The sequence below is a fragment of the Trifolium pratense genome, linkage group LG4, assembly GCF_020283565.1.
Source record: "Trifolium pratense cultivar HEN17-A07 linkage group LG4, ARS_RC_1.1, whole genome shotgun sequence".
Taxonomy (NCBI): domain Eukaryota; kingdom Viridiplantae; phylum Streptophyta; class Magnoliopsida; order Fabales; family Fabaceae; genus Trifolium; species Trifolium pratense.
Genome location: NC_060062.1, coordinates 8,342,823 through 8,403,095, shown reverse-complemented (window position 1 = coordinate 8,403,095; position 60,273 = coordinate 8,342,823). Strand labels below are relative to the sequence as shown.

Here is a 60,273-nt window from a genome sequence, read left to right as displayed (position 1 = left end):
GTGTGTCATTTAAACCTCTGTGTGTATAAAAAGTTTATTGAAAATATAAAAAAACAACAAAAATTATAATTGAGTTTTTTAGAAGTTAATGAAATTTTGTGGGAAATAAAAAAGTTTATCGAAAACTGTTAATGTGAAAAATTAAAGAGCGAAACCAATATAAAGAATAGAAAATGGTGTGTACATTTCTAACCAAAAAAAAAATGACAAAGAAAATTTGTTGTATGGTTAAAGTTATATGGTAGATATATCTCAAAGGCAACCTCTAGGTCTATAGAAAATCTATTAAAGAATTGAATAGACTAATGTCTAATAACACATAATGTAGAGCTAAATAAGGCACTTCAAAATTTAAAGCTTGGGATAGCATAAATTATGTTGATAAAATTGATTTATAAATTGCAGATTATCTCAACCATATGGACCATTAGGGTCATATTTGTTGTGGATATATAAACTAATTTTGGAAGAGTAGAAGTTTATAAATTAAAGATGCATTCGAAAATCATGCATGAATTAAGTATATGTTACATTGGAAATATGTAAAAGTCTAGTGATGCATTGGAAAATCATGCAAGAATTTAGTATATGTTACATTGGGAATATGTAAAAGTCTAGTGATGCATTGAAAAATCATGTGTGAATTAAGTAGTGTGTCGTTAAAGGTTGTGAGAAAATAAAATGACAATTAATGAAAGTAAAGTTATTGCAATTGCAAAATAGCATTGGAAAATGATGCGTGAAGCAATGTGTCATTTAAGTCTTTGCATTTATCAAAAGTTTATTGAAAATATTAAAGAAACAAAAAAGAGTATAATTGAGTTTTTTGAAAATTGTTGCGATTTTATAGGGAATGCGATTATAATATTGCGTGAAACAGGGCGCCATTTAAGTATCTGTGTTTATCAAAAGTTTATAGAAAGCATCAAAGAAACAACAAAGATTATAATTTAGCTTTTTGGAAGTTGTTGCCATTTTACGATAAATAAGATTATAATGGTGTTTGGAGAAGTGTGTCATTTAAGCCTCTGTGTTTATCAAAAGTTTATTTAAAATATAAAAAAGCAACAAAAATTATAATTGACTTTTATAGAAGTTAATGACATTTTGTGGAAAATAAAAAAGTTGATTATTAAAAACTGTTAACGTGAAAAATTATAAAGAGAAACCAATAAAAAGAATAGAAAATGGTGTACATTTGAAAAAAAAATAAAAATAAAAATTGTTGCATGGTTAGAGTTATCTGGTAGATATTTCTCATTGGCAACCTCTAGGTCTATAAAAAATCTATTAAAAAACTGATTAGAGTAATGTCTAATAACACATAAAGTAGAGATTAATAAGGCACTTCAAAATTTAAAGCTTGAATAATATGTTTATGTTGATGTATTTGCTCTTCTGTAACAACAATTTCAGTATAATTTCGGAAGAGTATGAATTGATTTATAAATTGCAGATTACCCCAACAATATGGACCATTTGGATGATATTTGTTGTGGATATGTAAACTAATTTTGGAAGAGTAGATGTTTATAGATTAAAGATGCATTATTAGCGTGTTATTAAAGTTTGTGCGTTTATTAAAGGTTGATTCAAAAATTTATATTACATTGGGTATTTGTAAAAGTCTAGTGATGCATTGGAAAATCATGCATGAATTAAGTATATGTTACATTGGGAATATGTAAAAGTCAAATGATTCATTGAAAAACCATGTGTGAATTAAGTAGTGTGTCGTTAATGGTTGTGAGAAAATAAAATGAATGTAAAGTTATTGAAATTGCAAAATAGATGCATTGGAAAATGGTGTGTGAAGCAGTGTGTCATTTAAGTCTTTGCATTTATCAAAAGTTTATTGAAAACATTAAAGAAACAACAAAGATTATAATTGAGTTTTTTGGAAGTTGCTGCGATTTTATGGGGAATACGATTATAATGGTGCGTGAAACAAAACGTCTTTTAAGCATTTGTGTTTATCAAAGGTTTATTGAAAACATCAAAGAAACAACAAATATTATAATTGAGTTTTTTGTAAGCTGTTGTAGTTTTACGGAGAATGTGATTATAATGATGTGTGAACCAGCGTGTCATTTAAGTATTTGCGTTTATCAAAAGTTTATTGAAAACATCAAAGATTATAATTGAGTTTTTGGGAAGTTGTTGCGATTTTATGGAAAATACGATTATAATGGTGCGTGAAACAGGGCGCCATTTACGTATCTGTGTTTATCAAAAATTTATTAAAAACATCAAAGAAACAACAAAGATTATAATTGAGCTTTTTGGAAGTTTTTGCTATTTTACAGGAAATATGATTATAATGCTGCCTGGAGGAGTGTGTCATTTAAACCTCTGTGTTTATAAAAAGTTTATTGAAAATATAAAAAAACAACAAAATTATAATTGAGTTTTTTAGAAGTTAATGACATTTTGTGGGAAATAAAAAAGTTGATCGAAAATTGTTAATGTGAAAAATTAAAGAGGAAAACCAATATAAAGAATAGAAAATGGTGGATACATTTCTAACAAAAAAAAAGGACAAAGAAAATTTGTTGTATGCTTGAAGTTATATGGTAGATATTTCTCAAAGGCAACCTCTAGGTCTATAGAAAATCTATTAAAAAATTGAATAGACTAATGTCTAATAACACAAAATGTAGAGCTAAATAAGGCACTTCAAAATTTAAAGCTTGGAATAGCATAAATTATGTTGATAAAATTGATTTATAAATTGCAGATTATCTCAACCTTATGGACCATTAGGATCATATTTGATGTGGATATATAAACTAATTTTGGAAGAGTAGAAGTTTATAGATTAAAGATGCATTGGAAAATCATGCATGAATTAAGTATATGTTACATTGGAAATATGTAAAAGTCTAGTGATGCATTGGAAAATCATGCAAGAATTAAGTATATGTTACATTGGGAATATGTAAAAGTCTAGTGATACATTGAAAAACCATGCGTGAATCAAGTAGTGTGTCGTTAAAGGTTGTGAGAAAATAAAATGACTATTAATGAATGTAAAGTTATTGCAATTGCAAAATAGATGCATTGGAAAATGTTGCGTGAAACAGTGCGTCATTTAAGTCTTTGCATTTATCAAAAATTTATTTTAAACATTAAAGAAACAACAAAGATTATTATTGAGTTTTTTGGAAGTTGCTGCGATTTTATGGGGAATACAATTATAATGGTGCATGAAACAGAGCGTCATTTAAGTTTTTGTTTATCAAAAGATTATTGAAAACATCAAAGAAACAACAAAGATTATAATTGAGTTTTTTGTAAGCTGTTGCAGTTTTATGGAGAATATGATTATAATGGTGCGTGAACCAGTGTGTCATTTATGTCTTTGCGTTTATCAAAAGTTTATTGAAAACATCAAAGAAACAACAAAGATTATAATTGAGTTTTTTGGAAGTTGTTGCGATTTTACGAGAAATACGATTATAATAGTGCATGAAACAGGGCACCATTTAAGTATCTGTGTTTATCAAAAGTTTATGGAAAGCATCAAAGAAATAACAAAGATTATAATCGAGCTTTCTGGAAGTTGTTGCCATTTTATGGGAAATAAGATTATAATGGTGCCTGGAGCAGTGTGTCATTTAAGCCTCTGTGATTATCATAAGCTTATTGAAAATATAAAAAAAAAAAAACAACAACAAAAATTATAATTGAGTTTTTTAGAAGTTAATGACATGTTGAGGGAAATAAAAAAGTTGATTGAAAACTGTTAATGTGAAAAATTATAGAGAGAAACCGATACAAAGAATAGAAAATGGTGTACATTTCTAACAAAAAAAAAAATAGAACAAAGAAATGGTTCTCCTTCTTGGTCTTTTGAGAACACTAGTTAAAAAATTTGTTTGCCAAATCATCATAATCAGGAAAATCTTCTACAATTGCATCCAAATTTTCTTCCATTATGTTGCCCACAGCTACTATGCTTTTATCATTATCAGCATAGTTGTTTAACATGTCTTCCAATCTGTCATCATCAGAAGGAATGACAATTTGTATTTTCGTCTCTTCCTTATTTTCTCTCTTTCTTCTCTTCCTTTTCCCCCTCGATTCAAGATTCTTGTTTTCATCTTGAACTTCATTTTCCTAAAAATTATTAGAAGGATTTTAAGTAAAAGAAAATACGAAAATTATAGTAAAATTATCTAAAAATATCATTCATCATCGAACTAAACTTCCACAAGAGCACTACTGGTAAAAAAAATCGACTAGAAACTCCATTATATAAAATGACACAAAACGATTTTTTATATAAAATTTTCAGTGAAAATTATATTTGATAAAATCATAAATAACAAAATGTGAAATATATTTTAATGCATAACCTTTTTTTTTCCCTTCTCACAATGTAATTTTGGGTATTCTTCAGGAAGTAAGTGATTCACCACTTCATTGACAGATCGCAATTTCGTTGTTCCAAGGGTTTCATGTGAATAGTACTTCAAGAAATAAAAAATAAACAAGTTAAAGAGTGTTATTTATTACTTATCAAATAATATAATAAAATAGATTAAATATCTCTTTACCGTATCACATATATCAACCAAATCTCGTTTTACACCTGTAATTTCCCATCCGCCAAGCTTCGATAATACGCTTTCAATGTCAGGGAAGCGTCTTAACGCCTCCTGGTCACCAAGAAAATCAAAAGAAATAATTTCTTTTGCTATTTCAATTGATTTATGTTGCTGCTTTCCTTTTGGTTTCGATTCATGCTTTCCCTTTGGTGATTTCTAAAACATCATACCAAACAAAATAAAAACAATATAATTGATTAACATATTGTTGAATTAATTAATAAATTCACAATTTATTCAATAAATATTAAAAAAGAGATGAGTATATGTACCGGTACTGGTGTAAATTCAAGTTTTCCTCTTACAATTTCTCTACACCTTTTTCTAAAGGGTTTCACTTTTTCCTGTGTAAGATAACAAGAAAAATGAATCAAATTAGTTACAGATCTACTTAAATAAATTTCAAATAAAATTATTAATAAAGATTAAAAGAAAAAACACAACTTACATCAATGTGCTTTCTAAGGATTTGCCCTAGTTCTGAGGTATAAACACCTTCTTGGACTTGAGGGTTCTCCATGGTATCAACTACTAGTTGTTTGTTTCTTAGTTTTGGTTGGTTAGGTGCTTTGCTTCTTGATTTTGATTGCATCTTTGCTTTGCTACTCATTGTGCAAAAAGAAATATGAGGAGAAGGATATTGGTAATCTATGCAATTTTTCTCTTACAACAATTTGTATACTATACATATAAATCTGATTATGCAAATATTTATACAGAGAAATGAGAGAAAAAAAACGGTAAAAATATATGTTTGCAAGAAAAACCTTCAATTTTTTTATTTTTTTTTATAGATGAAGTGGTAATGTCCTTCAATTTTTTATTTTTTTTAAAATCAAAGGTATCCTCCGCGTACAATTACAGAAACTAATCACCTCGAGGTAACTGATATCTATTTAAGGGGTTGACCTCTCACAACAAATGTTTCTCCATACGCACCGGCCGTGGATCGAACCCAGGACCAAATGATTAAGAGACTCAAGTATCTACCACTTGTGCCACACTATATATGTTGGTAAAACCTTCAAATTTTAGTCTAAGCAAAAAAAAGGAATCTATTAATTAGTGAGAGAATTTTCTTTTTTATATATCTAGCTTAATAATTAAGGAAAAATGTAAAACAAAAAAAAAGAAGATAAAATTTCATTGCATAAATCAATAAAAGTGGTAAAAACATTTTTGTCCAAATTTGCTTAAATCATCTTACCATTTATTGGCAGGGAGTATCACATGTATTGACACCCTATATATAATTTGTATAAGGACAATATTTGATAAGCATGAACTGTATAACATATTACCCTTTTTTTAGAAAATATAACATATTACCATAAAATGCTACTTTTAATAATTTAATTTATATTTTATAAAAAAAAATAATAATAATTTAGTTTATAAGCACTTTGAAAGAAAAAACAGAATTTTATACATGTATGAGATATCTAATAAAAAATGTGAGAAAAATATTTGAGGGTGAGATTAAGGACACATGAGAAATATGAAAGAAAATAAATTGAAAGAATCTATTCACAGTATATAATATAATAGTTTAATTGTTGTGTACTGTCAGTGTAAAGTTATTTTACACATACATTTAATATTTTTTAAAACACATTACATGATGTGTAAATATATTATTGGATGTATGTGTAAAATAACTTTACATCAACAATGTATATAAATTAAATTTTATCATAAACTTTTATTTTCTTGGTGTAAAAAGATGGCAACTAGTTCACTTGTGGAATTTGTACGAAAAAAATATCTTAGTCCTAAATATAAGAAACAAAATACTTTTTAGGTTCATTGAAGAAAAGATGTATCTAGTCTATTTTATAGACCAAATACATCGATTTTTCAATGAATATAAAATGTGTTTTTTCTTATATTTAGGACGGAAGAGTAATAAAATAATAAATTCACTCGTGAAATTTATATCAATTAATTAATGAGAATAATTTTTTTGACTAAAAATAATGATAATATTTATGTAAGTAATCATATTAAATATTTTTTTGACTATAAACAAGGTCAGGTCTAGTATTGCATAGATGCCTCAATGATCCTATAAGTCCTTCTCTATTGTGTAGGATGAACACTGTCTTCATCTTCACACTTTGATAATTGAAACCTTGGCTCAGATGGTGACACTGCATGATTGCAATTTGCCATTTCAAACCTTTTCAATATTTCTTTTGATGCATCATCAACCCTCTCTACTGCAACTTAGAAATTCTATACCAAGAAAATATGATAGTTGACCAATATCTATCATTTCAAATTCTCTCATCATTTGTTTCTGGAATTCACTTATGCAAGTTTCATTGCTTTCGGTCATCAGTAAGTCATCAACATATAGACACGAGATGATTATGCCTTTACTGTTGTCCTTCTTCACATAAACATACCATGTTCAAATCTCTCTTCTTATTTTTACTCCAATCCTAGTCACTCTTCTGTGTTTCCATTCCTTTACTTATCTTCACCATTTTGATTAAGTTCCTTTCTAATTTTTTATTTTTATTTTTTTAAATTTATGCAACTACGATTCTTTGTTTTAAATATGAGCACATATGCTTCTTTGTTTATATTGCGATTAACTTTTAATTTTTCTATAAAATTTTATTGCTTGTTTAATCTTCTGCAAGTGCATGCACAAATTCCACCAATTCCACCAAGCAAATAATAATAAGAAAATGGTAAAGAGGTACAAAACATACAAAGATTTATTACTAATGACTTATGTTTAGGAGAGTAAGTAGCCCTCCGATTCATTGTTCCAACAATGTTTGTAGAGTTTTTTTTTTAACAGTTAAATTTTATTAGTAATGCAACTGAGCGCAAGACGAGTACAGTGCGTAAAACAAACACATATATGATCACATCACAAGACATAAAATAAACTAAAACAACAATATTTGTAGAGATTAAATGATGCACAGGTATTCCATTTGAGGGAGAGTACCAGTACCGGGTATGTACCCGTGTCAGTACCGGGTACATACTCGTACCTTAATTTATGTCCATACGCTTACATTAATTTTTCTAAAAATGTTGTACCCCGTATTGGTACTCGTATCAGGTACCGGTACCATATCCGCACCTATGCAACGTAAATGTTACCATAAAAAATTAGATACAAATATTTAACAAGAACTATCCTAATTTCTACTCATTTCTCAATCTCTTCGCTTTAATAAAAATATTTAACAAAAGATACTAAGAAAAAGCTCACAATTCCTTTACAAGAGCATTAATACCCATTTTCTAAAATTTTTCCTCTCCTTTAAAAAATAAATATGAAGAGTGCAAGATTAAATTGGAACAATGGTAAAACGAGAAGTACCCAACAGCAATTTAGGTCACAAAAAAAATGCAAATCGAATTTTTAGCGCATCCAACAAACAAATTAATGATAATTAAGTGCACCATTCCAAACTTTTTTTCTTTAAAGAACCAATAATAAAAGAAAAAATATATAAAGCAAATATGATGGAAAATTCTGAATATCATATTAATAATAGAAATACGAAATTAAAAAGGAGATTATAGTTCCAATAATGTCAACAACATTAATTCAAAAACAATTAAAAATGAGAAAAATATAACAAAACCTAAAAGATCATACTAACTTAAAAATGTAAAAAACCAGATATAACATATCATCTAGCATTCTAGCTAACAATCCAATCATCACACTCACACTCATCAATTTCTTCATCACACTCTTGAACTTCTTCTGCAATCTCCTCATGTGTGTTATTCTCCTCTTGTAGTAACCCTTGATTATTAAAATGATCATTAAATGTATCTTCATATCCTTCTTCATTGAGAGGAAATGCAGGCTGCAATAAATATATTGATAAAAATATTTAGTCTTAGATTTTGTCATGAATTATGATCATTCAATATATATATATATATATATATATATATATATATATATATATATATATATATATATATATATATATATATATATATATATATATAAGTTTGCTTCATTACCTCGTTATCTTTGCAAATATCATCCATTACTCCATAATCGAGAGGAACAAAATCCAGCATTTCCAAAATGCTTGATGAAGATTCCAATGTTTCCATTGAAACATCTTCTTCTTCTTCTGAAATGTTCTCGATCTCCTGAGGAGAAGATGAAGAACCAGGACAAGTTTGTATTTCATTTGACTCTTCTTCAACCTAAAAATTATAAACAATTATAAAATATTTAGTGAAGATTTAATTAGTTATTTTTTGTTGTTGTAACTTTATAATTGATTATTATTTAATATAAGTTTGATGGATTACCTGGTTTTCTATTAAATTATCTTTCATCCCCTCATCATCGGGAGGAACAATATGTTGCACTTCAGAAATTCTTGGTGGAGAATCTGTTTGAAGTACAGGTATAGTCAGTAATGTTTCTGTTGAAACATTGTCTGTTGAAACATTCTTCTTGGTGGAAATTGATGAAGAACCAGGAAATGTTTGTATTTCATTTGACTCTTCTTCAACCTGAAAATTATAAACAATTATAAAATATTTAGTGAAGATTTAATTAGTTATTTTTTGTTATTGTAACTTTATAATTAATTATTATTTAGTATATAAGTTTGATGGATTACCTGGTTTTCTATTAAAGTATCTTCTATCCACTCATCATCAGGAGGAACAATATGTTGCACTTCAGAAATTCTTGGTGGAGTAGAATCTTTCTGAAGTGCGTGTACAATCGACAATGTTTCTGTTGAAACATTGCCGGTTGAAACATTCTTCTTGGTGGAAATTGATGAAGAACCAGGACAAGTTTGTATTTCATTTGACTCTTCTTCAACCTGAAAATTATAAACAATTATAAAATATTTAGTGAAGAAATAATTAGTTATTTTTTGTTATTGTAACTTTATAATTAATTATTATTTAGTATATAAGTTTGATGGATTACCTGGTTTTCTATTAAAGTATCTTCCATCCCCTCATCATCGGGAGGAACAATATGTTGTACTTCAGAAATTCTTGGTGGAGAATTTGTCTGAAGTGCATGTACAATAGGCAATGTTTCTGTTGAAACATTGTCTGTTGAAACATTCTTCTTGGTGGAAATTGATGAAGAACCAGGACACGTCTTTATTTTATTTGACTCTTCTTCAACCTGAAAATTGTAAATAATAATAAAATATTTAGCGAAGATTTAATTAGTTATTTTTTGCTGTTGTAATTTTATAATTAATTATCATTTAATATATAAGTTTGATGAATTACCTGATTTTTTATTAAAATATCTTCCATCCCCCCGTCATCGGGAGGAACAACATGTTGCTCTTCAGGTGGAGATTCTTTCAGAAGTGCAGGTATAATAGGCAATGTTTCTGTTGAAACATTGTCTGTTTTCTCCTTATCCACACCAAATCGATCAAGAGAAAAAGAACTGGAACATATTTTTGTTTTTCTTTTTTTTGAATCTCCTTTTTCAACCTAGAAATAATAATAGTACTTCATTAGTCAAGATTTAATAAAAAAAAAAAAACTATATATTATAATAAAAACATTATCATTAAATACAAGTTTAATGTATTACCTTAGTGGTATTTTTTCTTTTCTTCTTGCCAACAGGAAGTATATCAGCATCCCTCTCTTCAGGATTCTTATCTTTAGCCTTGGGCTCAATGTCCTAAGAGAGTAAAAGAAAAGGAGATTAAATGAACTTGTAGCAAGAAATTATTAAAAGCATAATTTATCATTGTTATATATAAGACAAAAACATAAACATTTATAAATAAAGTTTTTATGCATCACCTTTTTTTTTCTACTCCTCCTTGGTAACTTGGTGTACCCTTTTGGGAGTAAATAGTTTACAACTTCCGTAATTGATTTGAATTTCTTAGGTTTTGTACTGGTACTGGTAGCTGGAGAATAATACTTCAAGAAAAAAAAATAAAAAAGATAAATGTTAAATACAAACCAGAGAAATAAGAAAATATAAACCTTAATTTATTCCTAAAGTCATTAAGTGTGTGAAAATCATATATTGTTATAAAAAAAATGAGATTCATATACATATAAAAGAAATCATATTTCTACCAACAAAAAAAAAAAGAAATCATATTGCTTACCGGATCGCAAATTGGTTTCGTTGTCCGTTTTCGATATTCTATCCTCCAATTTTCAAGACTAGACAATAAATTGTCTATATCTTTGAATTTGGAAGTATCAAAATCTGAAGGAAAGCCAAAAGAAACGGTTTCTTCACCGATCACCATTGTTGAATCACGCTTCCCTCGTTTTGCTGGTTTCTGTAAAACATGATGCAATTTGCATTGATTAAAAAGATGAACTTGGAGATAGTAAAAATAAATCATTTTTTTAGTCTCGAACTTCATCTTTATGCTTCAATTTTTTTCTTGCAGTGCAAAAATTTCTTATACCTTTTTCCGGACAGGATGCTGAATTTTTGGATTAATTTTATACTTTTGCTTGAAATCACGTACAATTTCCTGTGTCATGTAATAAGAATGTAGATCTATAGAATTAGCTATTGAAACTCTTGTATAATTAAATCTCATAGAATAATTAATTAAAATTGAATGAAAAATGATACATATAGTTTAGATACTTACAGTGATGTTCTTCTGCAGTGCCAAAGCCAGTTCTTTGCCATAAAGAATGTTTTCTTCAATATTGGAATATTTTGTATGCATTCTGAAATCAAAGTTCACTCCTCAATATATCTGTAGAGTGTAGATCACTTGGTGACTAATGGTTTTAATACGAACTCTTATATAGAGAGGAGGATGAGACCCTAATTAACGTGTGGAAATGTTGGTCTAAACTTTATTAAAAAAGTCTCTTTTTTTTTTTGACTAATTTATTAAAAAAACGTTAGTCTTTCATAAAAAAAAAAAAAAATTGGTCTAAAAGAAAAATAAGGAATATTTTTATTAAATTTTCTATGGTGCTTTGAAGGTTACTATAAAATGTTTTTTTTACAAGATTATAAAAAGGTTTTATATGGTGCTTTGAAGGTTATTATAAAAAGGTTGAAAATATTATATTATTTATATTGGTTTGCAATTAAGGGAAAAATCTGAAAAATTTAATAATATACTTTTTTTGTTGAAATTAATAAAAATGGAAATACTATTTCCTTTTATCACTTTTTTCCTTGATTTTAAAAACAAAATCTGATTACATTTATTTTACTGACACGACATCCTGTAAAAATAATCTAAAATTCATTCAATTCGGTCAAATGAAAAAAGAAAATTTGATGAGTGATTTTTTTTAATAGCAAAATATTATTAATAATTTGGTCAAAATATTATTAATGAGTGATTTTTAATTATTAGATATGTGACTGTAAATTTTTTTTTTCCTCCAAGTTTTTCAATGGTTAATTAGAAATTCACCATTTGAAATGAATAAGTGTGAGATTTGGGGTTCGAACTTCGACCTCGACCCTGCATATAATATTCAATATCCCTATCATTTTGAGTTATGCTAACGAGGACTATGTCTTTATATGATTGAATGTTTAATTAAACTATTTTGTTTATTAAGTAATCTGGTAGATGAAATTTCACTCTTAAAAGTGAATAAACGAAATGTCTAAAATTCAAACCCCAAACTTGCATATAAATACTTACTCATAATTTTATATGCAAGTTTTGGGTTTTGGATTTTAGACATTTCGTTGTCATAGCCATACACATCACAAACTCTCTCCGTCCTAAAATATAAGGAAAAGTTGGTCAAAAAAATATATGTATTTGGTCAAATTTTTTAACCAAATAGTACATCAAATTTCTTTGACTCGTTTTTACTTATATTTTAGGATGGATGAAATAAAAATGACAGTTATAATGTTTGCTAAGTAAAAAAATTGAATCCATATGTGATTTTGAAAAGTAAAAGTTTAGTTATTAAAAAAAAATATGTAATCGAGTGTTATGAAAAACACGCTCCTCTCTGTGTGTGTGTGTGTGTTTGTCAGCTGGCCCTAATTTCTATTCTTTTTGAGTTTTCTTCTTCCTTCTTTACCGGTGAGGGGTGGTTTTAGGTCATTATGGACTAAAATCACCCATCTGCATTTTTTTCTTTCCTGCTTTTAATCTAAATAAGTGATTTTCACATAGATTGAGTTTTTTAGTTGCTTTCTTTTGTATTTGTTTTGTCGTCGTCAGAGTGCGGCGTTTTGTTGGTCGTCGTGTTGGTACGGCGTTGTTGATTTCTCGTCTTGTTGCGGTGTTTGTTCGTTCATATTGAAAGATCAACTTGAATCGATCAATTGCAGATTGCATCAATGATTTCAGCATCAACGTTGCAGATCCGGAAGCATGGAGATTCCGGTGACTTTAATTTTATCATATTATTTATAGGCATTTTGTTGTTGTATGCTATTAACTTGGATGTTGTGAGTTTGTTCGCATATTCTTCCTTTTTGTTTTTAGCTATGTTGAATTTGTATTTGCATCTGATGTACGCTGTCGATTATTGGAATGAATGAATATTGTTCTTTTTTGTCAAAAAAAAATGTTTGTTTTAAAAATGAAAGCATTAGGTTATAATATCTTGGATCAAAATCCGAGATGTGACGCATATGTTATTAATGAGCAATCAAAGAAACAACAAAACTTTTAATTGAATTTTTTGGAAGTTCCTGCGATTTTATGGAAAAGATGATTATAATAGTGCGTGAAACAGGGCACCATTTAAGCATTTGTGTTTATCAAAAGTTTATTTAAAAAATCAAAGAAACAACAAAAATTATAATTTAGTTTTTTGGATGTTATTCCGATTTTATGGAAAATCCGATTATAATAGTGCGTGAAATAGGGCGCCATTTAAGCATTTGGGTTTATCAAAAGTTTATTGAAAACAACAAAGAAACAACAAAGATTATAATTGAGTTTTTTTGGATGTTGTTGCCATTTTTTGGATGATGTTACACATATGTCTTTTTTTACTAAAAGTAAATAATCATCCATTCAAATTGAAACATATACATAGATTATTACAAATTCAAGATCGTCAAAAACTGAAAAAGGTGAATCTACAAACAATCTTGCAGCACCTAGATTAATAACATACAACAGAATCATGAAATTGCCTACAAATATGACAAAATAAATGTAACCGAAATATTCATACTCCCGAATCTGCAACGTTGATATCCAAGTCATCATCAGATCTGTAATGAGTTGAGCTGCATATGTCAATGTGAATCAACGAAACACGGTACCAAAACGAAAAACCAACAAACGCCACACAAGACGACTACAAACACAACACCGAACAAGACGGCGACAAATAAAAAATAACGAAAAAAAAAATTAAATAGATGTGAAAATCACTTATTTGAATCAAAAGAAAGAAAAAACAATTTAGAGGGGTGATTTTGGGTCAAAAAATGACCTTAAAACCACCCCTCTTTTGGTGGATGAAAAAGAAGAGAAACTATGGTTGGATGGAGATTCCGTTGACTTTAATTTTATCGTATTATTTTAGGCATTTTGTTGTTGTTGTATGCTATTAACTTGGATGTTGTGAGTTTGACCGCATATTCTTCTTTTTTGTTTTTAGCAATGTTGAATTTGTATTTGCATCTGATGTACGCTATCGATTATTTGAATGAATGAATATCATTTTTTTTTGCAAAAAAAAAAAATGTTTGTTTTAAAAATGAAAGCATTAGGTTATAATATCTTGGATCAAAATCCGGGATGTTACGCATATGTTATTAATGAACAATCAAAGAAACAACAAAAAATTGAGTTTTTTGGAAGTACCTGCGATTTTATGGAAAATACGATTATAAGTGCGTGAAACAGGGTGCCATTTAAGCATTTGTGTTTATCAAAAGTTTATTTAAAACATCAAAGAAACAACAAAGATTATAATTTAGTTTTTTGGAAGTTGTTCCGATTTTATGGAAAATCCTATAATAATGGTGCGTGAAACAGGACGTCATTTAAGCATTTGTGTTTATCAAAAGTTTATTGAAAACATCAAAGAAACAACAAAGATTATAATTGAGTTTTTTTGGATGTTGTTGCCATTTTTTGGATGATGTTACACATATGTCTTTTTTTACTAAAAGTAAATAATCATCCATTCAAATTGAAACATATACATAGATTATAACAAATTCAAAATCGCAAAAAACTGAAAAAGGTGAATCTACAAACAATCTTGCAGCACCTAGGTTAATAACATACAACAGCATCATGAAATTGCCTACAAATATGACAAAATAAATGTAACCGAAATATTCATACTCCCGAATCTGCAACGTTGATATACAAGTCTTCATCAGATCTGTAAGGAGTTGAGCTACATATGTCAATGTGAATCAACGAAACACGGTACCAAAACGAAAAACCAACAAACGCCACACAAGACGACTACAAACACAACACCGAACAAGACGACGACAAACAAAAAATCACGAAAAAAAAATTAAATAGATGTGAAAATCACTTATTTGAATCAGAAAAAAGAAAAAAACAATTTAGATGGATAATTTTGGGTCAAGATATTGGTAATCCGCATTTCATTGTTACAATCACCATCATTGATAATATATGTGAAAATTATTAAATCCAAAACACCATTGGTCATAGGCTCATTTGTTTGAGCTGTTTTTTTTTTTTATTCTTACACTTTTGATATTCAAGTGATTTTTTTATTTTATTTTAATCAACCATTGATAGCTTAGTGTAATGAACAACTCTTTAGTTGTTCATTAATTTACTTTATTTCGTGAGTAGAGAAACATCCTAAAAAAAGATAAAAACGTAATAAAGACTACTTAAAATCATTTGATTTTGCTTGACCATTACAAATTTTGCTTTTATTTATAGCATTGATACCTAATAGAACCTTCTAGAAAAACATTCACCAAAAAAAAAAGAACCTTCTAGAAAAACATAACTCAACCTAAAAACTGCACTTAATACAACTTGGACCTATTCTATTCTCTAGGCCTAGTTTAATTCATTACCCTTGGGTACTCCTCAAGGCACACATGTATCCTATATATGTAAATGAGTTCTTGTCAATGTAAACAGAAGTTTCTCATTATCCATCCTTCCATCACTTGTAATAGCATAGCGATCTTGTTCTTGAAAGTCTCAATGAAGCTAAATTTTATTCTTTATTATTTTTATTATTGTATTTGTTTAAGCAAGAAAATAATCCCCTAACAAAGAATCCCAGGAGTCAAACTTCTAGGATTGTTCTCCACGGGAGACCATGATCCTTAAAAGATTTAATGTGTAATCACATTTAAATTGTATCTTATAACCAATTAGCCACCGTTGTCATGTAGCAAAATAAGTGATTTTTATTTATATTCGTGGATAACAGGATGTTACCACGCTAAATAATTGTTGCTAATTAACAACAAAACAAGCATGGCTAAAAATTGGCGAAGCCTTGATAAGCCACATACTACCATGACTACCATATGTATATAATTTTTTACATTGAAAATAAACTTAATTTTTTAAAGGTATGCTTTAGATAAATTATTGAAAATAAACTTTAAATAGGATCATCATATGTACGTACAACAATATAATTAATGAAGAATAAATATATAAGATCCCAATTTTGGACATATATTTTTAAGCTTGTGCGACAGTCGCCTTCTTCGCCCCTACCTCATATATAGCCTATAGTACAAGATACATTCTCTTTGTTGATTTTTTTTAATATATATGAGCCGACAATCAAATTCCTAACCACATGTTTAAGAGACAAATAATACTCTTTATTTTTTTAGTAGCAACAAAAATCTTTTATTAACAAACTCACCATAACATAAGACACATCTTTTTTTTAGCAGCAAAAATCTTTTATTAACAAACCCACCCTAATATTAGACATATCTTTTTTTTTTACATAAGTTAGACATAATCAGCATATACAGCAGAGATGAACCTAGCTTGATGGATGTGTGGGCCATGACCCACACTTTATTTTGAGAAAGCAAATTTTTTTTACTACTAAATACACTAAAAAAAATAATTATATGACATAAAAGAGATATATGCCTCCACTATATTTTGATTTTATTTTTTAGATACATGAGATATTGTTATAATAGCCACTAAATGTATCCCTCATTAATTAGTTATTTTGATCTTTAAATATGTGTCTTTTATTAGTTATTTAATTTTTTCCGGTCAATTTTTTGAAAAATTCATAGTATATTGTTGTGATCAGAATATCTATTTTTAAATATGTAACAATAATTGAAAGATATACAGTTATTTGACATAATATAAATATGTAATTATATGTAGATAAATCTTTAATCCGTTGATCAATGTATGTAAATAACATTTAGATTCTCTGCATTATTCACTTATCTCTATCTTTAACCAACTCGCATTTTTTACAGGAATGTGATTTCGGGTTCGTCACTTAGTTTGGTTGGCAATGGCTTGGAATATATGGAAATACAGGAATAATACTTGTATTAGAGGATATTAAGTTTTTTTCTTGGCTATGGTTTTCTCGTCGTTATGGTTTAATGCTTGTATTCCATTTCCTAGTTGGTGTTTAGACCTGGTGTCTTGTATTCAAAGTTCTTGACTTTTTGATGTCAATTATAAGGGTTTGAGTATCTCATGTACTCTCTTATAATAATATTATTTGCTTATAAAAAAAAAATAATACTAATAGAGAAAGAGAAAACACATTCAATAGTTAAAAATTTATACTCCATATAAATCATCCATGAAAAAAATTAAAAATTATTTGATATGTTATTTAAATTTATCAAGATTATTGTTTCTGTTTGAATGTGATTTCGGTTTTACACATAGTTGCCTGTTTATTGTTTCGACTATTTAATTATTGGTTGTTGTTATTTACTACACTAGCTCTTTATTCTTCTTGGTTTGAAAAAATGTTCGAATTCACCACAAACGGCACCAACTATGATGAAAAAGGATATGTTTTTCAAGTAAACATCATGGATACTAAATTTGACGTAAGAAATTTTCCGGAGACAACAATGAAAGAATGACATCAAACATATCACTCTTGATCTGCTCATGTAGGATCAATTTCATTAATTTATTGTTTAAAAGAAACATATCAAACCCACTTACTAAGCTACTGTAACGCAAACACTCTAAGCTTTTTTTTTTGGGGGTAAGGAAACACTCTATTGGGACTAAATAATATCATTGAAAAAGAATTCTTTTTAAAATAAAAACACTCATTCATCGTTATTTGTTTTGTTATTATATTATAAGTATAATTTTTTTTAACAAGCAAAAATAGAATATATATTAAAACCACAGTGATCTCCTAAGTCATTGGGTTTGGTTAGTGGTGAGAGATTTGGATAGTATGATATAGGTTATGGGTTCGATCTTCGACTCATTGTAAACAAAAAAAAATAGAGTGGTCTCCTCGTTACAAGACGGACCAAAAGAGACTACAAGAGTTTACACAGAATGCATATAAAAAAAAATAACATGATGATTAACAGACTAATCGATGGCCAAATAGACAAGCAAACTCGAATACTATGTTTGTGGTTGATGTATTTGCTCTTCTGCAACAGCAATTTCAATATAATTTTGGAAGAGTATGAATTAAGTTGGTAAAATTGATTTATAAATTGCAGATTACACCAACCATATGGACCATTTGGTTCATATTTATTGTGGATATATAAACTAATTTTGGAAGAGTAGAAGTTTATAAATTAAAGATGCATTGGAAAATGATGCATTAGTTGGCGTGTTATTAAAGTTTGTGCGTTTATTAAAGGTTGATTCAAAAATTTATGTTACATTGGCTATCTGTAAAAGTCTAGTGATGCATTGGAAAATCATGCATGAATTAAGTATATGTTGCATTGGGAATATGTAAAAGTCTAGTGTGCATTGGAAAACCATGCGTGAATTAAACATTGTGTCGTTAAAGCTCCTGAGAAAATAAAATGACAATTAATAAATGTAAAGTTATTGCAATTGGAAAATAGATGCATTGGAAAATGATTCGTGAAGTAGTGTGTCATTTAAATCTTTGCATTTATCAAAAGTTTATTGAAAACATTAAAAAATCAACAAAGATTATAATTGAGTTTTTTGGAAGCTGATGCGATTTTATGGGGAATACGATTATAATGGTGCGTGAAACAGTGTATCATTTAAGCATATAGCCGTAAAAAATGGGTCGAACTGATGGGCCGACCTATTAGTCCACGGTCTTGGGTGGGCTGGGCCTCAAAAACATAGCCCAAAATTCAATCGGACTTTTTTGGGCCAAGCTCATATGGACATCAGAGTGGGCTTGCCCGTCGGGCTTTGGGTTGTCCCATTTGCCGATCATTTAATTTACATTTATGTGATTTTTGTAGAAATAATATCAATGAAAAATTATCATTTAATTGATAAATTATTATAAAAATCTATTTAAATGAGTAAGTTTAATAAAAGTGAGTATATTTATCTAAAATTAGAGTTTAATTGATATTTAGTGTTGATGTAAAAATTATTTACACTTGCATCAAATAATATCTCAATAAAATTGATAATTATGAAGAACTAATATAGCAAAATGACATAAAAAATATTGAATAAAAAGAAAAAACAAAAGTTAAATGAAATGGGCCGATCTGGCTCATTAGCACACCAAGATCGGACCGAACTTGATAGTTGCTAGCCCAATAATAATCGGATTAGATCAGTCCAATCATTTTATTTTGACTGGTCTACCGGACTCGACTGAGTCAACCCATTTGAGAGATTAAGCCTAAGGGATCACCCCTTTCCTTCCCTCAACTTGCAAAAGTCTTTACCCCTTAAAACAATCTATTGTTGGTGACACTAGATGCTCACTATCCAACAATATTGTTAAAATATTTCCTTTATCCAGAATAAATAATTTAAATGAAATAAATAATTGTTACAAACTCAAATAACTTTCAAATACAATTTTTATTAGATGATTTTGTAAAATTATTTTATATTGACCGTATATATATCCTTTAAATCCATTACTTATTTATTCAAACAAGTAATCATTTCTATAATATTTAACAAAACGATCACGAAAGAATCACACTACAATTGACTTGGAGGGAGCAACTAGCAAGCATGCAACAATTTGCACACCACAAGAATACGTGCGATGAAAACGATGTCTACGTGGAATTATTTCACTGGTAGGGTAGTGGACCCAGTAAACACAAGATTACAACACGTGGATGGTCAAGATTTCACTAATTATTCTCTTCCACCTTATAAATTGGGGTCACCAACATCATTGAAAGACATCAATTGTAGTGAAGAATCAACCAACCAATAATATTAATTGTTCTTTGCTTTGCAAATATTTGTTTGTGAGAAAATATGTCAGGCTGTAATTGTGGAAGCAGTTGCAATTGTGGCGATAGCTGCAAGTAAGAATCAACCACCTTAAATATTCTTAATTTGTTGCTTTCTAATTTTTTTTCTACAAAATTATGTGTGTTTATTTTGATCTTGTGATTTTTGGAATCCTTTTAAAAAAATATTTTGATTGATTTTTTTACTACCCCTTTTGGCTAGGTTCTTTTAAAATTTTATGTTTCTATAATTTATTGAGCATGTTTGGGGATATTTATATTTATTTTATTAGTGTTTGATAAAATTCGAAAAATTAGTTCAAGATATGTTCCTTCACTTAGCCGGCCATTAATTAAATTTTTTTTTTTTAATCTCAAATATTAATGACTAATTCAATTTTTTTGTAACACTTTGTTTTAAAGGTCTCATGAGTACCTTTTATTTTCAAATCAAATTAATTATCCATAATTTTTCACAATTCATGTGTATAATTAAATTTTATTGCTTCGCAGATGCAACAAGAGGTCAAGTGGATTGAGCTATGTGGAAGTGGAAACCACAGAAACCGTGATTCTCGGCGTTGGTCCGGCAAAGATCCAATTTGAGGGTGCTGAAATGGGTGTTGCAGCTGAGGAAAGTGGGTGCAAGTGTGGATCAAACTGCACATGTGACCCTTGCAACTGCAAGTGAGATGCAACATATGAAAGTTTGAAGCAGAGATAATAATGGTATCAATATGTATAATTGTGTGTATGAGTGTACACATTTAATGTATAAGAAGCATATACTAGTATGTATGTGTTTGCTATTATAGAATAATAATATAATGTGTTCATGGATCTCACTTTCAACAAATTGAAATATTCTTAGATTTTGTTGAAGGTGTTATGAGAGCTATGTGGTTGCTTTGTGTTTGGTTGGCTTGTGTAAACTATACCTAATTTGAATCATAAATCTCTGCATATTATAAATGGAAGTTTGGTTTTAATCAACACTAATGGATTTTATTTGTTGTATATTAATGATGATAAATTAATTATGTATTTGTTTTTAGTACAAGTTTTTTTTTTTTGTACTAAAAACATAATTAATTCTAAACGAAAGAATCAAATAAATATACTCAGAGCAAAAATTTAGAGTTCAACTGTAAGTTTCTTGCTGAGTTGGGAGAGGCATAATGAAATTTAAGTTGGATCAATGGAGAATGAAGTGTTGGGTTGAAACAAAGGATCAAGGATTTAACAAAGATATGAACGAGAGTATAATAATTTATGGTTCGACAGTGAGGTGTGTTGGGTCGAAACAAAGGATCTTGATAAGGTAAAACGGTAATTATACAGATATAGAGGTTCAGCGGGATGAAGTTTTCAGAGTAGAAGTGGCAAAGAAGTTTTCATTCCTCATTATCTATTTAATTTGCATAAGCAACATTAAATCAAATGCTTCCGATTTAATGATGAAGGAAATGACAAAATTGGCTAAATTATGTAAAGAAGAAGGTGAGGAAGCTAGCCTTATAATATTGGATAGTATCATATTCGAGTTTTTTTAAAAGAAACAATATTCCAACCGACCACATGCTATTTTAAAACTTTAAATCAACGACTTTTTGTCTTAAACCAAACCGTGATCATCCTAAACTATAGTATAGAGACTAGGTAATTAATTTAACCTAAAATATTAAAATAAATTATCCGTGTGACATTAGATATCCTTGACAAAGATATTTTGTTTTTTCTATCAAAGACTAACAAAATATCTGTTAAAAAACTCGTTGGTCATTCTTAAAATAATTGTTTATTCAAAAAATTCGGAGAAATAGAGGAAGGAAAGAACAAAATGAACACGACGGTAAGTATGTTTGGTTCTATTCAGGTCCGACACTTAGCTAAGGTAACGGGTATCATGGCCTAAGACCCGTAATTTTAAAGGGCGCAAATTTTTTTATTATGCTTTATTTTAATACCTACTAAATAAGAGAGTGATGCGATGCCCAATCAGTAGAAAAAATGATTAAACATAATTGGTAGGATTATCAAAATAAAACTCTGCAGAACAAAAACTAAACGACGGCAAGACTTTTGTTTTTGTTCCTATTGAGTTTGTTTTGTGGTTGTAGTTTTCTAATTCTCGCATTTTTCAATTTTTCTTTGAAGTCAATATTCTACTTCACGTGTGCTCCTGCTGCTGCTGTTTGCTACTTGACATTTTTTATGTTCCTATTTGAAGCTTAGAAAATGTTCCCTAAGAAACATTATCTAATGAAAAAAGAAAAAAAAAAATGAAGAGCTAATAAAATCACAACAAGTAACTCTTGATAAATTTGTTTTCAAAAAGGTAGATTCCCAAAAAATTCGGCTAATAGTATCAATGAAAATTTGAATCAGTCAAACAAAAATTTGAATCATGAAAAACATTATATTAAATGAAAGATTTTTTTTTATATTTGGCCTAAGGCCCATAAAATATCAGGAACGACACTGGTTCTATTATTTATAGAGGGACTAAAATTGGTTTTAGAATTATAGGGGAATAATTAATTTTAACATGTTTGATTTTTTGGAGTACATAAAATTGTGTGTATGAGTTTTTAACGACTATTGTCATTTCGTCTATCTATATAAAAATTGTATCTAGAATTTATTAGAGTTGGAGCTAGTTATAGTTTATGTTTCAGTAATTACACTTTCACTGTAGTTTGTCGTTTTACTGATTTTTACATCAATATATTCAAACTTAAATCATTTTAGGAGTATTAAAGACAATTTTTCTCATTCCACGACTAAACATAAATAGAGTCACCCCTACATTTGACAAATTAGAGTAAGCAAAGCAACAATTTTACCGGACGCTTATAAAAAAAAAACAATTTTACCGGACCTGAATTAGTAAATTCAAAGGTAGGTGCGGTCATGCAGTTAGTTTTTTTTTTGAACAAGTTAAAATGAGATATATTAACACAATGCGGTCATATAGTTATTAGTTTTAGGCCATATGATTATGATTGGACAGTTCAGTTAGATATAATATCAGATTTTATATTAAACTAAAATAAAATAAAATAAATTGTTTTAAAATCTTAAACCGTCTAATCAAAGTGGTTGACTGCTTAATTGCATGCAGTCAGTCACGACTGCACTTAATCTTATTCCAATTTTATTGCTAAGGGTAGGTTTTGGACCCGAGTAACACAAGATTACAACACCTGGATGACATCAACTCAAAATTTAATTAAAATGACAATTTATTTAAAATCTTAAACCGTCTAATCACAGTGGCTGACTGCATAATTGCATGCAGTCAGTCACGGCTGCACTTAATCTTATTCCAATTTTATCGCTAAGGGTAGGTTTTGAACCCGGGTAACATAAGATTACAACACGTAAATGACATCAACTCAAAATTTAATTAAAATGACATCATTAAAATGACATCAACTCAAAATTTAATTAAAATAATTAAAATTAATTTATTTAAAGACAATTTTTCTCATTCTACGACTAAACATAAATAGAGTCACCCCTACATTTGACTAATTAGAGTAAGCAAAGCAACAATTTTATCAGACCGGAATTCAGTAAATTCAAAGGTAGGTGAGGTCATGGAGTTAGTAGTTTTAAGTCATATGATTATGATCAGACAGTTCAGTTAGATATCACATCAGAATTTTATATTAAACTAAAATAAAAACTGTCTTAAAATCTTAAACCGTCTAATTTTGATTAGACAGTTCACAATAGTTGACTACATAATTGCATATAGTCGATCACAACTGCACTTAATCTGATTCCAATTTTATCGCTAAGGGTAAGTTTTGGACCCGGGTAACACAAGATTACAACACGTGGATGGTCAAGATTTCACATTTTATTCCCTCCCACCTTATAAATTGGGGTCACGGACATCATTAAAATGACATAAACTTTTGTGAAGGTAACACAACCACCAATCAATATTGTTCTTTGCTTTGCAAGTTGTGTGGTGAATAACTGAATATGTCTAGCTGTAATTGTGGAAGCAGTTGTAATTGTGGTGATAGTTGCAAGTAAGGATCAACCACCTTAATCAATTCTTAATTTGTCATTTTAAAATTTGTTTCTATACAAGTATTTGTGTGTTTATTTTTTGAAAAATGCTAAACAGTGCCCCCGGGCACTAGTTAAGGATATAAATATTGAAATTTCATCTCGTAAATTGTGCATTCAATGCTTTAATATGTAAAAAATTATTCTCTCTCATCATTAACTTTTTCATTTGTTTCTATTTTTAGTATGCTTAACTAGTGCCCCAGGAGCACTGTTTAGCATGACTTTTTTTTTTATCTTATGATTCTTGAAGATTTTTCTAAATATTTTTATTGGTTTTTTTGGTACCCTTTTAGCTGGGTTCTATGAATTTGATGTTTTATTTTTCTTTCTACCGATCTTGATAAGTTTTAAAGTATATTACTTTTTATAACTTATTTGTCTATTTGAGTACTTAGTTGATTTTTTTTAATGGCAAAGATATATAGATAATATTTTATAATAAAATAAAATATTATACCGTAGATGGGTGTTTAGCCGATGATTTTGATGAATTTTAATGTGTTTAGAAGGAGGTTATTTATAGAAACTTGAAACATACTTTAAATAATTGATTAAGGATTCGACTTTTGAATTTTGTGTAAAGAAAAAGTCAATTGAAAATGAAATATTAGCATAACAGAGTCAAACATCAAAAGGACTAAATCTTAAATGTATAATAATTTAATAAAGAAAAAATATGAAAACAAAGAAGAAAGTTTTAGTAAACAAAACTTAGTACATAGTATTCTTTTTTTCTCATATCTTTATTAACTTTTTTATAGTATTAAAATTATATAAGTTTAGCTGGCCAAAAGTTAAAAACATGTTTTATTTTAAAAATTAATTAATTTTAGACACATGAACAAAAAGTAGACAGACAACAAGCTGCGCAGCTAAATTTTTTTGTTTTAAATTCATTGTTTCATGTTTTTCATAATTCATTCCTTCTCACAGATGCAACAAGAGGTCTAGTGGATTGAGCTATGTGGAAGTGGAAACCACAGAAACTGTGATTCTGGGCGTTGGTCCGGCGAAGATCCAATTTGAGGGTGCTGAAATGGGTGTTGCAGGTGAGGACAGTGGTTGCAAGTGTGGATCAAGCTGCACATGTGACCCTTGCAACTGTAAGTGAAGCAGAGATAATAATGGAATCAATATGTGAAATTGTGTGTTTGAGTACACATTTAATGTATAAGAAGCATATACTAGTATGTATGTGTTTGCTTCTTTAGAATATAATAATATAAAGTGGTCATGATCTCACCTTCAACAAGTTGAAATGTTGTTACAATTTGTTGAAGGTGTATGATTGTCTTATGTTTGGTTGTCTTGTGTAAAGTATAGCTAATTTGAATCATAAATCTCTGCTTAGTATAAATTAAGTCAAATTTATAATACTTAGTGTTATTTGAATAATTTTTAAAAAAAAAAGGTTTGTTGATTTATCAAGTTGACATAGCAACTAATTAATGTTGTTTTTAAACTAGTCTCATAATGGATCGATGTAAAAAAAATTAAGTCGTAGGGTTACTTTGAAATGCTTAAGGGAGGGTCAAATACCTCAATTGCAAAAAGAATGTTCCTTGTAAATATCAAAGAATACTCTTGACTTCATTCCAATGTGATTAAAGTTTATAAAGAATGATATTTTTGTTCGTGTTAATGTCACGTATTGAAGTAGTCTAACAACTAGTACGTACTAGTTTAATTATTGAAGGTAATTTTGATGTAGAAATGAACAGAACATTTATTTATATGTGTTAGATAATAAAATAATAGTCTATGTTATTAAGCTTGTTAGTTTAGAGTCTATTAGGTTTTATTTTATATTTTCTAGTAATCTTTTTGTAATGTTAAGGTAATACAATGATATTCTATTGAAACTTTAGCCGTCTTTCTCTTTTCCTATTTGTGTATCTCTGATTCTAATAATATGATTTAATCAAAAGGTTTTAGAAAGAGATAAAGTACAAAACAGCAAAAGACAAAATTCACCCTCACACTTACAAAAACGCTAAAACTCCAAAAAGAACACGTGAAAAATTAACTCCTAACCAAGTTTAGTCAAAAAAAAAAAATCACCACAGCGTCTTAGAATGAGAGCGACACCTAAAAACTGGAATAAATAAAAGTTCAAAGAACAATTATTTATATAATGCTAGTTATGGGGTGGTTCTTTTCCTTTTGCTTCGTCGGAGTTTTAAAGAGATTTTGAATAACTTTATCCTCCAATTTTGCATAAAGGCCCGACTGTTTACTCATCTCCCAAGTTTTTCTTGCTTCTCTCAGAATTCTCTCGGAAGGTCCTCATCAGAATTCTCTCAAGAATTTAAGTTGTCCAAGTTTCACCCTTGTTTCCAATTTGAATCTTTTCTCCAATTAGACTATCACATAAGCTTATTGAAAAACTCCCCTTATCCGCTTAAAAATGATGATTTGGTGGAGTTTAGGCTCGTGGTTTATCTGACCCATGTTAAATGAGGATGTGGCTACTAACTATAGAAGTTGATATGACAGAACGGCCCTATATGAATCTTTTTGGAGATGTTATGAAAGTATCTTATTATTGGGAGTTTGACCAAATTCAACTCTATAAAATCGACTTATAATGGTATGAAAATTCTTATAAACTCGTGTGTATGATCAAATTCTATTTATAAACTCATGTTCATGTCATTTTACATCGAGTGTGAAACTTCTTTACAAGCACAAATGAGGTTCTGCCAAATTCAAGTGAGAAAACTCACACACACACCACACACTTTGATATACACAATTCAAATTTTCACACGCTTAGTTTTCAACGTTCTTTCTCAAAATTCAAACAAAAAGTGGACAAAAAATAAATCAACTAAATTTTAATTAATATATTTTGTCAAGAAATATTTGAGAAAGAATGCAACGAAATAATTATCTATATCTACATACTCAAAAATAAAAATACCTAAATCAATTATTATGAGACAGATGAAAAATAATAAGCAGAGATTTATGATTTATATTATCTATACTTCACACAAACACAACCAAACACAAAGCAATCATAGCTCTCATACAACTTCAACAAAATCTAAGAACATTTCAATTTTGTGAAGGTGAGATATCCATGAACACTTTAGATTATTATTCTATAAAAGCAAGCTCATCATAGCAAGCTCATCATACTAATCATACACACAATTACACATATTGGTTCCAATTAATTAATATCTCTGCTTCAAGCTTTCATATGCTACACTTCACTTGCAGCTGCAAGAGTCACATGAGCAGCTTGATCCACACTTGCAGCCATTGTCCTCAGCTGCAACACCCATTTCAGCATCCACAAACTGCATCTTTGCCGGACCAACGCCTAGAACCACGGTTTCTGTTGTTTCCATTTCAGCAAAGTTCAAAGACCTCTTGCTGCATCTACAAAGTAATAAAAATCAATAGGAGACACTTAAATTAAAATTACCACAAAAAACTTATTTAGAATATGTGACAATATCTATATTTAGTCCCCAAGTTTTTACATCATATTCCGCTTTATATCGTTGATTTCGTTATGAAAAAAATGCCTTATATCCTACTATAAAAAAAGTGTTACCGTCGGTACATAGTTTTTTTTTTTTGTCGCGGGACATAGTTTTAGACATTTAAAATATGCAACATCAAAAAAATCTAAAAAGAGAATAAATTAAAGTAATTTTACATCTAAAATATCTATTTTTGTATAAGAGTGATAAATTTATCTCTATTGAAAAATATGTTGAATACACAAAATAATTTCTTCATTTTCAATTAGATATTTCCACACATAAGTATAGTATTGAACCCTTAATCATTTTTATTTTTTTGTTATATAATGAACCCTTAATCTATTGACAATTTTACGCATCTACATAAATTATTGAAAACAAGTTCGGAATATCATGGCCCATTTTTCAAACACTTATAAAATAAATATAAGTATTTCCTTCCAAAAAGGTGGAAAGAGCATTTTAACCGGTTGAATTAATGGAGTTGAGAGTTAAGAAGTTGACGAAAAAACTATCATAACAATAACAATTACTAATTAACATACCAAACAATTTCTCATTTAAAAAAAAATAAAAATATTCCCTCCTAAACGCTCATCAAATTTCACCAAAATCAGCTAGTAGCCTAGTACCCAAAAATTCCAATAAAGTATAATAAAGAATAAAAAATTGTGCGAGAGGAACAATAGCACCCCATGCTTAAGAACCCATTAAGAAAGGAAAAGAAAAATAGAAACATGGAATTTTCAAAAGCCAAAAGGGTACTAAAAAAACCACTCAAAATATTAAGAAAGATAAACACAAAAATAAAATAATAATTAGAAAGTAATCTCGAAAGCATAGTTCATCGTATAGTTAGTACGTTGCATGTAATATGTAAGGACGGAATACTCTCATTTTTTATTTTTTTTTGGTTAGGTAGCCTAGTGGCTTGAAATTCCACCTTTAAAGATGGATAAGTGGAGTGTCCAGGGTTCGAACCCTGGCTCCTGCATATAAAATGCTGATGTCCCAACCAATTGAGCTAAGTTCATGGGGACTCTCATTTAATCATTTTAAAAAAATAAAATTTTGATTACTAAACTAACAAAAATTATAAGCATCAATCAAGGTGGTTGATCCTTACCCACAGCTAGAGCCACAGTTGCAACTGCTTCCACAATTACAGCTAGACATATTTTCTCACAAACAAAATATTTGCAAAGCAAATAATATATTAGTAAATTGGTTGATGTTACTTCACTACAATTGATTTCTTTCAATGATGTTCGTGACCTCAATTTATAAGGTGGAAGAGAATAAATAGTGAAATCTTGACCATCCACGTGTTGTAATCATGTGTTTATTGGGTCCACAACCCTAATCGGACTAATTCCACGTAGAGATAAACTTTCATCGATAAAAAGTTTGCATTTTTTTTTTTGACAAAGTAAAAATTGTTGCATGCTTACTCCAAGCCAAATGAGTGTGTTTGGCTTTGAGAAAAAAATGATTTTATTATCTCAATTCATAGTTATTAAAGACATAATTGAAAGATTAAGATAGTGTGCTAGTTTAGTTTACGGTCAGTTTGATTTGAGGATGAGAAAATTGGAGAAAAAAAAAATTATGTTGACCAATGAATGAACCTAGACTAATTTTAGTCGAAATTCATCTATTGGTTTGCGTAATTTTTTTTCCTCCCACTTTTTTTCCTTCATACAAAACGGACCATTAGTCACCCTGCACTACTATAAAAAAAATAGAGAATTTTTTTATCAAATAAAGTTGTGATTAAAAATTTCACTTTTAAGGTGGATAAATGACGTAATGAGGATTCGAACTCCGACCCGCTCTTATATATAATACAATATCATTCTCAACTGAGTTAAACTCACGTGACAAAATTATGTTTTGTTAAGTTTACAAGAAAACAAATTAATAGCGTAAATTTGACTATAAAATTGGTCTAAATAAATAAATTTGAGCATAAAAAATTACATTTATAGTGAAAGGTGCAATATATAACTTTAAATCACAATTAGTTGTAGATAAAAACAATTGTAATTTAAAATTAATGCTGAACATACTTAGATCAACTTTGCATTTTTGGAATCACTTTTTTTTTTTTTACCACCAGTTTAATCTGGTTCGGGAGTCGGTTCTGACATCAAGTGATTCCAGAACCCTCTCGATCGCAATTGCGGAGGATCGAATCGCGATCCTCTCTATCAAGTTCAGCGCCAATCACCACTGAACCAGTGACGATTGGTGAATCACTTTTTATTTTGGTATGGGGAATCACTTTTCATAAATCTTTTAAAAGTGAATTCAAACGTACCTGGTACATTTATTTGGTTACATACTTCATTCCTATGTTTCTCCGCTCATGGATAATTTTGTTGGATAAATAAATATTTTAAAAGTGAAGATAATGACAAACAAGTTAAAGTTTTTAATTATAAAATTTCTTTATCAATGATTTCTGATGCTATAGATAATTTATTTTAGAGGATCCAATATTATTTTTTTTGGACACTAGGAAATATCCAATATTGTTCTTCGAAAATAATGAAGATTCATTGTTACCGATGAAAAATACAGAATTCAGTTTATTTTCTAGCTAAAAAATGTAATTATTAATTCGTGAGAGAAATGAAGCAGGATACATTAATCTTTTAACACAATTTTCATCGGGAAATTAGTTTATTTTATTTTACAAGCTTGTGTCTCTTCTGGGGCATATGACAATATTTGCTAAAAAAAAAAACACCTTAGTTTTTCCTCATAACCTTTTCTTTTCTCAATTTTCATAATACAACTTTTGATTATTTTTTTTTTCTTTTGGTTTTTAGGGTAAGGGGACTAATAATTCAGAGTCAGTTAGAAAACTAATAAAGTCTGATATTGAATAATTGTTCCATAAAAAAAACGGATTTCAGTTATTTTTGAATGATTGATTATCATGTTTGTTCAATCACTTGGTTAACTCAAATTATTTAAATTTAAGCTTCTTTTTTTAACAAGTATTTAAATTTAAGATTAATTTTGACTAGAAAATAATGAACCAGTTAAGTAGTAAGTTAAGTAGATTTTTTTATATATTATTGCATTGGCCCTCTAATTTTTACAAACTTACAATTTTTGTGTTATAACTTTTATAATAGCACGCTTGATCCCTAAATTTAGTTCATTTTGCAAAAGGCCAGACCCACTAATTTTAATCAAGTCAACACACATGGACAATGATTCACATGTCGCGTCAGCAAGTTAACGCACATGTGGACATGACTCACATGACGTGCTGATGCAGTATGTCAGTCATTGTCCATATGTGTGTTGACTTGATCAAAATTAATGGAAGCCAACGTTTTGTAAAACATGCTTAAATTAAAGAGTTAAAAGTGCTATTATGAAAAATTATGGAGCAAAAATTGCAAGTTTATAAAAGTTAGAGTGCCACAATTGTAATTTACCTTTAGTAAAGGGGAGTGACTAGTGAGTATTGCAGTTGGGTCGAATCGGTTATTCGGAATCAACCCGACCCATTGAAATTGCAGTGTTTTAGGGTTTAAGCTAACACACGCTTTTTTCCTACTCTTTTTTTTTTCCTTCCAGAAAAACAATGTCGTTGGCATAAACCTTAAACCCTTCAAAACCATAGTGTCAACAAATACAAACCGAGAAAAACCCAAAACCTCTGTAACTGTTTTTCTTTACTTGTATTATTATTATTTGTGTTTTAATTGAAAAAATGGATAAGAACATTTTTGGAGATATTGATAATCTTCCTGAGGAAGATAAGCAAAGAATGTCCACCATGGTTAAACAGCTTCAAACTCGAGATAGGTATGTTTCAAATTTTGTTTTTTTTTTTTTTATTCTTTAAATTTTTTGTTACTGATTTTTTGCTATTAAAATCATATATATTGGAGTTGTTACATGTATGAGTGAGTTCTCTAAAATTGAAGGATAAATTAATTAGTTGTTTGATTGTGGATTTGATTATCTATATGAAAAATGTTGTGTGCTGGAATTGGATTAGGTTTTGTTTTTTAATGGGAATTGCTGAATATTGGTTTCATTGTGTCTGATATCTGCAATGTGTGAAGAATGATTTAGAATATGTTGATTATGTGCTGAATGATTTGGATAAACATCTTAATTAAGCTCTATAAGCTATTATGAAGAGCTATCATGGAGAGCTTTGTGAAAATAAGCTAAAACTAGTTTATGGACATGTCATAAGTTGTTTCAGTAAACTATTTCAAATTGTCTCATAAGTGTTTATGTCGGTAGATAAGCTCAAATAGTCAATATGAATAGGCCTTAATTTTACCTTTTAATATCATGTTTGGATTTGGTTAATGTAAGTGCGACGTGATATGTGTAGCTTTTGGTCTGCCGCGAAAATTTGCCGCAATTTTTTAAAAATCAATGTCGATCCAAACATTGTATACAGTGTTGTCAAATATTGGCCAGTGTGGATTGTGGTGGCGTATTTTTCGACAACCACCATGGCCAATTTGTGAAGAATCCGCCGTTGTGGATTTTTGGCTTTCCGCCATGGTCCACAATTGATAATATTGATTATGGAAAATCGAGGTCAAATACGTATTATGGGACCCTAATTGTGGTAGTAGAGACATTGAAGATCATGATGTTGCGGTTAATATCAGGGTTGCAGATCATTTTTAAACCCTGTTTAGGTCATGAATACCACTCAATGCATTCATTTTGGTGAGGACAAGAAAATACATCAACCTCTAGACTTAATTCATTCTCTGTACTATGTTTCCAGTGAATATGGTATCCGGGTATTGGCTGATTCATACTTTGTTTCTCCGTGGTGTGTTTTCAATAAATCCATGTCAAATGGATTTATTCTCTAATAAATTTCAGAACTGATACTATTTTAACTTAGGAGTAGTGAATCTAGCGATAAGTTGTAACTGTCTATGAAGGCATGAACCATTGACACAAGCATGGACACCAAACACGACACTGACACGTCGACACCAGTAATCATTTGAGAAAATGACATAATTGATTGTAATCACAGGTGTCGGTGTCGGACACCTAACACGTCTTCGATCAGAAGTGTAAGTGCTATAGAGGTAGCTTTCGCTGAAAATCAGCTTTAACATGTTTAGTTCGGTTTTGGTTGGAATTGACTGAATGAATAGTGAATACCAATAATCTAGAATTGTGCTTGTTAAGAACTTAATATTTACATATCTCACTTAAATGCATGTATATGATGAATTTACATAATACATTATCACATGTCATTTACTAGAGTTTCAATTTGATGTGTTTTTTTTTCTTATAATGATAGTTTAATTGAGAAGATTGATCCAATGCGGTCGCATCGCGATCTTTGATATTACGGTGAATCATAGACTCATAGTCAAATATATGATAGGACCTTAATTGTGCTTGCAGAATGCAGTTACATAAAAAGCAATGCCATTATACTTTCAATCGAGGCCCTGTGTTGTGTTTTTAATAATTATTCCATGTGAAAAGGACAGTGTTGTCAAATAGTGGTGCTATAGCGTTATATCATAGCAAAAATTGAACAAATCACCATTGTTCCATGATACGCTATTAGTGTTGTCAAACTGTCGCCATTGCAGCGCTGTAGCCTAGTGTAATGTGAACAAGCTGCTATTTTCTGCAGTTTGCAATTGACAACATTGCAAATAGATTTAATATTTATTATATGCTAGTAATTAATTTCAGAACCGATACACTTTTATCCTAGCAGTAATGACTTGGTGATAAGTTTTAACTGCGAGGAGTTGCATAAATATTTTCTCTTGCAGTAGCTTTGGCTGAATATCAGCATTAACATGTTAACTAGTGATTTCTCTTAGACACTGTAATTGACTTATTGGATACTGATACTTTAGAATTGTGCTTGTTAAGAACTTAGAGTTTACATACCGCACTTAAATGCTAGTTTATGATGAATTTAGAGAGGAAAGATGCAAAGATATGAATGTAGCATAAGGTGGATTATGTTGATTTATTTTCTGCTCCAACAAAATTGCAGTCTTAGGTTGTATAATTCATTAGTGGAGAAATGTTTCAACAATTGTGTCAGTACATTCTATCGGAGTGCGTTGAACAGGGGAGAGGAAACATGTGTCCTCAGATGTGCTGAAAAATACTTGAGGCTTTCATCGCAAGTCGGCATTAAATTTTCAGATATCAACCAAGGAGCACCTACAACAGATAAACAATAGTGGTTGGTGTGACCGACTTCATTAGCTTTGTATTCTTCTTTACTGTCAATAACTGGGAATTAATTGTTTTTGACTGGTTAAATTCCTTTATAGATAGAATAATAAACTGAACTGGAAATTCTTGAGGTAAGGTTTTAACATCAAGTTTTTATGTAGGGTGCTCTTGTTTTTGTAGTTTAATTTGAGCTGATTTTGATTTCTGAAGTGATTTTCCATACAAACATTGTACTATCGAAGGGTGAAATTCACTCAGTTACCTCGAGGGATTAGTCTCTGCAGTTGCACGCGGGGAGGAAATTCACTCAGTTACCTCGAGGGATTAGTCTCTGCAGTTGCACGCGGGGAGGATACCTTTGGTTTACCAAAAAAAAATAAAAGGGTGAAATTCAGCCACTTCTCTCTTGAAGGGTACCAGGATCATATTGTTGTGCTTGAATCATTTTTGTCTGGTAGATATATCAGAACTATCCTGCTTCATTCTGGACATTTTGTATCTTAGTTTTCCATCTATAATATGTTTGGAGAGATTTCAATATTGAAGGGATTATTATCTGGCTTTCGATCGGGATACCTTTTATTCACACTTGAGTAAGGATCGTATCCATTTCTCGGAAGAAATTGAGATGACCATTACTATAGTTTTGGATTGACTATTGAATATAAATGCACACATTTTAAAAATTTGTGATATTAATTAGACAAAATACACCAAAAACTATAGTGATGGAAATGTTCATTTCTTTAAGGAAATAGAGAATATCTGAATTCACCTTTGATTCACAAAAAAAAATAATGATAATTGACCCTTCGACGATAAGATAAAGAGTTATTTATCGAATTAAAGTTGCAGTTTCAATTCATCTTGAATATCATATGGGATTTTTTTTTCTCCTTTTAATTTTTTTCCCTTTTGATGTTTTTCCTTTCCTAAACTTTTTTTTTTCCACTCTCTCTATGGCCTTTGAGATATTTCTATTCAAGTCTGTTTTGATATCATATCTTCGGTTTGTGGTCTGAAACTTGAGGGTAATTTGACGTGATTATTAATCAAGTTCAATTAAATGAAGGGGGGAAATTATTGTTCAACATGTAATTATGGTTTTCATATTGGATGATGGGTAAGGGTCACCAAATAGTAGACAATAGCCCATAATTGAAGGAGGAAATTATAATAAAATCAGTGGTTCTTGTTTTATAATCTTATTGTTGTACTAAGAGTTTGGGAATAGATCAAAATATTCTTGTAAAAAAAATTAAAATTCCTTTTTTTTATATTAAAAAAAAAAATCTTAATAAACCATACCAACTTGGTAAGCAACTTTGTCTATGGTTAAGAAATTTTTCAATTAATATTTTCCCATCCTAGCATGCTTGTGGTCAACATGGATTTTTCTTGATAAATAATAAAATTTTAAATTCCAATTACAACCACAATCGCAATAATATACACAACTATGAAAACCTTTAAAATCTTTATATTGCGGTGATAATTGCGGTTGTCTATCACAATTGAAAACTATAGACTCTAATTAGACTTGGAAACCGGACAAAATGGCAAAATCCACAACAAATATATAAGCATATATTTGATATAGATAAAATGATACTACCATAATGCACCATTAGTCATTAATGACATTAAGTATAAGCACATAATCATATGTGTATTTACATGACTTATATTATTTTATTTTTTGGTAACAAGATGACTTGCGTATACCAAAATCTTGCCATAGTCTATAAATCATATAATGGTCTTGCACTATTTTTTGTAACCTTGCAAGCCACGTCCTTGATTTGGCCTTTAGAAACACTAATCTCATTGTTAATAGGAACAATGGGTGGCTAACAGGACATGGATTCCTGCTTTTAATTTATATCTATGACGTTCTTCCACCAATAATATGACACTTACGTGACTCACTCTGAATTATTTTTTATATAAGAATAGTGGCTTTTAAGGTTTAGGTAAATGTTGCTTCATTACTTAATCATTTTATGCATATACGCTTTCAAAGAAAATCTACGGTGTCTTTTATAATACTGTAGTGCTAATGAGCCACAATGAACTACTTAGGTAAATCAGCATATAATCCAAATAACATCTTTTAATGATCGAGACATTCGCCATGACAGTTGGTAAAGACTAAAGAGTAGGCTTATATCTTATAAGTACTTAAGTTTAATTTTGGCTTAAAATGGTTTTTAAAGATATTTTTTGTTTTATATTGGTCCCTTAAAGAAAAAAAAAAGTTTGAGTAGGTCACTTAAAAAAAAAAGTCTGAATAGGTCCCTTAAAGACATATCCGTTAATCAGTTTGGTCCTATTCAGATCTTTTTTTAGGGATCAAACTGATTAATGGAGATGTTTTTAAGAGACCTATTCGGACTTTTTTTTTTCTTTAAGGGACATATTCGGACCCTTTTTTTCTTTAAGGGACCAATCTGAAATCAAAAATATCTTTAAGGGACCATTTTACTAATTAAGCCTTTAATTTTTGTTATTGGTGTAAGGAACCTATTGGTAGTTAGTGTAGATTCTTTAGGATTTGGAGATTTGATGTTGAACTTTACTGTGAGAGTTGTTTTGAGCAGTAGACCATTGATTGATGCTCATCGGAGATGGTGGTGTATTTGTAGATACTCTGATGATCAAGTAAGTAAACATCATAAGTGAGAGGTATAGATTGAAATTGTGCATACCTCGACCTAGTTAGGCTTTATAAGATTTGAATTTGGATTAGGATTTCAACTTTCAAGAGACTGGAACCTTCTATGAAATAGATGTTGCAAATTGCCTGAAATCCTAAAATGAATGGTTGGGAGTGGCCCCACAAACTTGTTCTATCGTGTCTCTAGGGTGTGTCCAAGCAATGGTCCACAAGTGAACAATTGACTTGGATGACCCGATCCAGAATAACATTGGACATTGATCTAGTCCAAAACATATGTTAACATTTTTTCTGTCTTGAGATCTGTCCAAATTGATTCATTTGAATAAGGAAAAACACCACATGGTCCCTATTTACTTATTTGAATGCGAGAAACAAAAAAAAAGTAGATTTTTCTTCCTCTCGTATGCGTAAGTCTAGAAACTTATTAGAAAAGTGTGGTTTATAAGAAATTATGGACATAAAAGTAGCTGTTAGAACTTAAGTACATGAGGAGAGTTCAGCCCAAAAGACTAGTCAATAGGTGGAAGAACCTCATGGCTTAAGTACCACATTGAGCACTTTGAAATACTCGATGTGGAACTCCTGACAGCAGCTCTCGTAATTATTTCATTATTATATGTTGATGTCTAATGATGGACCAAAACAGCCCGTTTCAAACTGCTGGATTGGGTTGTCTAAATAATTGATATCATAGCCCAATCCGATATGTCACCATCATCTTGATACTAAATTGCTAATGACAAATTAGAAAGAGATTTACCACTTCAATGTTTTCCAAAAATAATCAAAGTAAATTAAAAGAGGGAGTGATGAAAATTAAAAAAAAAAAAAAATCCAACCAGCAAAATATAGAATGTCAAATTGTTCTTCAAGGTCACTCAATAAAATTATGTATCCTTTTTTTTATATAAAACAATAAAATATCATTCACCTACAACAAAATTATAAAATGTCACTATCCAATTAAAAAAGAATAGACAAACAAAATAAACGAGGAATTAATGTAAACAAGAACCAAACCATTTTACAATGATTTTTTTTTTATTGCACATCAAATTAGTGCGTTCCCTTTTGTCTCTTATTTACAAGGAATAATGATGAATTGATCCAAATTCTATCTTCATGATATTCTCTTCCATACATATTATTATCTAGAGTGTATGATATCTATCTTGTTCAATTATTTTCTATAAAAAAAAATCTTGTTCAATTATTTTATTTAACACCTGAACTGGTGTGTTTGATCCGTTAAAGAGTAAGTAATGGACAGAACAACACAAGACAGAACATCACAACACATGGCAGAACAACACAGAACAAATTTGTATGATATTGAACAATTTTTTGTTTTATATGATATTTGGTTAACAAAATGATATTTTGGTATTTTAGATAAGTTGTATGGACAAAAAGTTGTGCTGTGGTTTAGTGAGGAACAAAAAATTCTATTTTTGTGCTGTCCCTTACCTCCAAATTTGTCCGGTCCCTGAAACAGTTTTACAATCAAACACAGTACAACTGGAATTGTCATGTCCAGTCTCTTATTTTTTAGCAGATCAAACGCACATTGACATACAAAATTTGTTGAGTTTGTTTAGCTATATGAAAGATGGATTATCTTTGTGTCTCAACTCAAATGAAGATCCAACTATAACTCTTAGAATTTAGGTTTTATCTAACTCAACTTTTATAAGATTGGTTTATAAGATAAAGAATGCATTACATTTAAAAAAATATAAAAAATTAATTCATATTTCAACAACGTAGAGTTTTGCAACATGAACTACTATTGTATAATCTTTTGTACGACCTAGTACTTATATTATTTACGGTAAACAAAGATACAAAATGATGTTAAAAGAACATTGATCAAAGTGGTCATGTGAGCTTAGCTCAGTTGACAGAGACATTGTATTATATATGCATGAGGCTAAAGTTCGAATCCTGATCATCCCACTTATCTACTTTAAGGGTGGAAATGTAAAAAAAAAAAAAAGTTGATCAAAGTGTGGAGTTATAATTAAGGTAAAATAGTAAAAGGCTCACACATCTAACTCGATAAAGTTGTGTTTCTTTTGAACTCACATGTCTCTATCAAAATTCTTCTTTGTAAGAGTTGTCCAACACTAAATGTTGAGTATACCCGATTAATAAGGAAAAAGAAAAGGTTCTTAATGATGCATTAATAATGCTATAGCATCCAATATTCTTAACAAGTTACAAGTATTTTTTTTTTTTACTAAACAAGTTACAAGTATTTAGATGAGTACTTAACTTATTTGTATATCCTAGAGAAAGAAAATGAGAGGGAGGAGTGTTAATTAGGGGTGCTCAAATCCAAACCAATCCAAATAAAAACCGAAAACCGATCCAAAAAAACCGAAAACCGCAAAAAACCGAAGTTTTTTGGATGTGTTTGGATGTTCTTTTGTGAAAACCGCCGGATCGGATCGGATTTCGAATTGATTTCTTAAAACCGATCCAAACCGAACCAAACCGCATACATATATTTTAATATTTATTTATCTTTTTATTAGTATAAATATATATATTGCATTAACCTTTTTTTTCATTTTAAATTTTTTTAATACTATATGTTAGTTTAATTTAATCTATTTTAAATTTTGATAATACTATATGTTAGTTTAATTTAATCTATTTTTTTATTTTTTATATGTTTCGAATATAATTGGTAATTGTCATTCCAAAATATTAATTTTTAATATATTATATGTTATATTTTACATCAAACTTAATATTTATTTTGTCAAAAATATCAAACTATTATTTTGTAGCGTTTTTTATAATATTTATATTTATTAAAAAAAATTACAAATTATAATTTGGATATCCAAAAACCGATCCAAATTAAACCGCATAATATTAGATCGGATTGGATCGGATTTTTTTTATTTGTCATCCAAAACCGAACCAAACCGCAAATTAATTTATTTTTGGATCGGATGAGTTTTTGCCTCAAAACCGATCCAAACCGAACCGCGAGCACCCCTAGTGTTAATTAGGTTAATTGAATACTTCTTATTTTTGCGTTGATTTTATTTATTTATTTTGCTTACAAAGAGACCAACTAGATACAAAACGAGGACAAAGAAGTGAAGATGCTAAAATTTGGTCAAAAGTAAAGTCAAGGGGACAAGTTGGAGTTGAGGGACCAAATCCTCCACTTAGATATATATTATTTTATTTGTGACCCAATTTTATGTATGCATAGAATCAATGGAGAGGTACCCTCCACCACCCATAACCTAAAAATATTTCTTCCCAATTTCCCATGATTGTCCTCATACATGGATCCCAAGTTCCCCTTCCACACAATTACTTATTTAATAAGCTAGGCTTTGAAAATAAAGGCATAGAGCTAATATAAATTATGTCAAATTGTACCTCTCATCTTCTTCTTCACCTAAAAAAATACAATAATTTTATAGTACTCATCCCCAAGTTGCTAATTTTTTATATTATACATAAAATCATTTGAGTTACCGTAAAAAATAAATATATAAATAAAATAAATAAAACCATTTGAGTTTGTTTTTCTTTTCAAAATAATATCTTTTTTTTAAATAAAAAAAAACATCTTAATTTTCACAAAATTGTCAATTAACAAACATGCATTTCCTTATATTTAATTTAATTATTTTTTTTACTATTTCACAATTTGTGCATGTCATCTTTTGCAGAAAATAAGTGTAAAATTAATTAAAATTTTCTTAGTTTCAAAAATAAAATACATGAAATGATATAAATTTTCTATCGCAATTATATTCCAAGACAAAAAAAAATTAATAGAAATCAAACTCAATACCCTAAAAATTTATAATATTTATAAATATTGTACACCAACCGTTTGCACTAAACTCTTTGCAGTATATTCCATCATGAAATGCTATATCAATGGATTTTTCTATAAGTAATATATATTATCAATTATATATATATATATATGTGTATATATATATATATATATATATATATATATATATATATATATATATATATATATATATATGTTTTAATTAATTAACTAGATAAAAATTTGGAAGAATGGATGATGTCCATTCAAAGGTGTTATGATATGACAAAAACTTTAACAAAAGCTTGTAATAGACAATTGATCAATAAAAAAAAAAAATACCAATAGGATCAATTCAAAACCTTTTTAGTTGAAATTATTTGAGTCCATCAGTTAACTTGATTATCATTGATCAATTGAATTAATAAAAGACAAGCTAGCTAGTGTTAAAAGAAACTACATTATTCACACACTTAAAAAGGTTGAATTTAAATAAAAAATAGTTTAAACTCAAATGAAATGTTGTGTTTGTGCAGGCCAAGGAATAACAAACAAAACCATGTTGGTTTCCACATGGTGTATGCACAAAAAAATATATAATAAAATTCCCCACCAATCATAGTAATGTCTCTTTTTCTCACAAATATACACACATTTGCAACCAAAATGAAAGCTTATTGCACGGTTATTAAACTAAGATTTAAAGCTTAGTTGTCTCTACTCTATCGTTCTATAAAGTTGAATAAAGCATTCCTTATTAGAAGGGTGGTGGTGGGGTTTGGATAATAAGCAGGCATGTCCTTTTATAAAAACTATAGAAAGCATCAATTGAAAAAACCTATCACAATAATCAATCATTGTGAGGGCTTCCATTTCACATCATCCCTAAATTTATTTTTAAATTAGTCAAGTTTGTAATCAATTAAGCATCAAGTACTTTCTTGTTTATAAGTCATAGTTCAATCGACAATATTAATATTATTCAATAAAAAAATTTCATTCATATTCAAACTCAGGACCTCATAGTATATGTGAGTTCCAGTGATATTTGTCAATTCGTCTACAAACTCAAAAAAAGTGACAAGTACTTTCTTGTAAAAAAAGCCAAGTGTTTGGATTAACTCTATAATTAATTAATCATACAAGACATGGTTTCTTATATACTAGATTGTGGAAACTATAAGCATATGTATACACCAAGAACATACATAAAATCTTGATAATCTTAGCATCTACAATATTTGATTTATCAATATTAGGAATACATGAATTTTCATGGCTAATAATCTCCCAGCGATAATTCTGAAACTCAAAGAAAGAGTGCGAGCACTCGTTAACTTATTCTTCCTCAAAATAAATAATTTATACTTTAGAGACTCGATCTTCAAATTAAGTGGGAGAAATAGTCACAAGAAATGGGGTCCTAAATTATGGAGTAAACCACCAAATTAGTCTATGACTCTATATAACTCGTTTTCAAATAGGTTTATGACTCTTTCAGTATTTCAAAATAGTTTCAGTCTTTGTCAAAATTTTCTAAATTTTGTTCTTCTGTTAGCATTTGTTTCACTTAATGTCAAATAAGTCATATCTTTAATTTGTCTACTTTCTATCAAAATAGTCTTTGATATTTTCAGTTATCGTCAAATTAGTCCCTACTTTTATCCATTTTTTATCAAGAAGTCATTATCATTAAATTGACTATTGACTACATGACATTTAAATTATGCGATATCATTGTCCACGTCGAACTTAACAGTTTAAATAAGCATATTTAACAATGTTAACTGAGGGATTAAATTGAGAAATATTTGACAAAGATATAGACTAATTTGATGGTTTACTCCTAAAAAATAAGCCCCTCAAATTTGGGTTTATTGAATATTTCTAAAATATTGGTTGGCAAAATGATTAAAAATTAGTAATTTACTAAGGAAAATGACACAATGTAACATTATTAGTTCTGGTGGTTGTGTCATTATGTGAAATTATATGAGTGTTTGCGGATTCAAGTCTCACATCCTGCATGCATGACCCCCAAATTATTTGGAATAGCTAGCCATGGAGAATTGTGGGGTTTCCTATAAGATTTGCATTTGGTTTGGTTGCGAGGTTATCTAGCTGTTGAGGTTGAGGTTCAAATGGATTTGTAGGTAGTGACTATAACGTTGGCTAATGGTGGTAGGTTTTGAAAAGAAACGTAAATATTCTTTATTATAATTCTATAGTGAATAAATAATATAAATATGCACATTTCTAAAATTAGTGACATTTACCAATCGTTAGTTGGTTCAGTGGTGATTGGCGCTGAACTTGGTAGGGAGGACCACGGTTCGATCCCCCGCAACTGCGATCGGGAGGGGGCTGGAACCACTTGATGCCGGAACTGACCCCCGAACCAGATTAAACTGGTGGTGAAAAACCAATAAAATTAGTGACATTTATTGCAAAAATAAAATGTTAATGACATTAATTCTAAGTAAAAAAAAAAAAAAAAAAACCAGTGACATCAATAAAATAATCATTCCTTAAAAAAAAAAAATAATCATATTTTACATATTAAAATTTTAGTAGATCTACAAGAAGCGCCCATGGCCTAATGGATAAGGCGCTTGACTTCTAATCAAGCGATTGTGGGTTCGAGTCCCACTGGGCGTGTTTTTTTTTTGTTTTAGAAAAAAAAATGAGATAGGTGGTTTTGGGTTATTATTTTGTCATGTATCACGCATCATCTCCCCCTTTTTTTTAATCTAAATAAATGATTTTTTATTTTTTTTTACATAGATATGATTTTCTCTCTCTTTTTGTAATAAGTATTACGTTGTTTTGTTCGTCATCTTGCTAAGACATGATTGATTTCTCATCTTGCAATGTTCCTTAGTTCATCGACAAATCAGCCTTGATCTAATACATATTCAAATAATAACTTAGGCACAACGTTACCCATCCGAAAATATGGGTATTCGGACAATTTAATTTTATCATATTTGTAAATACTTTTCTCATTTTATACTTTTCCATTTTATACTTGTGTGTAGATTGTAAATACTTTTCCATTTTAATCTTGTTCGTAGATTCAATAGTAGAAATTTTATTAGTATTATCTTTTTTGGCCTCATTATATAAATTTCATTAATAGTAGAAATTTATTAGTTTTATTAATAGTAGAAATTTTGCAATTGATGTTTTTGTGTGAATAAAATAAAATATTCTTTCATTTATTTGGTAGAATACATAAAAAACAACACAAGGTTAAGTTTGTTCGTAGATTCAATGTTTTAAGGTTAATACTATATTCTTTCATTTAGCACATTGCAACGGTTTTGGTCAAATCATCGCAATGCAAGTGTCGCAAAGTGACAATTTTCTTGTAGTGGTGCCATTATCATTATAACTAAAAAAAACTTAGATTGACAGCATCAACCAAGACAACAACGACATCCCAGAGAACTCTTTATTTGATTTCATTCGTAGTAGAAATATAGGGTCAATTGTCCACTGGATGAGGAATATTTGTATTCAGCGTTTTATTTTTCTTTTCTATAATGGAGGCTGGAGGCTATATTATTATTTGGTGGCATCTTATAATTCATAGATCGGCAATTTGTGTAATTTATCATAACCATCAATTTGGTTTGATAAAAATAAGACATGACAAAATGATACTTTGATGATACAAATGGTCGGTAGCCCGAACATATTTTGGAGATACTCTGATACCATCTTAAAATTGAGAGTTTGATCACCGACTATCAGGCCACACACCATAGCGTTGGGCCTAAACATACACGTTTATAAAGTAGAGACAATCATCGCCTTACAAGCCGCTTTTGTAAGGTTGAGTTAATTTCAACTCCCAATTCTAAGTTGGAATCGTAACCTCTCCACAATTTGCTGGGTCACCTGCTAATAAGTTTCTGATTGGGTCATCCACAATTTATATCCACACATCAAGCTCAATAATATTGGGCATGGTGGGGTATATTAAAGAAGTTTTACATCGATTACGAGATGGTCTCAACATATTAAGGAGATGCTCATATCTTTTAACTCTTTTATTGTTGAATTAGGTTTCCCATCACATGGAACCTTAACTCTAACTTAGAATATTTTCATCCAATTGTTTTTTCAACCAAAAATTAAACTCTATTATTGTTTTATTGGTATATGACGAAGATGATAATTTTCTTTTATTGGTATATAATATCATCAACTAGATTTTTTTAAAAAGATCAATAGATAATTGTCGGTGATTAGTTTGCTAAGAAGAGATTAAATTATGGAAAACGGATACTCCCCCCGTCCCAAAAAGAATGACCCATTTTGAATATATGCACTATTCATATATATTGTTTTGACCATATTTTTCTACTAATAAATAAAAATAAATATTAACATATAAGATGTTGTTAGATTCGTCTCGATGAGTATTTTCAAAATATCAATTTTTTATAATTTTTACTATTATACAATTAAAGATATTAGTCGCCAAAGTTATGCATTGGCATGCGTGTTTCGGTCAACTGGGTCATTCTTTTTGGGACGGAGGGAGTACTGTTTAAGAAACCAAATACAGTAATATCACATTGAAATTTGTGCAATCAACGCATCGAAAATGTAAACAGTGTTAATTTTAATTTTAAATTTTTTTTTGGTTTCCTTAATCAGTGCTCCGGGAATACCGATTAGCATGACCCTTAAATTATTAGTAACAATTATTGTATCACGTATCTTCTTCTTAATACTCATTCAACATTACAACCCACACAACTAGAGTCTAAGAAGAATCATCAAATTTATTGAAGATTTATCATGAAATTTATGAAAATCTATTAATCGGAAAATTTCAAATTTAAAGCCTAAGCACGACTAGAGTATAAATGTGTGGGTGTGAATGGAATATCAATCGTGTTAATAATAGTTGATTACTAAAGTCATTTCAAAACAGTCTTTTCCAAAATTCAAATATATGACTATACAAGACTAGTATCAACAATTTTGTCAAAAAAATAAAAGAGACTATTATCAACAGTAAAATTTAAAAAATGACAAAATGTGTTTTCAATTCATTTAATTAATTAATCAACTAAAATGACATCATGTAAGCTAAAATAACATATTGCGGCATCATCAGCATTTTGGAGAATATGGGGTGTCAATTTAAATTACTATTACTATACCAAAAAAACAAAATGAAAATGACAAAAAGAAAAAATAAAATAAAAAAGAAAAGAATATGGTTGAAAAATGAAGAGAATAAAATTAAAATTATGATTAGTGTTGTTGTACCTTGTGCCGGGTAACTTGAACCAATCCTGTTGCATGTTTAGAAACAGACAACTAAACACGTGGCACTTAACGGTCATTGACTTCACGTTTCTCTTCCCGTCTCCGTTATCCCAAACCACACGCTTCTTTTTTTACGCCGTTCCTCCGTTTTCCACCACAATTGAATACTGGGTCTGGTACAATGTATGAACTCAAAAATTCAATCTAAGTAATCAATAAAAAAAATTCAATCTAAATCAACTACTACTATTTGGTTTTTTTTTTCCCTGTTTAAATTCATACTTAAAAAAATTACGGTATTAAAATACACATTTCACTCTTCTTTTATAAAAAAAATATATTAAGGAAAACTATGTCTTCTCACTTATACTATAGTATTTTTTTTTTTGACAAACTTATGTTATTTAATCTCAACTTTTTTAATTAATATGAAACTTTTTACTGACATTCAATGCATCTCAATATTTTCATTAGCCAATAAGATGAATATATTTACTCACCATACATTTAAGGCTGTTTGGCATAGCTTATTTTTGAGCTTATTGCAAATATCTTATGTAATTTTTATGTATTTTTATAAGTTTTTTAAGGTAGTTTATGATAAAATAACTTATAAAAATACAATTTTGACTAGTGTGAACTTATAAAATAACATAAAACCTAATTTATATTGCATGAACTGTTTGCATAAGCTCAAAAATAAGCTAGGTCAAACGGTACCTTAGCCTTCTCTCTTTAGTGACCATTAATTTTATCTTAATCCACTTTAACAGAAAAAGGGTAGATTCTCGAATTCAATATTCGTTCCAGCAGTAAGGTACTTGAACGCCATAAACAAGTGCTAATTGATCATATTAGGGGTGTTTTCTTCCCCATTGTAATTTCTTTCTTTTTTTGGGCTTTGTCTCCCCAAAAAAATTGTTATATTTCCGATCACTAACTTTTGAACATGTAGAAAATTTAATTAGAAAAAGAAAAATCAACTTTTTTTTTGTACAGAGAAAAAAATCCACTTTACATATCTCGTAGATTATTTGATGAAAGTTAATAACCGTAATTTTTTTGTTATTATGCAAAAAGAACAAGTTATAGTGGTATAGTAATGACATGTGCAATGACAATTACCACAACCAACTATATCTAAGTTTAGCTTGATTCATACCGGAGTGAGAATATGTTAAGACCGAGTTAAAATTTGTTAGGTTTGATGAGTCTGAATTGTCAATAAATTTAAGTTTTAAGTTTGGCATGTTATCATACGATTCTTTCTTTCTCTTTTTTTTGTCTGAGTCTAACATTTTGAAAGTTAATGTGTTAAAAAGCCTATTTTATAATACGAACATATTTCAATACGAACACATTTCAATAAAGAATCATATTTATGTTTAAATAAACTAATATACCAATGAGATTAAACTCCATTTTGATATTTAACATGACAGTTTAGATAATTTTATTATATATGACATCATATTTCAATTTTAAGTTTGTAATATTACAAATAAAAAATATGCAGGTAAATTAATGCAAAATAATAAATTTAAATTATTGAAAAGTATCATTAATATTTATTTAAATAGGCCGATCTGATAAGCTTAAAAGACTATGTAATTTATAGTCTGACTTTTTTGCTAAATAAATTTAAATTAAAAGAGAAAATTAAAAAAAATTAGATAATTAAAAGGGCTTTGGGGGACAGAGGAACTTGAACCCCTCACGTACGATTTCTAAAGTCCCCGGGCAATATTAAGGGGTCCTAAATTTTAAAAATTTATCTCCATTTTCAGCTTTTGAAAAAGTCCAATCTAATATGAGCATGAATATACTAAACCGTAAATTCTACTCCTAGTTGATATGAACCAATAAAAATGAGCCGTTGATATATTATCAATGTGTAACCTAACTATGAAGTGGTAAACTATTTTTTTTTTTCACATGGCATCATGGGTATAAAGAAGCAGAAAATTATTAGTTTTTTGAAAGAAGAAAATTATAACTTTGAAAAATTGTCTGAGAAACCCTCACCACAAGAAACCACGTGATCTGTTTGATTCCTGCAAAAAAACCCATACCACTTCAAATCATCACACACAGCCATCATCGCATATACTTGTGACCAGTCCAATTTTCTCATCCACATTTGGATTTTGGAGCTTTTGGAGTATTGTTTTGTTGATGAAAGAATACAAAAATATCTATATATTTAAATTGGTCACTAAAATAGTAGAAGTGTTTCTTGAGATATATTAAATGTGAGTTAAGCTTTACATTAATTAGAAGAATTAGTGTTGAACAACGTATAATTGAGATGACTCATAAACCAATCTAATGTTTTAAGGTTTTGAATGAATATTTGGTCTTAGAGTCACTTGTATGGTTGTTCTTAGTTCAATAGTATCAGGAGAGTTACTTTTTCCGCCCTACTGGTTACTCAAACACTGTCCGCGACTTAAGTAGTGGACGGCATTTTTTTTCCAAAACGTCCTATTTTTACACATCCGCTACTTAAGTCGCGGATGTGTAAAAATAGGGTGTGCGAGTAACCAGTAAAGTGGCAAAAGTAGCTCTCTAGAGTGTAATTCAACTTGATTTAGAAGAATGGTATCAGAGTGCAGTTCAACTTGTTAGGGGAGTAATAAGTGAATGGTGAGAAATCACAGACACAAAGAGACTCGCATTCGAGGATAAAATATGGTGTCATAGTCATTTGTATGGTTGCTTTTAGCCTAATGTGCTGATCCAACTCGGTGAGACTCTCCCTCATGGCCCAACAAGTGGTATCAGAGCCTGATTCATTTTGATGGGGAGCAATAAGAGAGTGGTGCAGAGAGACTCACACTTGAGGTAAGTCTCACATTGGTTAAAGAGTTGATATTGAGCAACATATAAGTGAGAAGACACCTAAACGTTTTAATGCCTTAAGGTGTTTGGTGAATATGTGGTATTATAGTCACTTGTGTGGTTGCTCTTTTTCTAACCTAGTGAAGATATCTCTTATGAGTCGTGGCCTAATAGTGGTATATCAAAGCTTGTTTCAACTTGATGGAGGAACAATAAGTGAGTGGTGAGGAATCGTGGACACAGAGAGATTCACACTTGAGAAGAGATGTTGAGATCTATCAAGTGTAAGTGAGTTAAGTCTCACACTGGTTGAAGTAGTTGATGTTGAGCAGCATATATGATCCATAAATCTAATGCATTAAAGTTTTGGATGAAAGTGTGGTGTCATAGTCACTTATATAGTTGCTTTTAAGCCCAATATTTAATTCAACCCAATGTAAAATATCTTCAAATGATTTATGCAATTGCAAATTGGTTATCAAAATCATGATATTTGCATGGACTAAGAGTGTTTATATTTAAACCGGTTCAAATAAAAACTACAAAATCAATTTAAGAAATAAAAAATCATATAAATTCAATATTAATAGATGTTTTAGGATTGTTATTTTATTGTGTCAAAAAAATATTTTCGTTATTGAAAACCGCACATATTAGATTAAATTTGTTAGTTCTTTTTTAAAACCGGATTAAACAGAATAAACCCACATATAAATTTTGATATTTTTTTTAAATGAGATATTCCATGAATATATAGTTATTTGTTGGATTTTATCCTTAGTTTATTTGAGATTAATTGGTTACTTATGTGATTATATATTTTAACTATCTAATTAGGTCATAACACGATGCACATAAAATCAGATAAGATTTTGATAATATTCAGATTTTAGGGATGTTACAAATGAAGGACACAAGGTCTAACATGATTTGGCTACAAGAAGGGTTACATTAGGATCTGGATTCAGTAAAGTTACAAATTCGTGCAATAAACATGTTCAAATTCGTCCGATCTTGATCAGATGATTAGGATTTCAATCTCAAATTTTATATTAAATAAAAACAATTAAAATTTGAACCGTCTTATTTTGATCGAATGGTTTAAAAATTATGACTGCATCTGACTACAGCTGACTGCGTCAATAATTGATTGCCTAATATATTTTTGTAACATTGCCTTCAACTTGTCCTAGTAATTTACAATAGAATTAACTACAAAAGCAAATTAAAACATCAATTTACAATTTAGCCCTCATTCAAATTCACGATTTATCTAGAACTCACTCACCCAATCAAAAAATGAAGCTGAAGTGAAAAAAAAGTTAAAAGTAGTTTTGGAAGGAAACTATAAATAAATTCTAGAAAAAGAAACCCTCAAATAGCAAGTCATTTCCATGGGTTCATCATGAACCCATCTAAGCACACACCCACTCTAAAAAAACTCCCACTAGAACAAAGACTTGTTTCCCATGTCTGGTTGGAATAGACAATACAAAAGAGACACACATGACACGACACACCACAAGTTGACAATTTAAAAAACATATTCCCAAACAATTAAAAATAAAATAAAAATAGTGACAAAAATTATAAATACTTAAATCTTTTAATCAATTAGTCTAAAGTTCGATATTTAAGTAGATCTAAATTGGATTTTCGCTGTGTTACAAAGTTACAACTTTCAACCATTCAATTTAAATTAACGATTGAGATCATTTTACTATATGATTTGACTGTTCAATCTAGGTCGTCCAATGTCAAATCAACAGCTGAAATTTACTACTGCGTAGAACGGATGCAGATTGAGTGCACTCAAAGACCATGACTGCATGCAGTCAGCAAAATCAGGGTCGTCTAATTGAGATCAGACAATTTAAATTTAAAGTCGGAAACTTTAATATTTTAGAAAATTAAAACTGCATCAAGATCTATGCGTTCAATTTTGATCAAACGGTTAGGAACTTCTGACTGCAGCCTGACTGCATGGTTGCTGACTTCATAAGATCCAATTCCGCGTAGAACTATATGAAAACAATATTGAACCCTATCAGAAGCATGTAAGAAAAATAAGAGATGTCAATCTTTAAATAAATATTGGTTTTTTTATTAATCAGTCTATACAATTACGTGCACATAGAGCTGTCAAAGGGTCCGGCCTGGTTAAATAAAGGGGTCGCCCCAGTCCGGCTCATTAACTTCATGGCCCGGCCCGCTTAGCCCGACCCGATAAGCAAAAGGCTACATGGCCCGATGGGCCGGTCCACTAATTTTCATAGTATTTTTTTTAAAAAAAAACATATTCTACTAAATTTATATTATATTTCTCAACTAAATCTTCAAGAAGGTAATTCGTATCCCTATATTTTCTCACATAATCTCTCAAACAACAATATATTCCTCTTTATCTTCATCAAACAAACAAACAAACAAATCTTTAACAAATAATCTCATTCTAATCCAATAATTTTTTTGTCATATTATTATTACTACAAAAAAAATATTCCAAGTACTATATCTTTCATTCATCCATTGTAATTTAAGTAAAAAAAAAAACAAAAATATAAAAGAATATAAAATAAATACAATAAAAAGATGATAGACTTAAAATAACCATATTCCAAGTTTTATATCCTTCATTGTAATTGCACAAAAAAAAAAAAAATTAAAAAAATATAAAAAGATGATATGCTTAAAAATAGCAATAAAACAGATTATAGATAGGAACAAAACACAAATAATTAAAAAATTATATATGAATAAAAATAGGACCAAAATATAACAATAAAAAGATTATACAATTTTTTTAAATAATTTTTTTAATTCTTTAAGGGGCCGGCCCAAAAGTCTGTGGGCCGGCCCATGACGACCCATGAAAAAGCCCGACCCGATAAGGTCCGGCCCGATAAGACCTGACCCCCTTTTTATGAAGCCCGGTCCGTGTAAATGGATAGGGCTAATGAACCGACCCGATAGCCCGATCTTTTTTTACAGCTCTACGCGCACATATATTAATTTATTTATAAAAAAAAAAAAATGTAACCCAAAAAAAGGAGGCAACAAAATTGGACCAAATATATATAAATAAATAAAAGGAAGACAGAGAGTGGTTTATGTCTGAATGAATGTATGTATGTGTGAAGTCATTCCAACCAAACAACTAACGCCGTTTCATTTTCCATTAAGCTTCTCATAAACACAAACAACAACAACAACAAACCAAGCGTCGTTTGAAACTGCTTCTGTTACTGTTTTCTTTTCTGTAACCGTTTTCATTCGATTATTGCTTCTTGTTACTAGCTACTACTACAATACAACTACTTAGTGGTTGGTTCTACGTTATAACAAACAAAATCAGATTATTGATTCTTCTTCTAATTCTGATTCTGATTCTCAGTTTGTTAATTTCTTCAACAACAAAAAAACGAGATCTCGTTATTATTATTCTCTCTTCTAATTGGTTCAAAAGAAACCTTAATTTCGAAGAAATACAACAAGAGTGTTGTTGTTTCTGTTTTTGTCTTTTTGAGTTTTTTCTCTTGTTGACTTGTTGAATATGATGTTGAATTGTTCGTCAAATGTTTCAGCTGAAGGTAACAATTAAGAATCGATTTTTTTTTAATTTTTTTTTTTAAGAATCTTATGTGTGTTTTTTGTTGTTGTTATTATTGTGGTTAATTTGTTTGTTATTTTTTTGGTGAAGCAGTTGGTGGTTGTTCGAATGAAGAACTATGGAAAGCGTGTGCTGGACCATTAGTGGATGTTCCTCGTACTGGTCAAAGGGTTTTATATTTCCCTCAAGGACACATGGAACAAGTGAGTTTTTCAATTTTCCTTTGTGTTATATGTAGAATTTTTTATCGAGAATCGCGGTCAATTTGAGTTGATATTGGCTATAATTTGAGTCATGAGAGTTGTGATTGTTGATATTGCGGAGAATTGTAGTCAAATGCAGCTGATGCAACCTCAATTGTAGACTTGGAGAATGACAGTCGTTTTAGGATCATTGATATTGTAGAGAATTGCACGAATATAGCTGATATGACCTCGATTATCGTTGTGTAGATCGGAGGGTGGAATTATTTTCGGTTGCTTACTTTTTTTAGCTGGAGATTTATGTTGTCTGAAAATGGAATTGTGGAATGATCTTTGTTTTGCAGGATTCTGTTTTTGTTTTTTTTTTAACACTTTTTATTTGTTCTTGCAGTTAGAGGCTTCTACTAATCAAGAACTGAATCAGAATATCCCTTTGTTGAAACTTCCTACACAGATCCTTTGTCGCATCGTGAATATGAATTTATTGGTAATTTTCTTCCTAAGATTCATCTTTTTTTTTTTTTGATGATGATGTGAAAGGAAAGGAATCTTAAGCTTACCTTGAATTTTGCTATGTTTTAGGCTGAACAAGAAACGGATGAGGTTTATGCACAGATTACTTTAGTTCCGGAACCAAATGTAAGGGTGCTTTTGATCCTTTTGATTTTCTGTACTTTTTATGGTCAACCAAAGATTCTTTTCTCCCATTGTTTAGATTCTAATGGAACAAATGTTTTAGCAAGATGAGCCAACAATTCCTGATCCGGTCGCTGATGAACCTCCGAGGCCGAAGATTCACTCATTCTGCAAGATCTTAACTGCTTCGGATACTAGCACACATGGTGGCTTCTCTGTTCTCAGAAAACATGCTACAGAATGCCTTCCTCCTTTGGTACTAATACTATCTGTTTCATTTTTATTGATTTTTTTTATTGGTTTCTAGTTTCTACTCTTACCGATCTTTGAAAATCTACGTTTAAAATTGCTTTTAGGATATGTCACAACCGACACCAACTCAAGAATTGGTTGCCAAGGATCTTCATGGTTATGAATGGCGCTTTAAGCATATATTTAGAGGTAAAAAGGCATAAGAAGTTTTCATTCAAGTCTTTGCGCTTTTACTTTCTATTTGGTTAGTCGCCTAATGATTTTCCCTTGTACTTATTCATTGTTTTATATCAGGTCAGCCGCGCAGACACCTACTCACAACTGGATGGAGTACTTTTGTGACTTCTAAAAGATTAGTTGCTGGTGATACCTTTGTGTTTTTGAGGTAAACATTCATTCATTTCTTTGTTTCATTCATAGGGTTCATAAATCTTTTAGATTTCTACTAAAAATTCACGAGCTTATCTATTTTGCTATACAAGCATTGATGTAATGAATATTTTATGTGTAGAGGGGAAAACGGGGAATTACGTGTTGGAGTGAGGCGTCTTGCTCGTCAGTCAAGTAGCATGTCATCATCTGTGATTTCTAGCCAAAGCATGCACCTTGGAGTTCTTGCAACTGCCTCGCATGCTGTTGCATCTCAGACACTTTTTGTTGTATATTATAAGCCGAGGTAGAAATTTTACTTACAAATATGTTCAGGAAAAAAAAAAATTAGTAGATGATTTTTGACACGGGCTTTTGCTTTTTTAGGACGAGCCAGTTCATCGTAAGCGTGAACAAGTACTTGGCAGCTGTGAATAATAAGTATACTGTCGGCATGAGGTTCAAGATGAGGTTTGAGAGTGATGATTCTGCTGAGTCTGACAAAAGGTAGTAAAATATATCACAGTAGTTTATTGTATGACCTTTCTGTAGCTATTCTAATGCATGGCTTATCAGATTTTCCGGTACCATAATTGGAGTGGCCGATATGTCTCCCCATTGGCCAAATTCAAAATGGCGATCACTTAAGGTATTGTCCTCTTGGACTTGACAATGGTTCATTTGATTTTCCGTGATTGTATGTTATTCATCTCAGTGTTGCCAAATAGTGGCGTTAATAGTGTTGCAAAATTCAAACTAGTTGCTATTGTTCTGCGACACACTATTTAGTATGAAGTGTTGTAAGACACCAGCTACAGCGGCACTCGTGCTTGCTATAGCACTACAGTAATAGTATAATGGAATTTGAACAAATTGCTATTTTCTACGATTGATAACACATGATTCATCTAATTTTTCTTTGTGTGTGTGTGTGTGCGAATCTCCAGGTTCAATGGGATGAACCTGCAGCTATTTCAAGACCTGACAGGGTTTCACCATGGGAGATAGAACCGTTTGTTTCCTCAGCTTCGACACCCTCAGTGCAACCTACCACTGTGAAGACAAAAAGGCCTCGACCACCGAGTGAAATTCCCGACGTTGGTGAGGAACTATATCTAATAACTCTTCCCATTTCTTATTTTGATTTATATTAGTTTTATTTGACCTTCTACATGTTTTTCAAACTAGACACAACATCGGCTGCCTCTATCTACTGGGATGCTAGACTGACACCAACCGATAAGACACAACGTAGCGTTTTAGCTGAAAGCCAAAAAAGCGATAACACTGGTTTGTGGCATCTTAAGAAAACTGATACTATGAATAGTAAAAGCAACAGCAACACTTTATTTAGGAATCATACAGAAGGAAGTTGGCTGTCTTCTCCCCGTTCTAGCTGTCCTTCTCATTTGCTTCACGACACGACCGATGATCGTGTGCACGATCAAGTTGACAAGGACAACAAAGCCGAAACTGCTACAAGTTATCGATTGTTTGGAATCGATCTTATTGATCATTCCAAAAATCCGGCTGCTCTAGGGAAAGGATCATCACATGTCGCAAACATAACTGGAGTTACCACTGAAGTTAGTTCCAGTACTTTGTCCAGCATCGATACTGGCCGTAAGTCTGACATCTCAAAGGCTGTTTCTATGGAGAAGAAACAAGAATTGCAACTAGTATCACCGAAGGAGCCTCAAAGCAAGCAAATTTGTAGCAGAAGCCGCACCAAGGTATTGAACATAGCATATATATTTAGACAACAGTTTAGATTTATTTTATTTTATTTTAGTTCAATAAGATTAGTTTCTGATATAAACCTTCTATTGTCGTTCAAAACCTTCGTAAAGGTTCAAATGCAGGGTGTGGCAGTTGGACGCGCTGTGGATTTGGCTACATTGAATGGGTATGATCAACTTATTGGTGAATTGGAAGAGTTGTTTGACATCAAGGGACAGCTTCAACATCGGAATACATGGGAAATTGTCTTCACTGATGATGAAGGAGATATGATGCTCGTCGGAGATGATCCATGGCCGTAAGTATATCCTTAATCAACTTGAGACAGTCATTTGTGCCGATTATTGTACCGGTTATTTTAACCTTCTATCCGTATTAACATCACGCTGATTAGTGTATCTATCGTTATCTTGCAGTGAATTTTGTAACATGGTGAGAAGAATCTTCATTTGTTCAAGCCAAGATGTGAAGAAGATGAAAACAGGAAGCAAACTTCCAATCTATTCTTCGATCGAAGAAGGGACTGTAATAAGTTCAGACACAACTCAAACATGAAACCATGACATTATTTTCTTGTCCTTTTTACCTTTCTGTTTGTTTGTCAGCATCAAACTGTTGATTTTATTGTTTGCGCGACAAGGAAGTTGAAGTTGATCTTATGTTAGCTATTATTTAGATGTGAAGCACTAGCTAATTTGATAACTTAATTTGTAGAGACACAACATTGATTGTGTTAGAAAGACCAAAATAGAATTTGATTTTATTTTAATAAATTTTGTGGATATGTCAAATTTAGTGTTAGCATTGAATATTCCTATTAAGAGATGAGAATATTATGTTGGTTGTTGTTTTATCACGACTTTCCTTTTTTAGCTAAAAGGCATCTTTGTGTTTGTAATGCATAGTGTGTAATTTTGTCTTGTAAAATTCTAATTTGGTTGAGTCAATGTCTATTGCTGTCAACAGTGACAACTAATTATGACATTAAATTGTAAGAACTTTATTGTTTTAGGATTCAGTGGTCCATTGTACTAGTAAGGCAGTGATTCTCTAAACAAGGGGTTAAGTGTGGCAGTGTGGTGGCACCACCCAAAATTCACTTTTGGGTCCATACTTTTAATAGTAGTGAAATTTCACTTTACTACTTTGAAACTATAAAAAATTGTATGTAGTACACACGTGAGCTCAATAAAATATAGGTAAATTTTTATTAATTTCACCGAATTGCTTCAAATGGTAAGGGTTCGGGTCCTCTTTACATGTTGAATCAATTGATATAGCCAATGGTGAGTTTCTAAAACGACTAAACTTGATTTTGATAAAAATGTACAAGGACACCGATTATATCAAGGTAAATTCTTTGATACCCCTTGATGTTTGGTTGAAAACCTGTACCTCATAGGCAAAATTCATTTAAGGGTCTTGTTAACGAAGGGGGCACTCGTTAGCATTACCATTTATCTTCATTTATGAGTTAAAATATATTACAATATGATTTAAACGAAGGCTCTAAAATTTGTGTTTTGATAACAAGTATTTTATAGAAAGAAAAAAACTAAACACTAACTAAACGAGGAGTATAAATTTCCAAAATATCAGTCAAAAATAAAGAATTTAAACTAGTTGGGAATAATTTATAAAACCTCAATTCAAGTTCATGATCACTCCATATTTGCAAGTATATCTTCTGCATAAAAATTGACTTCGCGATAAGAATAATAAAATAAAAAAAAATATATGTAAATTTTGATGCGATCATTGTGGATTAGCATCAGCAATGATAATAGAATTCTGTTTCTTTACCTTGTTTGGACAAAAATGGTAAATGCAGTACTTATTTATTGTCGATTTGTAAGCATGTTTTGGAAATAAAGATTCACGATGACAGTGTATGTCCCACAAATTCTGAAAATTCAAGATTCTTCCAAAAGTCATACTAGTGTAATTGGTCTTGTACAATGGACACGATCGATGCAGATCCAAACATGGTGTTATGTTTGTTTGAGATTTCTAAAATCGTCAATAAAATGTTTTTGATATGGGTCTACAAATTCTAATTCAACCGATAAAATTATTGAAATTGTTAGGATGAACGTTATAATTAGGGTTCGAATTCCGACTCTCTCACTGTGAGTTTATGATATAATTTTGTCAATGTATAAAAAAAATGTCTTTAATTAATAATAATAATTGATAATGATGTACTAATAGTCTAATACACTAGTTAATTGAGTAAAATTAGAGTAAAGCAAATTTGTTTTGCAAGTCAACTAATTAAACGGTTAATAATTGGTCCTATTTATTTTTTATTTCTCTATTTTTTTATTTCTTGGCCAGATTTTACTTATCTCGCGGCCAAACTCTGGACTACTAGAGACTCTTTCCCCGAGGAACCAGAGAGTTATAAACAAAAAAAAAATAAGTAGGGTTAAACACAATTTTGATAATGTTATTAAAATAAGAAGTGTCTTTTTTTAATAAAGAAAACACAATATAAGTGACTTAAAAAAAAGTTTGCGTAAAAAAAATCATGATAATTATTACTCCCTCCGGTCCTTATTATAAGGAACACTTTGAAAAAATCACACAGACCAATTAAGCACATTTAACATAGTTATTTTCATTTAATACTCTTATAAATTTTAATTTATTCCATGTATACCCTTATTTAATTACTCTTTATTCAACTAACTTACTTATTTTTAAATTCTCTCTCATAATAAATAAGGGCATAAGTGAAATTGAACATTTAAAACATTTGAAAATTGGTCAAAGTTTCTTATAAAAAGGACCAAATTTTTTGCCCTAAGTGTTCCTTATAAAAAGGACCGGAGGGAGTATTATTTTTTTTTGAAAACTTGGTATCCGGCCTTAGGACCGACTAATCCAAGGGGACCAATCCCACCACCCACTTGCGGGGGCCCATTTAAAGCCAGAATTTTTTTTACTCTTTATGGACTTAGCCCACCGAAATTGACACTAAGGAAAATCGAACCCGAAACCTTGAGAGGAGCATATTCCAAGGAACCAAACTATTACTATCATGTTATTATTAACATGTTATTACTAGTTGCTATTTCTTTTTTTTTTTTTTAAGTTTGTTATTATTAGGATAATTATCTTTTAAATTTAGATGATAATGAAATTATGATAAGTTAGTTATTAACCTATTTTAACTAAGATTTCTATTATAAGTCTATTTAAAGACATTCAGGTTTGAAATAAAGTAAATTGAATTATTGTTTATCATAAAATAGTCACTAGGTTGTTGGAAAACAAAATCGTTTTAGTTTGTGAAGATTTATATTTTTAATTATGGACTATTTTCTAAATTCTTAGAATTCACGTATTCCATAATTATGTTGTATTTGCATTATAAGAAACTTCGAATTTTAGTTGATAACTGGTTGGTTAATGGATTTGTGTTTTCTTTGATTCTGTCAAGTGTATGTCTCACCTATTCTTTAATTTTTTGCGCTCCATAAAAAAGGAGGAACAAGACATCATCAAACAACAACACACACCAACAATAACGTTTTCATTCTTGTTCTTCTCACTCAAAAAGGATGAACCACAAAACAACAACAACCATTTCTCCTCTATTCTTACTCATGAAGATGATGTTACTGATGACGATCGTGTTTGTCTCCACTTTTCAATCGGTGATCCTTCTTGCCCTACCTGCGATTGTCAACAACAACTCATCACCAACAATAAACGAAAACGTAGTCCCCAACAACAACAACTAACCCTAAAGAACAAGAAAACACGCATCATCATCAAACAACAACACAAACCAACAACAATGTTGTTCTCTTCCTTGTTCTCCTCACTCAAAAATGAGGAATCACAAAACAACAAACCTTCCTCCTTTGTTGTTACTCATGAAGATAATGTTACTGATGATGATCGTGTTTGTCTCCCACTTCTCAGTAGGTGATCCTTCTTGCCCTACCTACGATTATCAACAACAACTCACCACCAACAATAAACGAAAACGTCCCCCACAACAACTACAACCAACCGATCATCATGAAACCCATTTTGCCAAGAAACGAAAACATGTCCATCAAGACAACAACATGGGTAATGCTGCTGTTGTTCTTGTTGCAAGAAACTGAGGTTATTCAACTACGTTGGTGCTTTATGGCGATCCATGGAAAATCAAGAAAGTGTTGACAAAAACTGATCTTGGAAGTAACTGTAACATTTTGATCAAGAGATAATTGGCCAAAGATTTGATTGTTCCTGTCTTGGGTGGTCTTCAAGTTTGTGAGAATCGAGGTGTTCATGTTCGAGTATGGGATATCGACATAAACTCTCTCCATTCTCTCGTTTTCACAATACGTCCTTCCAATCAAAGCCACATTTTCAAAGACACATGGATCAAGGATTTCGTACTTCGAAGAAACTTACAGGTCGAAGATGAAATCGGCTTGATTTGGGATCGATATAACCAAAACTTTGTTTTCTCGGTTCTTCGTGCCTGTCGTCATCATCAAGTCGATTAACATTAGTAGTTTTCAAGGGTTTTGTTTATTTTGTTAACAATATCATAATTTGTTGTGTTGATCTGGTGGTTAATTTTAGACATAACTATTATAGCTAGCTAGCATCATGCAAAAACCCCTTTTTGTTTATGTAAAAATTTATTGACTTGAAGTATAAAAAAAAAGGAAATATAGATCTAAACTATATTCAAATCTAAAATTTTCAAAAAAATATATTTAGGTATTATTTTCAACAACTTCTACCTATTTCTCGGTCTCTTCGCTTAAATAAAAAGATTTAACAAAAGGAAAATTTTTTTCTACCCCAACAATTGTCAATCTACCCCAACATTAATTTTGAATAGACGAATTTGCCCTCATATAATATGTAAAATTTTTCTAATTTTTTTTTGTTACCTGAACACTTTGAAAAAAAATGTGTAGGTATGTAAAATTTTTCCAAATTTATTTTGTTACCTACACACTTTGGAAAAAAGTGTTCAGGTATGTAAAATTTTTCTAATTTTTTTTTGTTACCTGAACACTTTGAAAAAAAGTGTGTAGGTATGTAAAATT

The 60,273-nt window shown here is 30.1% G+C and overlaps 5 protein-coding genes and 1 non-coding gene across 8 annotated transcripts; all 6 read left to right on the top strand.

Annotated features, from left to right (window-relative positions):
- The first annotated feature begins 19,877 nt into the window (after nt 1-19,877).
- LOC123921172 (metallothionein-like protein 1) lies at nt 19,878-20,952 on the top strand. Its single transcript, XM_045973594.1, has 2 exons — nt 19,878-20,034; nt 20,473-20,952. The coding sequence occupies exons 1-2, from the start codon at nt 19,985-19,987 to the stop codon at nt 20,648-20,650; spliced, it is 228 nt and encodes a 75-aa protein (XP_045829550.1). The 5' UTR covers nt 19,878-19,984; the 3' UTR covers nt 20,651-20,952.
- Nucleotides 20,953-23,862: 2,910 nt separating this feature from the next.
- On the top strand, nt 23,863-25,405 carry LOC123921173 (metallothionein-like protein 1). Its single transcript, XM_045973595.1, has 2 exons — nt 23,863-24,005; nt 24,982-25,405. The coding sequence occupies exons 1-2, from the start codon at nt 23,956-23,958 to the stop codon at nt 25,157-25,159; spliced, it is 228 nt and encodes a 75-aa protein (XP_045829551.1). The 5' UTR covers nt 23,863-23,955; the 3' UTR covers nt 25,160-25,405.
- A 5,708-nt stretch (nt 25,406-31,113) lies between these two features.
- LOC123921953 (mitochondrial import inner membrane translocase subunit Tim9-like) lies at nt 31,114-33,922 on the top strand. Its single transcript, XM_045974698.1, has 2 exons — nt 31,114-31,376; nt 33,586-33,922. The coding sequence occupies exons 1-2, from the start codon at nt 31,282-31,284 to the stop codon at nt 33,776-33,778; spliced, it is 288 nt and encodes a 95-aa protein (XP_045830654.1). The 5' UTR covers nt 31,114-31,281; the 3' UTR covers nt 33,779-33,922.
- Nucleotides 33,923-42,852: 8,930 nt separating this feature from the next.
- TRNAR-UCU lies at nt 42,853-42,925 on the top strand. Its single transcript has one exon. It is a non-coding gene; the product is annotated as a tRNA-Arg (tRNA).
- Nucleotides 42,926-51,446: 8,521 nt separating this feature from the next.
- On the top strand, nt 51,447-55,998 carry LOC123924532 (auxin response factor 9-like). Of its 3 annotated transcripts, none has more exons than XM_045977462.1 (14): nt 51,447-51,987; nt 52,101-52,210; nt 52,602-52,697; nt 52,793-52,849; nt 52,950-53,102; nt 53,203-53,287; nt 53,393-53,483; nt 53,610-53,774; nt 53,855-53,974; nt 54,044-54,116; nt 54,415-54,568; nt 54,656-55,200; nt 55,318-55,505; nt 55,624-55,998. In XM_045977462.1, exons 1-14 carry the CDS (start codon nt 51,951-51,953, stop codon nt 55,760-55,762), a joined length of 2,013 nt encoding a protein of 670 aa, XP_045833418.1. In that variant the 5' UTR covers nt 51,447-51,950; the 3' UTR covers nt 55,763-55,998. The 3 variants fall into 3 exon arrangements, with proteins under 3 accessions (XP_045833418.1, XP_045833417.1, XP_045833416.1); XM_045977461.1 differs by having other exon boundaries at nt 52,098-52,210; XM_045977460.1 differs by having other exon boundaries at nt 51,501-51,987; nt 54,656-55,505.
- A 2,657-nt stretch (nt 55,999-58,655) lies between these two features.
- Nucleotides 58,656-59,718, top strand: LOC123922059. The gene is made up of 2 exons (XM_045974803.1): nt 58,656-59,139; nt 59,444-59,718. The coding sequence occupies exons 1-2, from the start codon at nt 58,656-58,658 to the stop codon at nt 59,716-59,718; spliced, it is 759 nt and encodes a 252-aa protein (XP_045830759.1).
- The last annotated feature ends 555 nt before the right edge of the window (nt 59,719-60,273 follow it).

Coding starts and splice junctions, on each gene's coding strand:
- LOC123924532 (XM_045977460.1), top strand. CDS start 51,951: ATGATGTTGAATTGTTCGTCAAATGTTTCAGCTGAAG. Junction 51,988..52,100: donor GTCAAATGTTTCAGCTGAAG/GTAACAATTAAG, acceptor TTGGTGAAGCAG/TTGGTGGTTGTTCGAATGAA. Junction 54,569..54,655: donor GAGTGAAATTCCCGACGTTG/GTGAGGAACTAT, acceptor TTTTCAAACTAG/ACACAACATCGGCTGCCTCT.
- LOC123921173 (XM_045973595.1), top strand. CDS start 23,956: ATGTCTAGCTGTAATTGTGGAAGCAGTTGTAATTGTGGTGATAGTTGC. Junction 24,006..24,981: donor AATTGTGGTGATAGTTGCAA/GTAAGGATCAAC, acceptor TCCTTCTCACAG/ATGCAACAAGAGGTCTAGTG.
- LOC123921953 (XM_045974698.1), top strand. CDS start 31,282: ATGGATAAGAACATTTTTGGAGATATTGATAATCTTCCTGAGGAAGAT. Junction 31,377..33,585: donor CAGCTTCAAACTCGAGATAG/GTATGTTTCAAA, acceptor ACAAAATTGCAG/TCTTAGGTTGTATAATTCAT.
- LOC123921172 (XM_045973594.1), top strand. CDS start 19,985: ATGTCAGGCTGTAATTGTGGAAGCAGTTGCAATTGTGGCGATAGCTGC. Junction 20,035..20,472: donor AATTGTGGCGATAGCTGCAA/GTAAGAATCAAC, acceptor ATTGCTTCGCAG/ATGCAACAAGAGGTCAAGTG.
- LOC123922059 (XM_045974803.1), top strand. CDS start 58,656: ATGTCTCACCTATTCTTTAATTTTTTGCGCTCCATAAAAAAGGAGGAA. Junction 59,140..59,443: donor TGTTTGTCTCCCACTTCTCA/GTAGGTGATCCT, acceptor AATTGGCCAAAG/ATTTGATTGTTCCTGTCTTG.